This window comes from the organism of the source record quoted next, unplaced genomic scaffold (genome assembly GCF_019419815.1).
Source record: "Pyrus x bretschneideri cultivar Hongxiangsu unplaced genomic scaffold, Pyrus_bretschneideri_v1 Contig146, whole genome shotgun sequence".
Taxonomy (NCBI): Eukaryota; Viridiplantae; Streptophyta; class Magnoliopsida; order Rosales; family Rosaceae; genus Pyrus; species Pyrus x bretschneideri.
In genome coordinates, this window is record NW_025999442.1 from 49,196 (window position 1) to 121,284 (window position 72,089).

Sequence of the window (72,089 nt, forward strand, 5' to 3'; positions counted from 1 at the left end):
CAACTTTTAAACACAAGGGAAGATTCATGCAACAACTAGGGTCAAATTCACTCTTTTGGACCCTAGTTTCAATAACCAATGCTTGTGAGATCATTCTCACTTATTTTTCAACTCTTTTTTTTTTTTTTTTTTTTTTTTTTTTTTCTTTTCAACAATTTTTTTCTTTATTTCATTTTTTGGCCGTGCCCTATTATCTTCCCCCACACTTATTTTCTGCAGTATATTGATCAAAAGGAGTTCATTCTAAGTCATGCTTCACTATCCTTTAAGAACAAGGGGTTAACAAAGAAAAATAAGCTTGAAAAGGCTCAAAAGGGGTAATCCTACAATACATGTGAAAAGGGATAGGCTTTTTGGCTTTGGCTTGACTAACAACTTCATCTTATTGTATGTTATGCAATCAATATCATGCTTTGAATGAAACGGATATAAGTTCTAGCATTTAGTTCTATCATGATACAATTGCATTCTAAGTAGTAACCAAGCAAGGAATAATGAGATCATGCAACGACTTTAGAAAACAAGAAATCACAGATTATACTCTCCAAAGAACGTTATAGGCTCAAGTCTCTCAGGGTTGTAGCGTTTGTTTGAGTTCCTTCCTTCAAGCATGTTACAAAAACGAATTTTTCTTTTATGATTGCATGTGAAGTCATACATTATAACCATAACCAAGCATATACCAAGAGTAAATCAAACTTTCATCCATGTTTATAACTCTTTTTAACAGTCATGCAATTACAAACCAAATCCTCATTATTGTGTTGGAAGGTACCCTAAGACACAAACACACAAAAACGACTCAAAACACTCTTTTTAGGCTTTTCAAAACAATTTTTTCAAATTTTTATGGTATTTTCGGAGTTATAAAAACAAAACATACTAAAACACTCTAAAACAACTTAAAAACACCTTAAAACAGTAAGGAACAACATTTGAAGTTATGGGCGATAAAATCCCACGAATTTGCATTAACAACATTATGGCGCCGTTGTCGGCCATAGGGTGGACTTTGGCCGACATTAAAGGAATAAGCCCTACCACATGCATGCACCGTATACTTCTTGAGGAGGGGACTAAGCCATCCTGAGAGGCTCGACGCCGTCTCAACCCGCCAATGATGGAAGTGGTGAAGAAGGAAATAATCAAGCTTTTGGATTGCGGAGTGATCTACCCTATCTCCGATAGCCGTTGGGTCTCTCCAGTTCAAGTCGTTCCCAAGAAGTCCAAAGTAACTGTTATCAAGAATGATGAGAATGAGATCGTACCTACACGCATTCAGACTGGATGGCGAGTATGTATCGATTACCGGAAGCTAAATGCCATGACTAGGAAAGATCACTTTCCTTTGCCATTCATCGACCAGATGCTCGAAAGGTTAGCCGGTCATGCCTTTTACTGTTTTCTTGATGGATACTCTGGATATAACCAAATTGTGATAGCCCCGGATGATCAAGAGAAGACCACATTCACATGTCCCTTTGGAACATTTGCTTATCGTCGCATGCCATTTGGCTTATGCAACGCACCGGCCACTTTCCAAAGGTGTATGGTAAGTATATTTTCCGATTTTGTTGAAAAGATCATTGAGGTTTTCATGGATGATTTCAGTGTGTTTGGGAGTTCATTTGATAATTGCTTGGATAATCTAACCTTAATTTTGAAACGATGTGTTGAAACTAACCTTGTCTTAAATTGGGAAAAATGTCACTTTATGGTGAAACAAGGTATAGTTTTAGGACATATTGTTTCAGAAAAAGGAATTGAAGTAGATAAATCGAAAATAGACCTTGTACGTCACTTACCCTCTCCTACTTCGGTTAGAGAGGTATGTTCGTTTCTTGGCCATGCAGGGTTCTATAGGCGTTTTATCAAGGACTTCTCCAAGATGTCCAACCCTCTTTACCGATTGCTTCAAAAAGATGTGCCATTCAAGTTTGATGAAGAGTGTAATTCGGCATTTAACCAACTCAAGGAGAAGCTAGTCTCGGCCCCCATTATTGTACCTCCAGATTGGAGCCTTCCGTTCGAGCTCATGTGCGATGCATCCGACTATGCATTAGGAGCTGTTCTAGGACAAAGAAGAGACAAGCGGCCGCATGTCATATATTATGCCTCTCGGACTCTCAATGATGCCCAATTGAACTACTCCACGACGGAAAAAGAACTTCTAGCTGTGGTTTTTGCTTTAGATAAATTCCGTTCATATTTAATTGGTACTAAAGTAATCGTTTATTCTAATCATGCAGCTTTTAGGTACTTGATCACGAAAAAGGAAGCAAAGCCGAGGCTTATCCGTTGGATTCTTCTTCTTCAAGAATTTGATATTGAAATCCGGGATAAGAAAGGAAGCGAGAATGTAGTGGCTGACCATTTAAGCCGAATGATCCACGAGGAGCATGAACATGCCGTACCTATCCCTGAAACTTTTCCCGATGAGCAGCTGCTATCCATTGAGGTAAGTGAACCATGGTATGCAGATTTAGTGAATTACTTGGTGGCTAAACAATTTCCAAATGAACTAAACAAGCACCAACGTGATAAGCTTAAAAATGATGCACGTTTCTATGTTTGGGATGACCCTTATTTGTGGAAGTATTGCTCAGATCAAATTGTACGTAGATGTGTGCATGATTCTGAATTTCACTCAATTCTAAGCTTTTGTCACACATATGCATGTGGTGGTCATTTTGGCACACAACGCACTGCCCTCAAGGTTCTAGAGTGTGGTTTTTATTGGCCGACTATATTTAGGGATGCTAGAACCTTTTGTATGTCTTGTGATCGTTGCCAACGAATGGGTAACATAGGTACCAAGGACCAAATGCCGCAAACCCCTGTCTTTAATGTTGAAATTTTTGATGTTTGGGGCATTGATTTCATGGGCCCTTTCCCTCCATCTTATGGTTTCACTTATATCTTGCTAGCCGTTGATTATGTTTCTAAATGGGTGGAAGCAAAAGCCACCCGTACTAACGATTCTAAGGTGGTTGCAGATTTCGTGAAAACTAACATTTTTGCTAGGTTTGGAATGCCGAGAGTAATCATAAGTGATGGAGGGTCTCACTTTTGCAATCGGACCATTGAGGCGTTGCTAAGAAAGTACCATGTCAACCATAAAGTCTCCACACCTTACCATCCTCAAACAAATGGCCAAGCCGAGGTGTCTAACCGAGAAATCAAACAAATTTTGGAGAAGACCGTTGGACCAACAAGGAGGGATTGGAGCTTACGTTTAGATGATGCACTGTGGGCATATCGTACGGCGTACAAAACACCCATTGGGATGTCACCTTTTCGGCTCGTCTATGGTAAGCCATGTCATTTGCCCGTAGAGTTAGAGCACAAGGCACATTGGGCCGTGAAGACTTTCAACATGGACATAGATGCAGCGGGAGTTCATAGGAAGCTCCAATTGAATGAACTTGAGGAGATTCGGAATGAAGCCTATGAGAATGCCCGGATGTACAAAGCCAAGACCAAAACATTCCATGATAAAATGATTCGAACCAAGACCTTCACAGTTGGGCAGAAAGTGTTACTTTTCAACTCTCGCCTACGTTTGTTTCCTGGTAAGTTGCGTTCTAAATGGATTGGCCCGTTTGTTGTTACTAACGTTTTACCTTATGGTGCAGTCCACATAAAAAGCTTAAGGAATGGCGTAGAATTCAAGGTGAACGGGCATCGGTTGAAGCCATATTACGAGCAAAGTGTGGGGCAAGTGGTGGAAGACATTCCTTTCCATTCCGTGGGCTCAAATGAAGATTGAAGAGAGTACTCGTCCGGCTGCAAGACGTAAAAGAAAGCGCTACTTGGGAGGCAACCCATGCATTCAACAAAGGAAGACTTAGAAAGCACTCCAATTCCAGATTCCTAAAAACTCTTCTCTTTGCTGCTATTTCGTTTCTGCCTTATTAGGTTGTTTAGTTGTTATTGTTTGTTTGTTTATTAATTGTGTGAGTCTATGATTGTAACATTGAGAAAATGTTTGGTTTATTGATAGGCACTACTAAACAAGGAAAGATGGAGCCTTCACAAAGGGCGTTTACTTGAAGCCCCACTACTGGGCAAAATTCTAGAAGCAGGAGGCATCGGAGCGGAAGGCATAGAAGCGGAAGGCATAGATGCGGGAGGCATAGAAGCAGGAGGCATCGGAGCTAGAGCATTCCAGGCCCCAATACTTGGCTAAACGCTGGACGAGCCAGGAAAAATGTGCCTCTGGAAGTAAGCCGAAAGCCTTTGACGGTCAGTTTGACGGTCACTTTGCATCCGACCATTGGATTCTTGTAGCTCATCAAGCTTCCTCTTCATACCAGTCGAATAGTTGTTGGCAAGCACGTGCAAACTTCTATTCTCGTACTTAAGCAGTTTGATCTCCTGCTTGAGACTTTCCACCTCTGCCATCAATGATTCCACCTGACGGGAGCGGGCAAGCAGGTGTTGGCCCATGTTGGACACAGAACTCGCACACTGAACACTAAGTGCGAGGGACTCTTGAACGGCCAACTCATCGGACCGTCCTGACAGCAGCCTACTATCTTTTGGAGTGAGGAGGTTCCTAGCTACTATTGTAGCTGCTGTGGCGTCCTGCATCACGGAGTCTTCACCTGTGAGAGGACCGTTAGAAGAAAAGAAAGAAGGGCGCCATACGTTACCTTGACGCGGCGCGCCCGTATCACTGCTAAGGCTCAATTCCAAGCTAAGGTTCGATGAGTTTGCCATTTTTCAAAAGTGTTCAAAGAGAAGGGATGGAGTTAAATTTCAAAGGGTCGGAGTCGATTTTCAAGAATGGGAAATCTTCAGAGTGTGTTTGTTGTGGTGATCGATAGCTCTATAAAAAGCCAAGGTGACGCGTCCACCGATTCAAGAAGCCGAAATTTCCGGCGTAATTTAGGCGACACTTTCTCGGCTTTTCAGAAAACGCACGTGGAGGCCATCATCGCAACTACACCTCTTTAGCCGACAAGCGCAAAGTTCGGCGACGCTTTCTCTACTTTTCAGAAAACGCGTGCAGCTTTGTCAAAAGGAGCCGCATCTGCACTACCACGTGTCATTCAGAAAGCGAAGGGGCGTCGTTCAGAAATCGAAGGGGCGCCTGCTAAGAAATCGAAGAGGCGTATTCAAAGATCGAAGAGGCGCCACTATTTCAAAAAGACGGATTTGCGGGATCAAAACGTTTGTCGACAAGGGTAAAAAGTACCACCACTTGCTATTATCTCTATATATGTCGACCTTCATTTTGTTTTTGGCAAGGTAAAACCTGAAGAAAATGCCCAACTCTTCCTCACCTCTGAGGGAGCACTCCCAGCAAAGCCTTTCGAATTACTCAATTTTTTCTTCTTCCCCAAAGATGATACCAGATGTCTGGAGTACATATGACCCAGGAGGACACAGCACAACAAATATATGTGCTGATTCATTCACCGCTTCTTCAAAAGCAAAGGTATCTCATATCATCAAGGTCAAAAGCAAAAGTATCTCATATCATGCTCTTTCCCTGTCTTTTTCTTTGTCCTTGTTCTTACTCGCATGGCAAAGTAAAAGAAGCAATCAGCCGGCACTTGGAGTCAGTCTTCCGATCTGGAGCCAACTGCCTGGAATCTATTCCTGATTGCTTACCTAGCATTGCTCTCGAGTAGTCATCTTCAACGGTTGATACACTTCCCTTTGGCCCACTCCTTCATATTGTTGAGCGTTGAGCGCTCGGTTGGCTATGAGAACCTTGGCATCCCTTGGTGTTTTGTCCACCAATGCTCCTCCCGCTGATGCATCAAGCATTTGACGTTCGATAGGAAGGAGGCCCTCATAGAAATATTGAAGGAGAAGTTTCTCCTTCATTTGATGTTGAGGACATGAAGCTACAAGGCCCTTGAAGCGCTCATAATAAGCCGAGAATGTCTCACCATGATTCTGTTGAATACCACTAATTTTCTTCCGTAGGAGAATCACTCTCGAAGTAGGGAAGAATTTCTCCAAGAAAGCACGCTTCATACTCTCCCACGAAGTCACAGTTCCCGGGGCTAGTTCGTAGAGCCAATCTTTAGCCTTGTCCATAAGTGAAAATGGAAAGGCCTTCATCTTCAATATACTCCCATCCACATTGACGGGGGTCATGCTCGAACAAACCACCTCGAACTCCTTCAAGTATTTGTTGGGGTCTTCCATAGACAATCCATGGAACTTCGGAATATGGTGTAACAAACTGGATTTGAGTTCAAATTCATCGGTCTTGCCTTGGGCAGCCGTGGGGTATTGGATACAAAGAGGCAATGCATTATCCAAACCCGAGGCCGAAAGCTCCTTGATGGTTCTATTATCTGCTGCCATGGCTTGTTCTTCTTCAAAAATCTGATCCGTGGGCTTTTCTTCTACACCTACTTCGTCTTCTTCAAGCCCAGGTTGTGGTGGAGGTTGTGGTGGCTCTTGTTGACTCCTCGTTCTCCTCAAAGTGCGTTCAAAATCACCGTCAAAGTCGGAGATGTTCTCTATAATAGGCCGAGAGCTACGAGTCATACACAGTACCTAAAAAACAAGGAAACAAACAAACTAAGAATCTAAAATAAGAATGCACGAAAAACAAAAAAATATAAAAATAAAGACAAGGGATTAGCAAAGTTGCTAATCCCCGGCAACGGCGCCAAAATTTGATGCGAGATTTATACGCGCACAAATTAAACCCTCGTTTGACAATTGTAGTATAAGTATAAGTAGGGATCGTTCTAGACCGGGGATTAGGAGGGCTTGCTAAAACCTTCTAAATTGACTTAAAAACATAAAAACTAAATTAAAACAGATTTAAGACACTTGGAAACAAGGAAATAAAAAAGGGGGTTTTAGTTTTGACGAAGTTGAAATAAACAAACAAAATGCAAAAATGGACTGATTGTAAACAAGTGTTGTGAAACAAGATGGTTGGTGAATTAGCTAGAGGTTCTTTCTCTACACATGATATTTATGCATATGAATCAATTTCCAGTTATTCCTTCATTGAATTATGAACGACAATGCCCCAAATTAACCGTGACATCACTAGTTAACCCTCAGATTTTCCTTATATTATTGGATTGGATGGCATCATTCGACAACCCAAAACATTCTCAAAAGTTCCCTACATGTCATCATAATAGAGATACAATCGAAGATCATTAAGAATAATGAAAACCATAAGCATTGACAAAGCATTTGCAACTATGACATCATGTTACTCATGCTAAGAATTAAACTTAACGCGATCGTGACAAGCGACCTTCACCACTTTCAAGTATAAGTTAGTAACGATTATGTGAAACCTTCTTAAACTTTAGCCACATATTCATGCATGCTAATTAAGTGTCGACCCTCAATCAACAAACATAAATAAGTTAATCATCAAATAGTTAAGCCAATTGCATTCACGAATCAAGAGTTCATAACCGGAATTCATTAATTCATATCACATAAATAATCATGGTATTGAAATCACCCCTAGCCAAAAAGGGTTTAGTTCCTCATAACTTTGAAATCAAAGAAACACCTAAACATTCCAACAACTCAAACTTGAATTGTATGAACGTTTAGGCACTCTTCTCTTCCATTCCTCATACGTACAAAACAAAGAGAATTAAAATGAAACATTGAAATCAAAGAATCACCTAAACATTCCAACAACTCAAACTTGAATTGTATGAACGTTTAGGCACTCTTCTCTTCCTTGTTGTTGTAGCACAAGGTTTAAGGATAGGTTGTGTGATGGTATGAAGTGTTTTGGAGGGATGGGAAGTGATTGGATAGTGGCTGCAATGGAGGAGAAAAACTGCACAGAAATGGAAGGGGAAGAACTAATGTTGTTAATGCAAATTCGTGGGATTTTATCGCCCATAACTTCAAATGTTGTTCCTTACTGTTTTAAGGTGTTTTTAAGTTGTTTTAGAGTGTTTTTGTATGAAAAATGAGATGAGATGAGATGTCCCTAGGTGATGGGAATGCAAGGGTATTTATAGGAGGAGTGGAGATGTATATGGCTGTTTGTTTAAGGTGTTTGTGGCTGCAATGATGAAGAGTTAGAGCTGGAAATGAAAAGGGAAAGCTGGAATGTGGAATGGTGCCCACGGCAAAGTGTTTTGGTGCATGTGTTGGCTGTTTTGTTTGTTGGTTAAAGCTTGTGTTTGCATGTGAATGTTGTTTGTGTGAAGTGTGTGTGAATGCATGTGGATTAAAGAGTGAATGGTGGCTGAAATAATGATGGAAAACAGCTAGGAGAAGTATGGAATGCATGTGAAATGTAAAGGGAAAAACTGGAAATGGCTAGGAAGGTCACGGCATAGACTTGTTTGTTTGATGATGATGCATGTGATGGGTGGGAACAAAGGGGGAAATATGGCACAAGGGTGCTTGAGTGAATGATTAAATGTGCATGTGGATTAAAGAATGAGTGGTGGTGTAATGATGAAGTGAATGCATGTGTTGATGACTAGATTAGTGGGTGGAAATCTGAAAATGGCATAAGGGAATGGGAGCTCACGGTTTTGGCTAGTGTTTGAATGTGTAAAGTGTGTGTGAATGCATGTGAAGATGCTAATAAATAATGCATGTAGGGTTAGGAAATAAAATCATAACTTAAAGGGGGATGATTAAAGGGTGTTGAAAGGTTTTGCATGGCTTTGAAGTGATTGTGGATTGGGCTAGAGTTTAAGTACATGAAATGGACCCAAATTGCTCATCCTTGCATGGCAAGGAATGGTGTTTGTGTTAAGCCCATGGCAAGGTGTTATGTGATTGGGTTAGGGCCATTGTTTTGTGTCTTCAAGTGCATACAAGGCCTTCAATTTCATCCAACACTTGGGCTCCAAGTATAAGCTATCCATCCTTAGCCCAATAGTGCTCCAAAACACTCCACAATGCATCCTTTCGTCAAACACGTCTTATTATCCTGAAAACACACAAAAGAAGCATAAAGGACTAAAATAACTAAAGAAACACAACGTAAATGCACGAGAACAAGCAAAGTAAGTCGCCTAAATATGCTCCTATCAGAAACATGACAGCTAGGTTGGTTGGTGGCTGCCATGGAGGTGTGGAATGATGATGAGATGCTGGAAATCTGGAGGGGGAGCCACGACAATGGTTGGGTATTTTCTGCAATGGTTGCAATGATGAAATGGATGGGAGTGCATGTGGCTTGGGTGCATGTGGAGTGGCTTGTGCTTGTGGAGTGCTGGAACAAAGATGGAAGCACGGTACAAAGTGTGGAGTGAATGATTGAATGTGCATGTGGGTGAAAATGCATGTGGAATTGGTGCTTGCGGCTTTGAAGTGATTGCTGAAAATGAATGTGAAATGAAATGATAATGTTTTGCACGGCTAGGTGTTGTGTTTGTTTGAATGTGCATGTGGCTGAATGGATTAAAGAATGAGAGTGCATGTGATTAAATTAAAGGATGGAATGCATGTGAATTAGGTTGGAAAGAAGGGATGATGAAGTAGGAGTGCACGGCATGGGTAGGAATGATGGCAGGTTGTGTATGTGAGTGATTTATTTGAAGATGCATGTGCAATGACAGCTAGGATAATGATTAAAGGGCTGCTAGGTTGGTTATGCATGTGGAATGTGGCTGTAATTGATGGAGTAATGCACGGCAAAAGGGAGTGTTGTTGGTGTGTTATGCATGGCATGATTGGGATTAGGAAAGGTTTAAATGTCCTAAAACTAAAGGGAACAAGGTTCCAACACTTTGGTCTTTAATTAGGTCTTCAATTTCGTCCAACACTTTGGCTCCAAGCATAAGCTATCCATCCTTAGCCCAAAAGTGCTCCAAAAGTCTCCAAAATGCATCTTTTTGCTCCTTTAGCCCTTTGGACCTACAAACACACGAAAATAGCTTAAAGTACTAAAATAACTAAAGAAACATAACGTAAATGCACGAGAACAAGCCATTTAAGTCGCATGAATATGCTCCTATAAAAAACTAACTAGACAATCAAACTGGACAAAATACAACATAAATAAAGATATGAAAATGCACATGTATGAACAAACCTTTGAGTTGAAATGTTCCACTTCTTGAACATTTACTCCATCAACAACAACCCATAATGTGAGTCTATTCTAAAGCTAGATTGAGCATGTGTGATGGTTTAATTACAATATTTGACAAGGAAAGCCAAACACTTGAAGCTATACTTTACAATTTCCCCATTTAGCTTTCCTTAACAAATATCCCAAGCCTATAACTAATTTCACTCAAAACCCACACTCAAGAGAACATCAATCAATAAAAAAAGACTAAGTAAGAACTTCTGCAAAAGAAGTAATGCCTAATGTCAATATGTTTGGCTCTCGAATGTTGGAGAGGGTTCTTAGAGATATCAATTGCACTCATGTTATCACAATAAACAAGAAAAGTGGATTGAGATATACCGTAGTCATTGAGCATTTGCTTCATCCACATCAGTTGAGTGCAACAGCTCCCGGCAACCATATATTCTGCCTTGACAGTAGATAAAGAGACATAATTTTGCTTCTTGTTGTGCCAAGTAACCAAATTGTTACCAACATAGAAAGCTCCCCCTGAAGTATTCTTTCGATCATCAATGCACCCAGCCCAATCAGTAGCACTGTACCCAACCAGGTTTGTGTCTGTGTCATGAGTATATTGAAGTCTATAATCAGTGATCCTACTCACATACTTGATGGTCATCTTGACTGCTTGTAAGTGAGACTCCTTGGGACAGCTTTGAAACTGTGCACACACCTAACAACAAATGTGATGTCTGGTCAACTAGCAGTCAGGTAGAGTGCTTCTAATCATGCTTCTATACAGAGTTTAATCAACATCCTTGCCACTTGAGTCTCTGTGAATTTTGGCACATATGCTCATAGAAGATCTAACAGCTTTTGAACCTTCGAGGCCGAACTTCTTCACCAAGTTCTTAGCATACTTTGTTTGAGAAATGAAGATGCCATCCTTTTCTTATTTCACTTGAAGTCCAAGGAAGTAGTTTAATTTACCAACCAAGCTCATCTCAAATTCACTTGTCATTATATCGATAAATTGTTTCATAAGAGAATCAGAAGTAGACCCAACAACTATGTCATCCATATACACTTGAGCAATCACAACATGAGATTTAACCTTCTTAACAAACAAAGTGTTATCAACAGAGCCACGAGTATAACCATGAGTAAGAAGATGAGAAGATAACCTTTCATACCAAACACGTGGGGCTTGTTTGATACCATAGAGAGTCTTCCTCAGTTTGTACACCCTATCTGGTTTGTGAGGATCCTCAAAGCCCTTTGGTTGTTCCACGTAGACCTCTTCATTAAGATATCCATTAAGGAATATAGTTTTGACATCCATTTGAAAACGTTTGAACTTTAAATGGCATGCAATAGCACATAGAAGTCTGACTGATTCAAGGTGAGCAACAAGAGCGAAGGTTTTGTCAAAATCAACACCTTCAAGTTGATAGTATCCTTAAGCAACAAGCCTAACCTTATTTCTGATTACATTCCCTGACTCATCAGGCTTATTCTTATAAATCCATTTTGTCTCAATAACATTAGTGTTCAATGAACGGTCAACAAAGGACCAGACTTCATTCCTCTCAAACTAATTCAGCTATTCCTATATGGCTAAGATCAATTCATCATCAGTTAGAGCATCTTTGATATTCTTAGGCTCAATATGGAAGATATAGCAAATATTTGCTTCTTCATCAGCTATTTGTCTTCGAGTTTTAACGCCTTTGTCAATCAGACCCATAATTTCCTCATCATGATGACCTCTGATAGGAGCATATTTATGCGACTTAAATGGCTTGTTCTCGTACATTTACGTTATGTTTCTTTAGTTATTTTAGTACTTTAAGCTATTTTCGTGTGTTTGTAGGTCCAAAGGGCTAAAGGAGCAAAAAGATGCATTTTGGAGACTTTTGGAGCACTTTTGGGCTAAGGACGGATAGCTTATGCTTGAAGCCAAAGTGTTGGACGAAATTGAAGACCTAATTGGAGCCAAAGTGTTGGAACCTTGTTCTCTTTAGTTTTAGGACATTTAAACCTTTCCTAATCCCAATCATGCCATGCATAACACACATCCATTCTAACACATTGTCATTGCACATGCATTTCCTTCATTAGTTAACCCACATGCACTTATCACTTATCATCACCACATATCATATCACTTAATCACTTATCACTTATCATCACCACTTAACCACTTATCATATCATAACCACATATCATATCACTTGTCACTTATCACTTAACATAACATCCACCTACTTCACCTACAACATCCACTTCACCTACAACATCCACTTCACCTACAACATCCACTTCACCTACAACATCCACCTACTTCACCTACAACATCCACCCACTTCACCTACAACATCCACCTATTTCACCTACAACATCCACCTACTTCACCTACAACACCTACTTCACCTACAACATCCACCTACTTCACCTACAACATCCACCTACTTCACCTACAAATGACATAGCCATATGTTCCCTCCACTACTCCTATAAATACCCTTGCATTCATTCATTCATCATCTCATTTTCATACACAACACACCACAAACACATCCCTTTCTCTCTTAGCCGTGAGTCTCCCTCCAAACCACTCCTCTACCATTTCCATAATCCCCCAAACCTCACCTTAGACCTTGTGCTACAATAACGAGGAAGATAAGAGGGCCTAAACGTTCATACAATTCAAGTTTGAGTTGTTGGAATGTTTAGGTGTTTCTTTGATTTCAAAGTTTAAATTCAATTCTCTTTGTTTTGTACGTATGAGGAATGGAAGAGAAGAGTGCCTAAACGTTCATACAATTCAAAGTTTGAGTTGTTGGAATGTTTAGGTGTTTCTTTAATTTCAAAGTTATGAGGAAATAAACCCCCCTTTAGCTAGGGGGTGATTCGAAATATATGTTTATACTTGCAATATAATTTGATTACTTCTAATTGCGTTTCATAAGTTGTGGATTCAATTTGTTTAATCGTTTGATTGATAACTTATTTATGTATGTTTATTGAGAATGCGCGCTTAATTTTCATGCATAAATATGACGCTAGAATATAAGTGAGTTTCACCTAATAGTTACGAACTTATATTCACAAGTAGTGGAGGTTGCTTATAAACAATCGCGTTAAATGAATTCTTGGCACTAGTTTCATGCGTATTCCATAGTAACGAATGCCTCGTCAACACTTATAGTTTTCATGATGCTTAATGATCTTTGATTGTATCTTTATTGTGCTTTTCACGTAAAGGACTTTTGGAGAATGTTGTGAATTGCGTTGCGCTAACCCATCCAATTCATTAACTTAAGGAGAACTTGACGGTTAATTTAAGCGGACCTAATTAACCCGGGGTGTTGAGTTTCATAATTTATCGAAAGACCAATTGGAAATCATTTTATTATGCAAGTGTAACATATGTGGAGATGAACCCCTTAGCTAGCATTCATCCATATTTTCATCATATTCATATTTACATTCTGCTTTAATTACAATTTGTTTATTTAGTTTAATTTCGTTCAAAACTCAATCCCCCTTTACTTTCTTATTCTTTAGTGCTTAGAATCTGTTTAGTTTATGTTTTAAAGCATTTTGAGTTTTTGGTTTGTCTTAGTGTTTTAAACTTTAGTTTTGCATTCTTTGAGTCTAGGATAGCGTTTTATATTGTTTTTACGTTTTTGTGTCAGTTTCCAAGAGATTTGCAATCCCTCCTAATCCCCGGTCTAGATCGATCCCTACTTGCATACATACTACAATTTGACAAAAAGAGGGTTTAATTTGTGTGCGTATAAATCACGCATCAAATTTTGGCGCCGTTGCCGGGGATTAGCAACTTTGCTAATCTCTTGGATTGTTTTATTTTCGTTTGTGTGTATATATTTTTAGTTTTATTTTAGACGCAAGACATGGCACTTGATAGTGCTTCTCTTTTGTCACAGCTTATGGAAGAGTACCAAACGCAAAGAGTTGGTACATTTGATCATAATCAATCAAGGAACGACGTGTTTTCCAATACTTACAATTCCGATTGGAGTGATCATTCAAACTCTATATGGTGGGAACCTCAACATATTCAACAAGAAGGATATTGGCAGCCTTATGAGGAGTTCTATTCAACGTCTATGCATCCACCACAACCTCATATTCAATATGCCCAACCAAATTTAAGTTCGTCAATAGATTATAATCAAAAGCTTGATGAATTAATTTGTTTGGTGCAGGGCTTACAAAATCAAGACAATGAGGCTCAACAAGAAGGATATTGGCAGCCGTATGAGGAGTTCTATTCAACGCCTATGCAGCCACCACAACCTGCCCAAAGTAATGTAGGTAATTCAAATGATAATGATACGATTTTTCAATTACTTACTACTCTGGAAAAGCAAATTGGGCAAATAGCGGAGTTCGAAGGACAATTTTGCGACCAAGGCGAACTCCCTAGTTCAACCATTGCAAATCAGAAGGGAGAATTTGAAACCACCAATGCTATCATGTTGAGAAGTGACAAGGAGGTTGGAACGGACCCTCAACCATCAAAATCAAATCACAAGGAAGAGGAATACACCCAACCCACGGAAAGGGTGGAAACACCTTTGCCGCAGGCACCTATCGCTCCTACGCCATCCAATTCAGGTAAGGTTGTTCCAAAGTTAATTATTTCTAACCCCGTTCCACTGAATGTCCCTATTCCTTGCAGGATTATGCAATCCAAGGAAGAAGAGGGTGAGAAAGGCATCTTCGAATCCTTTCCAAAGAATCAAGAGCAAGATGTGACTGGGGAATGTCTAGAAGAGGATATACTTGAGGCAAACAACCCCAAAGAAATTGAATTTTATGACACAAGACAAGGACCAATACTCACATGCAATCTGGCCAAGTCCAATATCCCTGAAACTTTCCAGGGAGTGGTGTTTATTCTTGAGTTTATGTCGGAGCACACAAGTAAGCCGCCTCCCCGAATTTCAATTTTCTTTTATACTAATATGTTGTTAATGATCCAGGCACCCACTTTAGAATTTGAACCAATGTCGGTTCAGTTCAAGTATCACCTTCCATTCAAGGACCAATTCCATGCCGTTTGATTTTATTTATGTAAAAAAAAAAAAAAAAAAAAAAAAAAAAAAAAAAAAAAAAAAAAAAAAAAAAAAAAAATACTAAACATGGAGAAAGGTGGAGCTTCACAAAGGATGTTTGCGTGAAGCCCCACTACGAGGCGTCGGAGCGGAAGGCATAGGAGCGGAAGGCATAGAAGCGGGAGGCATAGAAGCGGGAGGCATCGGAGCGGAAGGCATCGGAGCTAGAGCATTCCAGGCCTCAATACTTGGCCAAGCGCTGGATGACCCAGGAAAAATATGCCTCTGGAAGTAAGCCGCAAGCCTTTGACGGTCACTTTGACGGTCACTTTGCATACGACCATTGGATTCTTGCAGCTCATCAAGCTTCCTCTTCATGCCCGTCGAATAGTTGTTTGCAAGCACATGCAAATTTCTATTCTCGTACTTAAGCAGTTTGATCTCTTGCTTAAGACTTTCCACCTCCGCCATCAATGATTCCACCTGACGGGAGCGGGCAAGCAGGCGTTGGCCCATGTTGGACACAGAACTCGCACACTGAACACTAAGTGCGAGGGACTCTTGAACGGCCAACTCATCGGACCGTCCTGACAGCAGCCTACTATCTTTTGGAGTGAGGAGGTTCCTAGCTACTATTGTAGCTGTTGTGGCGTCCTGCATCACTGAGTCTTCACCTGAAAGAGGACCGTTAGAAGATAAAAAAGAAGGACGCCATACATTACCTTGACGGGGCGCAACCGGATCGCTGCTGAGACTCAAATCTAAGCTAAGGTTCGATGGGTTTGCCATTTTCAAAAGTGTTCAAAGAGATGGGGTGGATGGAGTTAATTCTCAAAGGGCCGGAGTCGATTTTCAAAGAATGGGAAATCTTCAGAGTGGGTTTGTTGCGGTGATCGATACATCTATAAGAAGCCAAGGCGACACGTCCACCGATTCAAAAAGCCGGAATTTTCGGCGTAATTTTGGCGACGCTTTCTCTGCTTTTCAGAAGACGTGTGCAACTTTGTCAAAAGTTCACGTGGAGGTCATCATCGCAGCTACACTTTTGCCGACAAGCGTAAATTTCGGCGACGCTTTCTCTGCTTTTCGGAAAACGCGTGCGACTTTGTCAAAAGAACTCAGACAGAGCCGCGTACGCACTACTACGTGTCGTTCAGAAATCGAAGGGGCGTCGTGCAGAAATCGAAGAGGCGTCCGTTCAAAAATCGAAGAGACGTTTGTCGACACGGGTAAAAGAACAATACCACCACTTGATATTATCTCTATATATGTCGACCTTCGTCTTTTATGGCAAGGCAAACCTGAAGAAAATGCCCAACTCTCCCTCACTTCTGAGGGTGCACTCCCAGCAAAGCCTCTTGAAATACTCAATTTTTTCTCCCCCAAAGATGATACCAGATGCCTGGAGTATAGATGACCCAGGAGGAAACGGTGGATTGGAGTGTGCTGATTCATTCACCGCTTCTTCAAAAGCAAAGGTATCTCATATCATTAAGGTTAAAAGCAAAAGTATCTCATATCATGCTCTTTCCCTTTCCTTTTCTTTGTCCTTGTTCTTACTCGCATGGCAAAGTGAAAGAAGCAATCAGCCGGCACTTGGAGTCAGTCTTCCGATCTGGATCCGACTGCCTGGAATTTATTCCTGATTGCTTACCTAGCGTTGCTCTCAAGTAGTCATCTTCAACGGTTGATACACTTCCAGAGAAGGGACCACTCCTGCAAAGATTGAACAAAGAAACAGATAAAAGGGGAAAGCTCAGACCTCCGGGGGAGACCAAAAGAAGCCTGTTGCCCAGTCCAAGAGTAGCACAAAGGAAAATCAACGATGGGAGCAGCGCAGTTCAAGAGTAAGCCTGTGGAATCACAAAGATCAAAGCCTCAATGCAATTATCAAGGAGAAGATGGAATTTACACTCTATAACCAGATTTGCGTCTCTAAACTCTTCTCTTTGTTAATTACATTCTGCCATGTTTAGTATGTTTAAATGCTTTTTGTGTGTTTACTTATGCTTTGTATGATTTTAAGCTTAAAACATTGAGGACAATGTTTGATTTAAGTGTGGGGGGGTAACTAATGTTGTTAATGCAAATTCGTGGGATTTTATCGCCCATAACTTCAAATGTTGTTCCTTACTGTTTTAAGGTGTTTTAAGTTGTTTTAGAGTGTTTTAGTATGTTTTGTTTTTATAACTCCGAAAATACCATAAAAATTTGAAAAAATTGTTTTGAAAAGCCTAAAAAGAGTGTTTTGAGTCGTTTTTGTGTGTTTGTGTCTTAGGGTACCTTCCAACACAATAATGAGGATTTGGTTTGTAATTGCATGACTGTTAAAAAGAGTTATAAACATGGATGAAAGTTTGATTTACTCTTGGTATATGCTTGGTTATGGTTATAATGTATGACTTCACATGCAATCATAAAAGAAAAATTCGTTTTTGTAACATGCTTGAAGGAAGGAACTCAAACAAACGCTACAACCCTGAGAGACTTGAGCCTATAACGTTCTTTGGAGAGTATAATCTGTGATTTCTTGTTTTCTAAAGTCGTTGCATGATCTCATTATTCTTTGTTTGGTTACTACTTAGAAGGCGTTTCATCATATAGTTCCAAATGCTAGAACTCATGCCCATTTCATTCAAAGCATGTTATTGATTTGCATAACACATATTCAAGAAGAAGTTGTGTAGTGACCACCACCATAGCCAAATAGCCTTACTTCCCATACTTCGTATATGTTGTAAGTTTTAACCCCGTTGAGCCTCGTTTTGCCTTTATTCCTTGTTTACCCACATCACCCCTTACCTAGCTTAGAGTAGGACTTTCCTATACCCTTGTTCTTAAAGTTTAGTGAGCATGACTTAAATGAATTCCTTTTGAGTTACATTATGCAAGAAAATGAGTGTGGGGGAGTAAAAGTTTGTTCTTACGTTTATATGTATGTTTTGAGATTCAAAAGAAAAAGAAGAAAAAAAAAAAAAAAAAAAAAAAAAAAAAAAAAAAAGGAGTGAAAATAAGTAAGAATGAACTCACGAGCGTTGATGGTTGAAGAAAGGGTCCAAAAAAGTTGAATATGGCCCTAAGTTTTGTGTGATTTTCCCTTGGGTGTTCAAAGTTGACTTCTGCGTTCTTAAGGGAATTCTAAGTGTCTAATTCAATACTTTGCTCACTATTGCTTTAAGAATGTTTGTTTATCCTTCACCTTTCATTGTTAGCCAATACCCTAGCCCCGTTACTACCCTTTGACTTCTATATTGAGTGTTATGTATTTCAATTGTGGAGTTTGAACTTGGTATGAGCTTATGGTGTCACTGGTTCTCGCGTCTAAGTAGTAGCATTCCATTCATGAGATCATATCTAAACATGCTTATTAACTCCAGAAAATGCTTTCCTTATTATAACATATGTGAGTGTTCGTCTACATGTTTACATCAATCTTCTCACATATACCTAGTGTAGGGTGTGTAGTCAGAAAATCTGTGTGAAAAACGAGAGTACATCTAGTAAGAAATTGAGGGAATTCTCTAAAGGCATGTTACTACATTTGAAATGTGTTTTAATTGCTTAATTGTGAACTAGTATGTGGTGACTATGATTAAGAATGTACTTAAGTGTAAAGATGGCTCAAATCTGTGAGAATAATGATTTTTAACTTGTCATGTGCATTGGAAGTCCCTGATACGATTGTTGGAAGGTGTAGGTTGTGTTTTGTTCTTTTTGTTTTGTTTTTCTGTTTTGCTCGAGGACTAGCAAAAGCTAAGTGTGGGGGTATTTGATAGGAGCATATTTATGCGACTTAAATGGCTTGTTCTCGTACATTTACGTTATGTTTCTTTAGTTATTTTAGTACTTTAAGCTATTTTCGTGTGTTTGTAGGTCCAAAGGGCTAAAGGAGCAAAAAGATGCATTTTGGAGACTTTTGGAGCACTTTTGGGCTAAGGACGGATAGCTTATGCTTGAAGCCAAAGTGTTGAACGAAATTGAAGACCTAATTGGAGCCAAAGTGTTGGAACCTTGTTCTCTTTAGTTTTAGGACATTTAAACCTTTCCTAATCCCAATCATGCCATGCATAACACACATCCATTCTAACACATTGTCATTGCACATGCATTTCCTTCATTAGTTAACCCACATGCACTTATCACTTATCATCACCACATATCATATCACTTAATCACTTATCACTTATCATCACCACTTAACCACTTATCATATCATAACCACATATCATATCACTTGTCACTTATCACTTAACATAACATCCACCTACTTCACCTACAACATCCACTTCACCTACAACATCCACTTCACCTACAACATCCACCTACTTCACCTACAACATCCACCCACTTCACCTACAACATCCACCTATTTCACCTACAACATCCACCTACTTCACCTACAACACCTACTTCACCTACAACATCCACCTACTTCACCTACAACATCCACCTACTTCACCTACAAATGACATAGCCATATGTTCCCTCCACTACTCCTATAAATACCCTTGCATTCATTCATTCATCATCTCATTTTCATACACAACACACCACAAACACATCCCTTTCTCTCTTAGCCGTGAGTCTCCCTTAGAATCCAAAAACCATCTATCTATTTCCACCACTTCCCAACCCTCCAAACCACTCCTCTACCATTTCCATAATCCCCCAAACCTCACCTTAGACCTTGTGCTACAATAACGAGGAAGATAAGAGGGCCTAAACGTTCATACAATTCAAGTTTGAGTTGTTGGAATGTTTAGGTGTTTCTTTGATTTCAAAGTTTAAATTCAATTCTCTTTGTTTTGTACGTATGAGGAATGGAAGAGAAGAGTGCCTAAACGTTCATACAATTCAAAGTTTGAGTTGTTGGAATGTTTAGGTGTTTCTTTAATTTCAAAGTTATGAGGAAATAAACCCCCCTTTAGCTAGGGGGTGATTCGAAATATATGTTTATACTTGCAATATAATTTGATTACTTATAATTGCGTTTTATAAGTTGTGATTTCAATTTGTTTAACCGTTTGATTGATAACTTATTTATGTATGTTTATTGAGAGTGCACGCTTAATTTTCATGCATGAATATGACGCTAGAATATAAGTGAGTTTCACCTAATAGTTATGAACTTATATTCACAAGTAGTGGAGGTTGCTTATAAACAATCGCGTTAAATGAATTCTTGGCACTAGTTTCATGCGTATTCCATAGTAACGAAGGCCTCGTCAACACTTATAGTTTTCATGATGCTTAATGATCTTTGATTGTATCTTTATTGTGCTGTTCACGTAAAGGACTTTTGGAGAATGTTGTGAATTGCGTTGCGCTAACCCATCCAATTCATTAACTTAAGGAGAACTTGACGGTTAATTTAAGCGGACCTAATTAACCCGGGGTGTTGAGTTTCATAATTTATCGAAAGACCAATTGGAAATCATTTTATTATGCAAGTGTAACATATGTGGAGATGAACCCCTTAGCTAGCATTCATCCATATTTTCATCATATTCATATTTACATTCTGCTTTAATTACAATTTGTTTATTTAGTTTAATTTCGTTCAAAACTCAATCCCCCTTTACTTTCTTATTCTTTAGTGCTTAGAATCTGTTTAGTTTATGTTTTAAAGCATTTTGAGTTTTTGGTTTGTCTTAGTGTTTTAAACTTTAGTTTTGCATTCTTTGAGTCTAGGATAGCGTTTTATATTGTTTTTACGTTTTTGTGTCAGTTTCCAAGAGATTTGCAATCCCTCCTAATCCCCGGTCTAGATCGATCCCTACTTGCATACATACTACAATTTGACAAAAAGAGGGTTTAATTTGTGTGCGTATAAATCACGCATCAACCTCTGGCCCAAAAATGCTTTGCTAAGTTTTTGTTGTTAAGTAGCACCCTAGTCATCTCATTCAAAACATGATTTTTCCTTTCCACTGGACCATTTTGTTAAGGAGTGATTGGAGTAAAAAAAAACTCATGCTAGATGCCATTAGTTGAATAGAAATCATCAAAGTGAGCATTCTCAAATTCGGTTCCATGATCAGTTTTGATTCTAACTAAAGTAGGATGGCTAGACAGAAATTCATTCAACATTACTTTATAGATAGTGATGAACTGTTGAAAGGTATCAATTTTTTCCCTTAAAAAACATACCCAAATGAATCTACAGTAGTCATCCACAATTACCAGGATGCACTTCTTGCCACCAAGAGATAATGTTTGAATTAGTCCAAGAAGATCCATATGAATCAATTGAAGATACTTAGTTGTTCCGATGTCAGTCACTTTCTTGTGTGCCACTCTAGATTGTTTTCCCAGTTGACATGGTTTGTAAACATATGAGTCAGAAACAAAAAGAGGTGGCAGCCCTCTCACAACATCATGTTTGGACAACTTCTTGAGGTCTTTAAAGTTCACATGCCCAAGTTTCTTATGCCACAGAACACTAGCTTCATCAATAACTTTATGGCACTTGGAGTGTTCACCAACTTTAGAGACATCAAGAATGTAGCAATTGTCTCCAGATCTCGGGAGTACAAGCAAGTTCTTTCCGTGTTCATCTACAATCCGACACCTTCTTTTTAAGAAGCACACTTCATCAGCTACATCATCACACAACTATCTAATGCTAATGAGATTTGACTTCAACCCATCAACATATCTAACATTTTCAAGCTTAGGTAATCCAAGGATCTTAACATCACCTTTCCTTGTGATCTGAGACTTGTATCCACAACCAAACACAACACCACCCCCAATAAAAGGAGTAATAGATGATAAAGCCTCCTTGTCTCCAGTCATGTGACGAGAGCATCCACTATAACAGATAGAGCATTTAGAACTACAAGGTACCTATTTGAGTCATTCTAAACCTACTTCGAACTTTGCTTAATATTTCCAGATGAAGAAGAATGAACAAGATAAGCAATTCTGTTGACTTCGATGACTAGACGGTCCACATGATCCTTTAGGAAGTTAGTCTTTCTAAGGTACAAATTTTTACATTTTGGACGAATATGGCAAACTTCACCATAGTGATGAGACGTAGGAACAGGTCTTGTCTTTGGACATGGTTTGACATTCTGATATATAAGCCTAGATTCTATCACAAATTTTGTTTTGGTAGGAATAGAATTTGAGCCACTTTCTACAAAATCATGACCACTTTTGTCAACATGAGCCTTAAGATAACCTATCTTTACATCCAGTTCAATTCTGACTAGATGAAGAGACTTGTTTTCCTTTTAGAACTCAGTAACTTTCTTAGCTAGTTCAATCTTCTCCACTTTTGTAGAGCAAGTCTCATCAAAGAGTGTATTATACTTAATGCACAATTCATCATAAGTCATCTCCTCATTACCATTCAGAATAGAATCATCATCACTTAAAGACACTTCTTTAATTGGAGCAATAAAAGCAAAAACCTTTTCTTCATCATCTAACCACTCATCAGACCGCACAAAACCTTGTTCATTGTCATCACTCCAAGCAACCATCATTGCCTTTTCTCGTTTTTGACCAAGGAGTTTGGTATTAGCACAATCAACTGCATAGTGCCCACTTCCACCACATGCAAAGCAGGGGCCAGGTACCTTTAATAAACCTTTGTCTCATTTTCTAGTGAACCGTTTATTCTTCACTCCAGTGGGTTGTTTTTCCCAACTGCTTGGTGGCTCACTAAACCATTTAGAATCATTCCCTTTGTTTTTGAGAATTCTTTTGAATTGTTTGACGAATAGAGCAAGATCATCTTTAAAGGCATGTCTACATACATCACTAACATCCTCACATTTCGGAACACCATGAAGGGCCACTTATTTTCTCTTCTTGGAGTCATTATCATCCATGTCAAGCTCCATTTTATAGTAATGAGTTTCCCAACCAATTTTTCAAGCTTAATCTTATTTAGGTCCTGAAACTCTTGAATGACAGCCTTCTTTGCTTGAAATCTCTTGGGCAAGCATCTCAAAATCTTTTAAATAATGGTTGTTTCATCAATAGGCTTCCCTAACCCTAAGGCTTCATTTGTTAACATTTCAACTTTCTTATAGAAGACCGAGAAAGTATCAGACTCGAGCATTCTCACACAAGCTCAATTTCTGGATCTCTATTTATGAAGTAACTTTACCTTTGTGCAACCCTGCCTTACACGAGACGAACTTCTTTAGTCTTCAAGAAATGGCAGCTCCTCCTGAGCTCATCTCCTTGTGGCGTCGAGATCAACATGATCAATGATGTCATGTGATTTTATGATATACATATGAAATCTGGATTCAAATGACCAGTCAGATTCTCCAGTTAAATAGTTAAGGGAATAATCTAACTTGAATCCAAAAGCTTGGTCTAAGACGAATTTAAAGCTTAAAACCCGACCAAGACATAAATGAAAAACCTTAAAAAATGCAACCCTAATATAAAATGATTGGGTGTTTAATGCATGAAGAATGTTTTGCAGTTAGGGTTCATAAATGGAGAAGATGTAAGCTTCTAGCCTTTAAAGCAACTTTCACACTAACACTAAGTTCTAAACCCCCAAGAACAAACTGAAACCCTAGGGAACAAATATACCCAAGGAAATCATCCAACTTGTCATAAGGACACTTGTCGACTGCAGAAGAGATCTAGCCAGATCAATGGCCAGAAACTGACTACCATCATAAGTAAGGTGTCAGTCAAATTGGACAAAATGCAACACAAACAAAGATATGAAATGCACATGTATAAACAAACCTTTGAGTTGAAATATGCCACTTCTTGAACATTTACTCCATCAGCAACAACTCATAATCTGAGTATATTCTAAAGTTAGGTTGAGCATGTGAGATGGTTCAATTACAATACTTGACAAGGAAAGCCAAACACTTAAAGCTAGACTTTACATATTTGCTTCCAGACTTTTTGGCTTTGTCCACCTAGTTAAAACTTCTAATAAATAAGAATTTTAACTCCGTATAATCTGTCAAGTGGTAGAAACTAGAATGCGCAATTTCTTACACGACCCGTTAACATGACAAGTAAATGACACGAAAATAATGGGGTTTCGGGTCAACACGATGGCTAATTGGTTCGTTATTGAGTCATATGAAAAGAACCTATTAATAACGGGTCCTTAGTAGGTTTACACAAAGGTGGCACACGAGTAACCTGTTTCAATATGTTAAGAAAAAAGTTATTTTGATGATTTTAATTTTTTTTCTTTAAATACCAAAAAACTTCCTATAAAATACAATAACCATAGCGTATATGTATACATTGTATATTAAATTTGTATTATTGTAGTATTATTCTATATAATTTAAAATTTTAAGTTTTATTTATTTATTTTTAAAGTATACTATAGGCAAAGAGTGAGATTAAAAAAAATTATATAACACGTTAAAATTAAAAGTATCAAGTAATTTAAATATACCAAACACATTAAAAAAAATTATAATAATTAATCTACAAGTGCGAAAAAATATGCAAAGACTCGTGACCGCATCCCCTACGCTATGAGTCTGGGTACATCCTCGTTTGAATTAAAGTCATACAAACCTTCATGAATAGTATTTTAAGGGAGTTCAAAATAAATAAAATTCATAATCCTTAATGTACAAGTCTAAAAAATGTGAAAGCATATAAAAATGTACAAGATTCCTCAAAATTCAACTCCTTTCATTTTCCATATCCTTGAATATTTGGTATTTTCTTGTAATGTACTAATGTTTTTTTCATTAGGCTTATATTTTGGAGTATGAAATACGACCTGTTAAGATATCAGGTATGACACGAAAACGACACAAACAAGGAACACACGACACAAATGCCAGGTCTAGTAGAAACCTTTCATTTGTGTGCAGCCCAATCTTTATGTCCTAAACCTGCCAAAACTCCCTCTAGAAAAATGATATTCACGAATCGTAACATTCTACGGAAAATAAACATCCGTATCATTCTGTGCATATAAGGCACATGTCCTAATTGTTCCCGAGTAATGCAGTTTAATCCACGAATTCAGCTAATTTGCATAGGTTGGGCTGATGACATAGGATTGTAAAAGCCTTCTTAGTTTTTATTTATTTATTTATTTATTTATTATTATTATTATTATTTTTTTTTTTTTTTTTTGTCAAATGATAGATTTTGTTAGATAAGATATTAGATTAGCCGTTGACAGAGTTTGAACCCACACCGTCATGCAAGGGCTCAACACCTTTCCACCACTGTATTAAAGGGCCACTTGCGCCTTCTTAGTCTCAATGCTTTATTTTTAGCTCAATTTCCACTCTTTACTTGTTACAACCTACAAAACACAAGTAGAAAGTAAAATCTATATAAAAACAAAGTGTAAACAAGGAAAATTATTATGTATATGATGACGAATTTATGAGCACAACAACATCTGAGACATTCATCAAACAAATTAAATCAAGAACAAAAGGGGACAAAATAACCCTAATTTGATCAAATTTTATCAATTAGGGTTTAATTTCCCAAATTAAAGATTTTGATTAAAAAAATCATTGAAAATTAAACCAAATCAGAAAATCAATCTCACAAATTAGAGATTTTGATTGGGGATTCTAAACTAATACTCAATCCTTTGCCTACAAATACTAGGCTCATTTTCAAGAGATGGAGGTCAGATAAATGGAGCAAGTCCAAACCTTTGGAGAAAACCAGAAAGTTCTTTGGCCAAGGCAAAAACGAACACTCATGTTCTTTATCAAGCTCGCGGAGAATCAACAAGTACAACAAATATACATGTCAGTGAGAACATAGACAACTTTGAGAAGATTGAGATAGCTAAGGACTTCCCCTTCCACTTCTTAAAGTGAGCTCCCTTGAAACGGAATGGCTTGTTGAGATCTCCAACATTGTCGAACAGCTGCATAGGTACAGGCTCCATGATATGACTCTCCTTAAAATTTTTGAAAAAATTACAAGTGTATTGTAATATTCTTCTAAGAAGCCCACTGACAATTAGGTTGAGGCATGGGATCTCACTCTCTTTAAGGATATTTAAGCCCATTGCGATTTGACAAAAGTTCATGAATCGTGCAACAATGTATCTCTTGACTTGTCCCCTCTAGTATACAACAACCCAATTGAATTGTTGTTTAATTCAAACCTATCTACACAAAAATGGAAGAGTCCAAAGCTCCACCACAAGAACACCATTCTTTGGCCAATAAAGATTGTAGTTACAGAAGAAATTGGTAGTAGGATTATAAATAAAAAGATGATGGGAAAAGTGCTAATAATTATATGTTCCTTACCACCTGTAGTAAATAAGGTAATAAACACAAATTAACAAGAAGAAACGTTACAAGAGTTACAAAAGATGAAAGGCTATAGTCTCCATCTTATTTTCCCACTAACCACAAATAATAACAAATAAACTTACTTCCCCACTAACCACCAAATAATGACAATTATAATTAATTTAAGGGAAAACTAATGAAAAGAGGTTCAATTTTTGCATTTTAATAAAAAACCATATATAAACTTTATTTAATGATAAGGACAAAAGAATAAACATAACAAAAAACATAAATAAAAAAACACCAGATGCAATGTGCGCGTACCCCCACCCCCTTTCCCCTTTCCACTCTTTTTCCTCCCCGTTGTCAGCTATCAATAAGAGAGATTTTTTATTTTTTATTTTTAAGAGAAAGACTCCAAATTGTATTACATTTCTCAGTTTTATTTTTGTGATGTTGTTTCCCAGTAGTAGTCAAGATGACGAGAAATTTTTCAATATGCCCGGAACATGGGGTGGTATACCACGTGTCTCTATACAAGTGGTGAGATTCTTATGTTAAAAAATAAAGTTTCTCACCACTTACATCATAATGCGTGGTGTACTACTTCTCTTATGGGCATAAGGAAAAATTCTTCAAGATGACACCCAAGTTAAAGAAATTGGATCAAGAGCTACATTTAATTATAGGTACGTAAAAAATGTGAGAGAATTTTAATTTGGTAATTGTAAATAGCTTTTAAATATAATTAGTGATGACATAATCTTCTCAAGGTTTTGATCTAAAGAATCATTTATGGGTTCATCATTTTCAGTATGGGTTCATCATTTTCAGTGCAATGCGTGCTTTTATAGGACCAACAAATAGACACTATTTATGAAACAAAACCAAGAATTAGGCGCTATTTCTAAAACTAAACCAATAGGTGGAAACTATTTATGAAACTGAAACAAGAACTAGACTATTTATGAAACATGACCAAGAACTAGGCACTACTTATGAAAGTGGACCAATAACTAGAGACTATTTATGAAACTGTACCAATTACTATACATTATTTATGAAATTGGACCTAACTAGGCACTATTTATGAAACAAGTGCAAGAACTAGACACTATTTATGGAATTGGACCAATAAATAGTGTAGTACCATTCAGTTTTATAAATAGTGTTTAGTTTCATAAACATTGTCTATGATGGATGCGCGTCAAGTTTTTTTTATACTAAAATTCCATTATTTTCTTTAAATTTAAGTTTTTTTGTCCTTTTTATTAAAATTTAAGGGTATTTCATTAATATTTAATTCTTTTTTCTTAAATAAAGTTATAGCATCATTTTTTTGTTAAAATAAACTTAACTCAAGCCATTTTCATGAAAGCTCCCTTAATTTAATAGGAGAAATTAGGTTATCATCCCTCTTTTTGCTACTCCATTGATTAAAACCTTTTCCCTTTGCAATTTTTGATCAAGGTCCTTAGGTTTTAATAAACGTCATTAATTATTTCAATAATAAAATATTTTTTATTTCTAAATGTATTCATTTAGTGTTACAAATATTACATTTGGTATATTTACATTTATGGCTAACTTTTTTGTCATAAATTTTTATTTTTGGTTTGTACCCTTTTTTAATTTGCAACCCTTTTTACTTTGTACCAATTTTCTTTTCAGTTTATTATGTACCCATATATTAATTTCATTTTATGTCCATATTTTTTAAGGTTTTATTTGTACTTGTTCCCATAATTTTTTTTTATTTGTACTCATTTTTAATGTTGCTAAATGTACCCATGCTAATTATATGTATTTATTTTATGTTTTAAAATATATTAGTTGTTATTTTTTAAAATATGTTAATAATTATGTAGGTGTTGCAGTCATATTTAGAATAGGAATGTGATTGTGTAAATCCTAGGAGATATGGGAAAGTATCTTATATTCCTATTAGGACTAGATTACCTATTAAATGTTGTAATCCTAAAGGGAAAGGTTTTTACCTATCTTACTACTATAAATAAAGGCACAATGGGGTGAATCAAACACACCTCACAGTTAAATCATTCTCTCTTCTCTCTTATTGTGGCCGGCTCCCCTCTTTCTCTCTCTAAACCCTAGATCGTTCAATCAAATAGGCCTACAACACATTATCAGCACTATTGCCAGAAGCTGAGGAATTGACGCATCGTAGGAGGAGTCTTTCATCCACTAAATTCAAAGGCTTATTTGTTTTCAACTACTCAGGTACGCTTAAAATAAAAGAAGATATTTGAAACATCCACGAATCATGAAAACATTCCCCATGATGCATGAACCCCTCTATGTTTATATTTTCCTTTCGATATATATATATATATATATATATTGCATATGTTTATATATTTGTCAATATATCAATATATATATATATATATATATATTTGTTTCATGCATCGCACAATTAAATTGTTATGTGGAATTTGTGAGTCAAACTATACAAAATAAATTAGAAGCATACCTGAAATAAAAATGGGGATTGGACATGGTGGTGCTTCCACAGTGATGGTGAGGTGGTATGCCGCACCATGTCAAATCACCATCATGGTGGTATGCCACACCAAAACTGTGGAAGTAGCCACCAGGTCTTGCCTTGGCATTCACCTCGGCAGGACCTAAAGTCTCATGCCCATCTTGCTGCATTGGCCCAACCATGACACCAGCCTTTATGAGGCTGGGCCTTCACTTGAACCCACATGCCAGCCCACGGGGCTGGGTTTTTGTGATTTCGTGCATCACCCACAAAGCCAGCTCCTGTTGGGCCTTGTCCCGTGCACCATTCTTCGGCCCAAACGAAAACCCAGCTGCGGCTGGGGGATTTTTTTTCCACCCCATCGCCTGCAGCCATGGCCTGAGGTCCTTTTTTTTGGGCTTTGCCTTATAGTTAAGGCACCAACCTATGCCCCTTACCCACGGCACCAAGCCCAAATTATCCTAAAGGGAAAGGTTTTTACCTATCCTACTATTATAAATAAAGGCACAATGGGGTGAATCAAACACACCTCACAATTAAATCAATCTCTCTTCTCTCTTATTGTGGCCGGCTTCCCTCTCTCTCTCTCTCTCTAAACCCTAGATCATTCAATCAAATAGGCCACAATAGGTACATTATTCTCTTGCTATAATTTTGTGAAGAACAATATTACTCTAATATTTATTTCGAAGTATTTATTATATTTTAAAAATATATTTTATTTTGTTTAAATTTCATAATTTTTGGGACATTAAATGCATAAATGCATGAGTTAAATCTCTTAAATGATGTTAATGACCTCAATCAAAATATTAAACAAACAAGGTTTTAGTGAAACAATTAGGTTGATTAAGGACGGGAACCAAAATGACCCTAATACTAAAAATGAACTAGCAACTGCTAATTAAGAAAACACTATTTGAATTCAAGCAGTCTACATTTTTTTTAAATAATTTGAAAACTTGGTTATATATGGGTCCCAACAGTTCCAAATGAAAGCCTGGTTAAACTCTATGCATCAACTCTCTCCATGATTTTTTTCCACCTTATGGTAATTCTCTGTTATTTCACGATGCATTTATTTTCACATTCCAAAATCTTTCCAAAGTCTTTGTTATTTTACATTCAACATATAAAGATTGGTCTCCACGCCACCTCTTAAGATATACATTGGTGATCTTCTTCAAACATTCGTTAAACCGCGTGTGTTGGGGAAGATTATTTTCTGCATGGATCGATGGCCTTGAACATTTATTGTGTAATATTATATGAAATCTCAGAAGGCTTGAAAGTCAATATATTACCGAAAAGGAAGTTTCAATATATATCACAGAGAAACTTCGGAAGATAAGAATGGAGGGAAAATATTAACAGATATTCCCCATACAATTTGAATCTCCACATATATATTAAATTATATAAAAATGTCGGCCTTGTCAGAAATTTGTTTTCCTTTTCGAGGATTTTTTCCGAACCCCCAACGCTTCTCAGCTCATCAGACAACTCGGTCAGCATTCAGGATGTATATAGAAAAAAAAAGGAGTTACAATTACAACAAATAGCTGCGTTTACATTTGCAGTTACGTGGAAACGAAACTGCTAGATACGAGCCCGTTGTCTATAAATACATTTCCAACATATTCAATGCAAAAGCCACAACTTGATCTCCTCCTTCGTATACCTTCTGTAAACAAGTTTAATCAAGTTTACCATTAGCAGCTATGTCTTCTAGTAAGAAATTTGATGCAGCAACGGTCATTTATCCTGGCCCGAAACGCGGTTCGTCGTCCCATTCTCAGAGTGGTGGAGGTCCGAATCCACCAAAGGTTCAGGGTGCTCTAGCAAGGGACAAGAAGAAATCTGGGTAAAGCTGGCGAAAAATCATATATGCATGGCTGCTACAAAAATTTCATCAAGATAAATAAGTACATTATTTTCTTAGGTTCAATTAGTATTATTTTATTGTGAAAATGGGTGGATTTGCTAAGAACAAATCCCACTTAGGATGTAACAGAAGAAATAAATTAGTATATTCTTTTATTTTGTTCCACAGTCGATGTTTCTTAATTGATTATTTTTAGTAATTCATGAATATTCTCATTGATGATGTTTATACCACATTTTAATTTTGAGACTCGACTATTCCACAGGAAAATATCAAATATGTAAATGAATTATGAAATGCATTCAGCATGTGAATCACATTTAACAATATGTAAAATAAAAATAAAATAAATTTTACTTTTTTATTTAAAAACGATACAAATAATTTAAATTCAGAATGTAATAATCTGATGATAAACACTTTACCCATAAATATAAATTTTTTCCATGGCATCCTGGTTCTCGTTCGGCTGCCAATACATTTCTGTACCTGTAAAAATACACAGGAGTAGGAAGTAAGAAAAATAAAAAAATAAAAAAATAAAAAATAAAAAAACTAAAAGCTGGAAGTACAGAATACGTGGCGCAACTCCCGATGCGTTTAGAACTTTCCACCAACACATCATCCCTTCCGTTCCCTTTAACTCTGTCACAACAACGATCTTTACTTTCTGCCGCCAAATCCGACCCCTTCACATCCGCGCCGTTATTCTCATACCGCTCAATCCTCTCTCTCCTCTTTCTCTCTCAGCTTTAGGCGGAAGAAGATGAAGACCTCCCTCGCACTGTGAAACCCTAAAAGGAACGAAATGGTAATTTTCAGCGACTTTTCCTTTCTCTTTCGTTCGCTCCAGCAGTTTGGAAATCCTAGGTTTTTTCTGCAATTTATATTTCCATTATTGAACTTTAATGCTTATTTTTCCTAAGGTTTCTTCAATTTTATGATTTTTAAGAATAATTGAATTTTGTTTCTTCTTTTTTTTTTTTTTTTTTTTTTTGTTGTTGTATGTAGTTGTTAGGTTAATGATTACTTTAGTTTGCTCTTAACTCTCTTTTTTTTTATTTGTTCATGATTTTTGTTTTGGTTTTTGAATTTGAAATTTAGGGGAGTGGTTGGTTTAGATGTTAATTTTGCGGACTTAGTTTGCTTCATAGTATAATATGTAGAAACACATCATGTTAGAAACCGAATAATTGTTCCATTAATTGAATACAACAGATGATGTTGCAGTAATTAGATACAGGTAATTATGATGCAGTGTTGATTTTCCCTTGCCTTTCGTAAGGATGAGCTGTTCTTGGATTCTCTACTTAGATGATTAGGTTGCGGCTATTAAACATGAAGGATAGACTAAATCTTGTTTATTTTCTGTCTTCCAAAAGAGTGAAATTCCGGCTCACAGTGAGGACATATGCTATCTGGACGATCATGGGGTCAGTTTGCTGTGTTGCTAAGAAGAAAAGAACCCACCCAAATCGAATTGAAGGTGAAACATTGCGCAGGAATGCCATATGTTCACCGTCATGGAATTTTCAATGGGATAATCGACAGCGTGTTTCTAGTGAAATTGGTACTCCATATCAAGTCTCTCATGGAATCAGTACTAATGATAGCATGGAGTTAAAAGGTGCATTAAGTTCTGAAAGGGGTAATTTCTCAGATCTGGGAAGCCCACTGGAGAATTTTGGAACACCTATATCTCAAAAGTCCCCTCTTCATGGAGGAACAGGTACAAATCTGAGTCCATCTCCAAGTAACGTTACTCCCGCTTTGGTAAATGAAAGCTTCTGAACTTCCTACTTTTCATCATGAGATTAATTTACATAAGATTGAATGTAGTGAATACCTAATGACCTCTTTTACTTGGTTTATAAACTATTAGATCAGAAATGCCTGTAAAAATGAAAATTTAACTTTGCAATCCTCAGTGTGATGCAAATTGCACAGTGGTATCATGTTTGCATTGATAGGACTTTTTGATAGTCCTGAATTGATCTTTTCTTGGTATTTGTGAACACTTTGAAGAACAACACAGTAGCCTTATACCAAATATATGCCTATCTCTGCTTCTTAGTTTTCTACTTTACATATCATCAAAATAAGATAAAGAAAGCTCAAATGTACAATTTTTTTCTGTCAAAATAGAAATTCTGGATGTGTCTTTGTTTTATGGATCGATAGCGTTTGTCTTAACAGAACATTTATCTTAAATTTTGAGGACATATTTCTATTTTCTTTTATTTTGAGCACATGTTAAGAAAGGACATTGATAACCTGCAGTTCCTTGTTTTACAATTATTTGTCCAGTGGAAAATTGGTAGCCCTCACGATGAGGTCTTTGGATGCTTGCTTGTGATGTTTTGCGCATGCACACACTTATCAGACATACTTCCATTTTATGTTAGGTAGTCACATAAGTTTAATCGTTGGATTGCTGGCATTTGTTGCTTCATTTGTTTGTGATTTACTGACCTGAGTATGTGCATTTTGCAGATATATCCATTGCAAGAAATTATTCTCCAGATGTGAGTTTGACTCCATTAAAACTAGACGTGTTATACTGGGTTTTATGCATTGTTGTGTGATGCTCTAGCCCTTTACCCATTGTCATTAGATTGTGTTGACCTCTTTCCATTTGCATTTCAGGTGAAGAGTTTGACAGAATCACCGGCAATTGCAAATTCATTTGCATCAAATGTTTCGTTGTCCATGCCTACAAATTTATCAATACCAACTGCAGAACCATCATGTACCCCTAGCTATCCACTATTTCCCAACTCAACCCCATCAAGACGAGCCCGTCGTTCACCAGGACATGAGCTGTTGAGACAGGTTTCTGATAGTCGGCTATTGGGATTAAAATCTCCAAATAACAACTCAATATCTGAAGGAAGACAATCATTTGTACTCTCTACTTGCAGCAATGACATGGCGCCTGGATCTCTAGGTGGGTCCTCTGATGGCTGGTCTATGCGTACCTTTTCTGAGCTCGTGGCCTATTCTCAAAGGGAAAGATGGTCTTCTGACATTGTATGGTCGGAGAGAAGCAAGTATTAAAGATGTCGAGAAAAGCTTTGAGAGCCGAAGCAGAGCTCAAAGCCAAAAACCTTAAGATATCAAAAAATAGAGTTGTACATAGCTACTTTGATGATGATTACGATGTTTTTGAGCATCAGAAGAATGCCGATAGGAAAGTAAAAGTATCTAAGATGGAACCCAGTTACAGCATTCGGAACAACTCTGCGAAACCTTTCTTGAAATGGCACTTCTCGCTTGGGTCAAGGTGGAGTAGATCCCTATCAGAAAACGATTATGCTAGGAAGAAGTGGTTCTGGACCAGACATCGCAAAGATTGAGCTCCCGAACCCCAGTTGGTAAGGAAGAGGCAAGCAGAAGTCTAATTATAGATGTTATACCAGCACCATTAGGTTTTTTTCTTCTGGAATTTGTAGTCTAAATTCGATAATAAATTCAGTTTCATTTCAAAAGTTCCTTTTCGCAGAATTCCCAGATATCTGTCGTAAAAACCATGCCTGTGCGTACTTCCGTGTCTGCGAATTCATCAATTGTTGTCATGGGTTCGGAGAAAGATGGAATCCAATTCCTCGTACGTTGTTCTGAATGTGGTAGAATCTAGTTTTGCAGTTGCAACTGTTTTAGTTAAGAGAGCTTTTTCGGCGATTAATCAAAGGTTAAGTAGAGCTTGGTTATTTACGAGAGATGTTATTGTTTGTATTGATGATGGAACCACAATGCGACATTTTTAGAATATGGACGATGATATTGTAGCTTGTAAATTTGTAACGTTGTTTCTTCCATGGAATAATGATAGAACTGTTTAATTTTTTCGGGTGTTACAGATTTGGATCCGCTGTGGGTATGGTAATGTGGGCGAGGGATTTACTAAGAACCTCATTGGAACTCCTGTGGACTCCGCTAGCTCCTCCCATCGACATGGTCAAGAGGTGCATTGTTCTGCATTTTCCCGCTTTTCTCGATTCCATCTAGAAGAAATTTGGGTTGCTGGAACTCAAAGTAGAGAGAGATTATAGTTCAATCCGAGCAAAAACCATAGGACTCTTAGTTTTATTATTCAGCTTATTAGCCTGACACTACACCAAAGGTTTCACTATTCTTATATTGATGGTAGAAAAACTATGGGGTAGAGTAAGATACTGGGCAGCCCTTCTGGGCATTGTTTTCGAATGAGTTTAGGGATTATTCTCCTTCCCATTAGCGTGGGATATCTTAGCTAGTTTTGCTAGATGGAGGATTTCTTTTGTAATTTATGTTATTGTCTAAATAACTTGTTATCGTTTCTTATGACAATAAATAAGAGAGGTTTTTTCCTCCCCATTGTCAGCTCTCAATAAGAGAGAATTTTTTTTTTTTTTTAAGAGAAAGATTCCAAATTGAATTACATTTATCAGTTTTATTTCTGTGATGTTGTTTCCTAGCAGTAGTAGCCAAGATGATGAGTGATTTTTCAATATGCCCCGAACACGGGGTGGTATATCACGTGTCTCTATACAAGTAGTGAGATTCTTGTATTAAAAAATAAAGTTTCTCACCACTTACATCATAACGGGTGGTGTACTACTTCTCTTATGGGCATAAGGAAAAATTCTTCAAGATGACACCCAAGTTAAAGAAATTGGATGGAGAGCTACATTTAATTATAGGTATGTAAAAAATGTGAGAGAATTTTAATTTGGTAATTGTAAACAGCTTTTAAATATAATTACTAATGACATAATCATTTATGGGTTCATCATTTTAGGTGCAATACGTGCTTTTATCGGACCAAAAAAGGTCTAAGTTTTAAACCTTATGAAAGTTAACTAAGAATTAGACACTATTTATAAAACTTGTCCAATAAGTAGATATTATTTGTGAAACTGGACCAATAAGTAGACACTATTGATGAAACTAGACCAACAATAGACACTATTTATGAAATGAAACCAAGAATTAGGCACTATTTCTAAAACTAAACCAATAGGTGGAAACTATTTATGAAACTGGAACAAGAACTAGACACTATTTATGAAACATGACCAAGAACTAGGCACTACTTATGAAAGTGGACCAATAACTAGAGACTATTTATGAAACCAGATCAAGAAAGAGACTATTTATGAAACTGTACCAATTACTATACATTATTTATGAAATTGGACCTAACTAGGCACTATTTATGAAATATGTGCAAGAACTAGACACTATTTATGGAACTAGACCAATAAATAGTGTAGTACCGTTCACTTTCATAAATAGTGTTTTAGTTTCATAAATAGTGTTTAGTTTCATAAATAGTGTATGTGATGGATTCGCGTCAAATTTTTTTACATTAAAATTGTGTCATTTTCATTAAAATTTAAGTTCTTTTGTCTTTTTTTTATTAAAATTTAAGGGTATTTCATTAATATTTAATTCTTTTTCCTTAAATAAAGTTATAGCATCGTTTTTTGCTAAAATAAACTTAGCTCAACCCATTTTCATGCAAGCTCCCTTAATTTAATAGGAGAAATTAAGTTCTCATCCCTCTTTTTGTTACTCCATTGATTAAAACCTTTTGCCCTTTGCAATTTTTGATCAAGGTCCTTAGGTTTTAACAAACGTCATTAATTATTTCAATAATAAAATATTTTTTATTTCTAAATATATTCATTTAGTTTTACAACTATTACATTTGGTATATTTATATTTTTGGCTAAATTTTATTTTTGGTTTGTACCCATTTTTAATTTGCAACCTTTTTTTACTTTGTACCAATTTTCTTTTCAGTTTATTATGTACCCATATATTAATTTCATTTTATGTCCATATTTTTTTAAAGTTTTATTTGTATGTGTACCCATATTTTTTTTATTGTACTCATTTTTAATGTTGCTAAATGTACCATGCTAATTATATGTATTTATTTTATGTTTCAAAATATATTAGTAGTTATTTTTTAAAATATGTTAATAATTATGTACGTACATTATTTTCTTGCTATAATTTTGTGAAGAACAATATTACCCTAATATTTATTTTGAAGTATTTATTATATTTTAAAAATATTATTTAGTTTGTTTAAATTTCATAATTTGTGGGACATTAAATGCATAAATGAATGAGTTAAATCTCTTAAATGATGTTAATGACCTCAATCAAAATATTAAACAAACAAGGTTTTAGTCAAACAATTAGCTTGATTAAGGACGGAACCAAAATGACCCTAATATTAAAAATGAACTAGTAACTGCTAATTAAGAAAACACTATTTGAATTCAAGCAATCTGCATTTTTTTTTAAAATAATTTGAAAACTTGGTTTTATATGGGTCCCAACAGTTCCAAATGAAAGCCTGGTGAAACTCTATGCATCAACTTTCTCCATGATTTTTTTCCACCTTACGGTAATTCTCTGTTATTTCACGATGCATTTATTTTCACATTCCAAAATCTTTCCAAAGTCTTTGTTATTTTACATTCAACATATAAAGATTGGTCTCCACGCCACCACTTAAGATATACATTGGTGATCTTCTTCAAACATTCGTTAAACCGCGTGTGTCGGGGAAGATTATTTTCTGCATGAATCGATGACCTTGAACATTTATTGTGTAATATTATATGAAATCTCAGAAGGCTTGAAAGTCAATATATTACCGGAAAGGAAGTTTCAATATATATCACAGAGAAACTTCGGAAGATAAGAATGGAGGGAAAATATTAACAGATATTCCCCATACAATTTGAATCTCCACATATATATTAAATTATATAAAAATGTCGGCCTTGTCAGAAATTTGTTTTCCTTTTCGAGGATTTTTTCCGAACCGCCAACGCTTCTCAGCTCATCAGACAACTCGGTCGGCATTCAGGATATATATATAAAAAAAAGGAGTTACAATTAAAACAAATAGCTGCGTTTACATTTGCAGTTACGTTACCGTAATTTCTTGGTAGTTCTATGGAAACCAAACTGCTAGATACGAACCCGGTGTCTATAAATACATTTCCAACATATTCAATGCAAAAGCCACAACTTGATCTCCTCCTTCGTATACCTTCTGTAAACAAGTTTAATTAAGTTTATCATTAGCAGCTATGTCTTCTAGTAAGAAATTTGATGCAGCAACGGTCCTTTATCCTGGCACGAAACGCGGTTCGTCGTCCCATTCCCAGAGTGGTGGAGGTCCGAATCCGCCAAATGTTCAGGGTGCTCTAGTAAGGGACAAGAAGAAATCTGGGTAAAGCTAGTGAAAAATCATATATGCATGGCTGCTACAAAAATTTCTTCAAGATAAATAAGCACATTATTTTCTTAGGTTCAATTAGAATTATTTTATTGTGAAAATGGGTGGATTTGCTAAGAACAAATCCCACTTAGGATGTAACAGAAGAAATAAATTAGTATATTCTTTCATTGTGTTCCACAGTTGATGTTTCTTAATTGATTATTTTTAAGAATCTAGTAATTCATGAATATTCTCATTGATGATGTTTATACCACATTTTAATTTTGAGACTCGACTATTCCACAGGAAAATATCAAATATGTAAAGGAATTATGAAATGCATTCAGCATGTGAATCGCATTTAACAATATGTAAAATAAAAATAAAATAAATTTTACTTTTTTATTTAAAAACGATACAAATAATTTAAACTCAGAATGCAATAATCTGATGATAAACGCTTTCCCCATAAATATAAATTTTTTGCATGGCATCCTGGTTCTCATTCGGCTGGCAATATATTTCTGTACCTGTTAAAATACACAGGAGCAGGAAATAAGAAATAAAAAAAAAAAAAAAAAAAAAAAAAAAACTAAAAGCCGAAAGTACAGAATACGTGGTGCAACTCCTGATGCGTTTAGAACTTCCCACCAACACATAATCCCTTCCGTTCCCTTTAACTCTGTCACAACAACGATCTTCACTTTCTGCCGCCAAATCCGACCCCTTCACATCCACGCCGTTATTCTCATACCGCTCAATCCTCTCGCTCCTCTTTCTCTCTCAGCTTTAGGCGGAAGAAGATGAAGAACTCCCTCGCACTGTGAAACCCTAAAAGGAACGAAACGGTAATTTTCAGCGACTTTTCCTTTCTCTTTCGTTCGCTCCAGCAGTTTGGAAACCCTAGGTTTTTTCTGCAATTTATATTTCCATTCGCCAGTGTACGGATCGGACGGCTAGCTGCTGCCGAGGTCTAAGAACTGCTGGGCGTATTTCAACACTTACTGCGAGTTGGATCAGTGGTCGTGGAACTGAGCCCTGTGCGGAAACCCTCAGGGGCTTTCGTCTCAGGCCATTGCTTGATACTCCCACCCTGAGTCTTGCCCCGAGACGATGTCCTCGTTCGTAGATCTGGAGCTTCCTGGTTGGTCATTTGCCCACACTTTCTTTCGATTTCTCTTTCTGTTTAGTTGCCGAGAAAATGAACTTTGAATTTTCCAATTTTTCAGTGCTAATATGATTTCTCTTTCAGTTTGTTTGCCGATAAAATGCGCTTCGAATTTCAAATATTTCAGTGATAATTTGTATTTTTGCTTTTTCTTATTCTCCTATTGTGCAGGAAAAGAGTCGGATGAAGCAATGCAACCTCGCCCGGTTTATGTTAGTTCCTTATATTTTTGAGCTATTTACGTTGTTTTCGTGTTTTGTAGGATTTGTCAAGCAAAGAAAAGAAAAATAGCATAAGTGAGATTTTAAGTAACAAATTCGTCAAAACTGCCTGTGCGGATTAGCTGACTTTGGAAGCAAGTTGCGGACAGCTCAGAATGAACTAGAGAATGAGCCTTATATGCTTGGAAAGCTATGGATGTCTATTTTCTAGAGCATTTTGCGGATTGTTAATATCATTTTTCTAGAAGAAGTTATGGCTATTTTAACACCAAAATGTTCCCAAGGCTGAGCAGTTTGTAACTGACAAGAAAGCATTGAAAGCAATAAATCCAATAAATCTAGCAGCCAAAACTGATGCAGTCAAGAACAAACCAGTTGACACCTATTCAAATATCAAAGGAAATGGAATTAAAGATGAGGATTAACAGAGAGTATTTGGCATAAAGGCTACCCAAGGAGTTACAATTATTTTACCATTTCCTCTCACTTATTGTCATCACTAAATGTCTATTAGTGGGTGAGTTAAGGAGAAGAAAATGATGCAGCAAGAATTGGTTTAAAAGTAGCGTTGGGGAAGGAAGGAAAGAAGAGGCCTCAGTTGATTTCTTTTGGTTCTATTTTCTCAAACTCATGTCTATCTTTTGTTTTAACTTAAGGATTGTGTAACTAAATTTTTAGTAGTTAGGGGCTGTTTGATGCCCCGAATATGATTGCAAGTTTGTTATGACATTTCGTTTGAATTACTTTTATGAATGAATGAAAATTCGTTCATTACTTGTCTCGTTGATGAATTCTTTATGTGTTTTCTACGAATGCATACTTAGTAAGCATATCTAGGATTCTAATGCTATGAATATGTGTGTGCCTGCCCTTGTCGAATGAGGACCTACAAATGTTCTAAAGTAGTACTTGTTAATTGCGATTAACATGTGAATCAATTTTTAGGATAAGTAAGACAATGCCAGTACTTACGATGCCTTGTGATGACTCAAACTCTTTTCGTTCTTAATGATTTCTACTTGTTAAATCTATGAACACGCCATTCTAGATTGCATGCTAGGGACTAAGTTAAGTTGAAAACGTCATTCTCTTAACATACCACATAAGAAAGAGTAATAGGTTGAGTTCTAACATTGAGTCAACTTGAGCATCTTCATTTAGAAATAGAAGGAATTTGAATGAAACATAACATGTTTGTATGATTATTTGGTGGTGGATAACACTTCCCCTAACTCGTTTTCTTAACTTGTGAACTACAATCTATTTTTACTACTTAAAATATGTTTTTGTCCTGTTTTTGTTCGATTTAATTTAAATAGTAAATCAACTCCAAAAATCCCAAAAATTTGTGTGAGTGTAGCTCTGTGTGTCTAGTATTTTCATATAAAATTCCGTAGACTTTAGATAAGTGTAAGTTGGTCTAATAATTATTTTTCGGTGGCTGGCCAGTAGGGACAACAGCCTAGTTTTTGTGACATTTTAAGTAGTTAGATAAAACAATCTTTTGCAGGAAAGACCCTTATTTTCATATGCTACAATTGACAAATCTTAGTGTTAATAAGGAAAATCAATAGGACATTTGTGTGCTACTTTATGGTGTGCTTTTAATCCTATCAGTGTCTAGTTGACTAAGGTGTGTCATTTATTGAATTTAGGTAGATGATTAAATAAACCTAGAGAGCAATTATTTTTCAAACAAGAAAGAGAGAAATCAGAGGATATTGTTCCTCATCCTTCAATTTTCTTCTTTGCTTACCCTATGAAAAGTTGGTCGTCATCGTCATTGATGTTCCTTCAAGGTAAGAGAAAGATAACCTTTTCCTTTAACTATGGCTCAATTGGACACTTGGAGAGTCGGAAGCTTGGCTGGGAATCGCTGAGTGAAAAGAGTTGAGGCATTGGGTTGGCCTAGTATGTTGGGCTTGCCTAGTGCCATGTGGAGATGCTGACCCATGGAATTCCTAATGATGAAGATGCTAACCCTAGTATAGGGTGTGCTTGCCGAATAGGCTGCGGAGCCTGGTGATGCATCTTATGTTGTTGCTGCTTAAGCCAAACGCGTAGAGTGTTATGCTGTGGCTAGGAGTTATGGGGTTAGAGTGAGCGCGGCTAGGTGTTTCTGAACCAGAGTCAGCATGGCTAGGGGTGGCAAGTGAGGCGTATGGCCTTACTGGTAGGTTAGCCTGCTTGCTGAACTTCAATCAAGAAGAAATCAAGGTCGTTTTTTGCTTTTTGTGAGAGTTATGCTACTTCTGGGAAGTTTGTTATCGAACTATCTTCTTCAAAGGATAAAAAGAAGGTTGATGATCCTGTGAAATCTGTAACTCCAAAATAAGCTAAAGTTTTGGCTGAAAAGATCATTCAACATAGGAACTGTGTTGCCCTCCGTGTCTGGGTTCAAAGATATAATGAAGTGTTTATCTGTTGCTAAGTTTAGATTGACTTATAAAAGGCTCGCCATTATGAGAAGTGGGACGAAAGTTCGTCACTTGGAAAAATGGATTTAGTTGCTCAAGAGGCGTCAAAGTTTGCTCTTTATACTGTTGTTGCGCCTATGTTGCCTGCCAATAAAAAGGAAGCTGCTAGAATTTGATTTCTTAACTGCTATAGATGGAGTAGTTAAGGGTGAAGCTGCTGAGATTGGAGCTATTGAAGATGAAGTGGTGGAAGTACGAGCTGCTAAAAGTAGTCTGCTTTGTTTATCTTATGTCAGATTTTGGTGGCCTTCATGCCAGTTTATCAATTTGCTAGAAATTTAATAAACTTCTTTCTTTGGTTTACTCCATCTTCATTATTCAATTGATTTGAATGTTCTTGAAACTTTTCTTGCTTGAAGTGTCTTGTAAAACTTTAGCCATAAAAGTGCTAATTATTTATGTGACTTTAATAAAGCATGCGCTCTTAGTAGGTGTTCCTAAGCCATGAGTTTTGGCTTTATGGGGTGTTGAGTTGCTAAGTTCATCATGTGCTGCTGCTTTTGATCGTGTGATGCTGGCGTTGCCAAGTTTGTTTATTGACTTCATTGCTTAAACGAAAGTCGTCTAAAATGAGAATCTCGTTGTTCGTCTACTACGAGATTCCATGGGCAGTGTACTATGAGCTTATGTGAACTTGTACTTAACGAGGTTGATGCATGACACGACGCAGTTTCTCATACGCTGTTGAAAAGCTGGATTGCTCTTGCAATTTAAGGTCAACAATCCATTGAGCTACATAGCCTGTAGCACAACATGATAAAGATCTGTGGGACATGAAAATCATTAACTAGTCACATCAAAAGTGTTCAGTTGTATTGAAATTCGTGGGGATAACGATTCGAGGATTGCAGTGCTTTGGGGTCACATATCCAATATGCTATGTAGCTAGTAGCACATCATGATATAATTGTGTTTGGACATGAAAAATCAATAACTTGTCACAACAAACTGTGTTGTTGTATGAACTTTTGCAGGCATCAGTTTAGGAAACGTACTGCATTTTTGTGTGTCTTCTAGTATAAAAGCATGGGTTCACACGAATTGGGCCAAGGGCATAATCTTTCAGTTAGCTATGCCTTGATGAAGACTATGGTAGTTAATTTTGAGAACGGCGGCACAGGTTGTCGTACAACCAGTTACACTGAGGCAGCCGAACCCATCTATATATGAATATTCGGGTAGTTTACCCTTTCCTGAGGGAGAACATAGCCATATGGGTGTCAAGGAATTAGTTTACCCTCTTACACTGGAAAGCATGGAAGTCGTTGTGGGTGTGGTTGAGCAAAGATGGATTGCTGAAAAAAAACTGAAATAATTCTCAATCTGTGAGCTTTTGTTTGGTGATCTGCTTAAGATTTTGAATTATTTAGATAGGCATAAATGAGGTTCAGGTGGTGACGATGGAATATGAGAATTTAAATCAGCATATGATGTTCTTCTAGACTAATTTCTCTATGTCCGTATCGGCATTTGTCATCATGGGTTGAGCTTCGACCCATTTAGTGAAGTAGTTGGTTTCTACAATCATCATGCCTCTGCCCCTAGTAAAAAACGGCATTGGTCCTATCAGGTTAATTGCCTTATGCATGAATGGCTAAGGGCTTGTCTGTAGATGGAGTTTGCTGGCAAGTAGTGTGGGCACTATCTTGAAGTAAGGGCAGCTGTCGCAGTTTTGTACAAAACCCTTAGCTCTTTGATGCATTGTTAACCAATAATAGCACGTGTTAAAAGCTTTTTAAGCTAAGAAGCGACCTCTAGAGTGATTGGCAAAAAAACCTTTATAGATGAGGCTGAGAATCATGAGCTTTTTTGGCAGTTTTAGGAGGCAGAGATGTGGTCCAGTCAAAGGATCCTTAAATGAGCATGTCGTTCCATATGTAGTAGCATGCCACCTTTATTTGTTTGGAGCTTTCTTAATGCCGGTTTATCTTCAATGAGTGCTCTATTGACTAGGTAGTCAATGATAGAATCTTGCCAACTCGGGGTTGTGTTGATTTGCGCCACCTCTGGTGCTCGTTTTGCACATATGTTCTACTTTCCAAAGTATTCAATTGGGATGAAGCGTTTGAATTGGTGATCTAGGGCAAAGCCTAAACTTGCCAATGCGTATGTGTGAATGTTTTTTGCTCATGGAATCTGCGTAAGGGTGTAAGTGAGGAACGTGTTGAGCTGCTTTAGGACATTACACAGATATTGCACCATTATTGGATGTTTTGTCATGTACTCACCTGAGGCTGGTGACTAGTTGAGAATCTGAATGGATTGCAAGCTTCTTCACCGCTAAGTCTTTCGCTAGTCGGGGAACTATTAGTAAAGTCTCGTACTCTACTTTGTTGTTGGATGCTTTTGAAGCATATAATGATGGATTGATCTGGTATTGAACCATTTGAAGTGATGAGGACAAGACCTGCTCTCAATCCTTGCTGGTTTAAGGAACCATCAACACGAAAATACTAAAAAATTCTTGTATGTTGGTTTGGTGCGTCCTTTTGGCATTCCTTTGCCCCTAATGAGCCATAAAAGTTGTTGCATTCGTTGAAGTAGGTCCACTATGAAGTTTGCCAGTGCCTGGGTCTTTATCGCTGTGTGCCTGGATTGTGAAAGATTGATCGCAGTGGATATTGCATCATAATTATGATTGTGTGCACCTAAAAGTATGGCTTGAGTTTCCAAGCTGCAACAACTAGCGCAAAAATTAGCTTTTCAATTTTTGGGTTTCTGGTTTCCTCATCAATGAGAGCTTTTGAAATGTAGAATACAAATAGTTGGGCCCCCAGCTTTTCTCGTATGAAAGTAGAGCTCATTGTTACTTCAGATACTACCAAGTAGATGAACATGTTATCTTCTGCTTCCAGCTTAGACATTAAAAGAGGTGAAGTCAGGCACTACTTCAAAACTTGGAATGCCTTTTCACACTCTTCATCCCATCTATTCATCTGCGCTTTCTTTAGAACCTTGAACTCCCGATTTGTGGTTGGTTAAGTGACTGCTAGTCATGACGCATCTTAAAATTAAATATTGTCCTAAAAATGATAAATTTAAAAAGACTATTTTGATGGTCCTCCATTATGCTCCACAGCATAACGCCACCGCTTGTAGCCCCCTTTCAACGCCTCCTCCATCAACTTCATCAACTCTTCATTTGTATCATAAAGATTATAATTACACTATTACGTATATATCCAAATAATTAATTCCAACATATAACAAAAATTTTAACAAAACTAATTATTTTCAACGATTGTCACACTTACTAATAATTGATCTATCACCGCCTTCTTCACATTCTCAAGCACATATTTCCAAGAATGCCACTCAACAGTAGGATAATTATTCCGCATTACTACATCAGGCACATAGGCAAACTCCACATATTGCCTTATATCATAGGGCCCGGAGAGAATGCTCTGCTTCCGGTTTTTATCCTTCATTCCAGCAAGAAGACAATTGTGAAGAATAAGGATAGCAGAAGCGCATATTTATAGGAAGGTTAGGGAATTTGCATGACGAAGCCTGTGTAGCGCAAATAGTATTGATTCCTCTGATTCACATGCACTGAATGCTCTGACTAAAAAACTAACTGGACTTTATGTGACGAAGTCTTTGTCGCGTAAGTGTTTTATTGATTGCCATGCAATGAATGCTTTGACCTAAAAACTTAACGAACTTTAGCGACGGGGCCTTTGTAACCTAATATAGCCGCAGGAAAATCTTCATCGCGCATTTTTTTGACCTAAAACAAAAATTACCTAAGATTTTCTTAGTGACTTTGTGTGACAAAAATGTTTTTTCATTGCACAAAACTAACTTGCTAACCGACCTTTTACAGTGCGTTGCGTGACAAAGTCTCGTCCCGCAATTATTTTTGCAACAAACATTTTGTCGCTTGATTGCGCGACAATTGAAAATATTTATTTTATTTCGTCTCGAAAACAGTTTCTCAAAATACTAATGTCAATATTACAATATTTTGGAAACCTGTTCTCGAGATGAAACAAAATAAATACAGTCCATATAAAGTTATTCTTTCAAATTATTAATAATTAAGTGTCATTATTTGATAAATCATAATTCACTCCGCATTTGCCACGCACCAATACCCCAACGTCTCCCCTAAACTTGTTCACCATATCTAACTTCACATATCATACTAATTATGTGTAAGTGATTCGGTAGTGGCTCTTAGCAAAAGAAGTGTATCGAACGCATGTCGCATCGCTCTTCTTTTTCTTGTCTACCAATAAAAACTTATTTTAGTCTACTTAAATATTTAATTAATTTACACAACCAACAAAAATTAGTATGTATTACCTTTCTCAGAACCTTCGCCTTGAACTCTATTTGACAAAGGACTACTTGAGTCTATCATCGCGTACGAAAAAACAAACAAAAATTGAAATAATAATTTGGTGAAAGGAATTCTTGTTTCTTTGCGTTTCTGATACGAATTGTGCAAAATAAGGAGAGCAGAAATGCATATTTATACAAAGATTAGGGGCTTTGCACAACGAATACTTTGTCGCACAAACATCTACACTCAAATACAGTATTGATTCCTCTGATTCACATGCACTGGATGCTCTGACTCAAAAACTGAATTGACTTTGTGTGACAATGCTTGTTTCGTGCAAAGTTTCCGAAGGAAAAATTTCGTTGCGCAATTTTTTCGTGCCAAAAAATATTACCTATGGTTTTCTTACTGACTTTGCACGACGAATATCTTTCTTTTTTGTCGTGCAGAATTTATTGCACAACAATGTTTTTTGTCACGCAAAGTAACCATTCTTGCTCAACGAAGCTTTTGTTTCGTTGCGCAAAACTCACTTATGCAATGAATTTCGCTTTGTCGCCCAAACATCTGTTGCGCAAATAGTTTTTCCTACTAGTGCGAACATCTAGCTTGCAAGAACCTAGTGAAACTGCAGGGCTTATTTAAAATGAAAAAGGGCCAAGGGTCAAAAATACAAAGTAGCAATTTTAGTTGGAGTGCTCATGTAGCACTACACGAAAACTATCACTACTAAGCATAACTGCTTGGGCGATGAAAGGACATCCATCGCACAAAGGCAAATACAGTCGCTGGAAACATTGGGTGGTAAAAAATCCGTCGCGCAAAGCTTGTGATGTCAGACATTACGCGACAAAGGAAAGTGCTTCATCGTGCGAAATGAATGTTGTGCAACGGATCTAGTGGTTGTTGCATGAAACTAAGAGCGATAAATGAGTGTTCGTTGCGCGTGATACTTCGAGTAACGAAACTTGAGTTCGACCCCCAAAACCTAGCTCAACGAATATAAGGCCGTCACTGTCAGATTTTACAATTAATTTTTTTAAATAAATTTTTTTCCTTTTAAATAGTGATTATATTATTTTATGTATAAATTAAATTAGTGAAATTAAAAACAGAAAATGTAAAGAAGAATATTGAATTAAAAAATTATTGAAAATGTGCATACAATGGAAAGAAATATTTTAAAATCTGAAAACAATTTAAAAAAAACAAAAACTAGAATATGTATTTGTCCAAGTCCCCAGTGAACATTCATATGCCTACGACCGAGGGTCTGATCGAGTGCGTCTGTCATGATCTGAAAACCGACATCCTTAAGGGAAAACACCTCCTTTATCGAGGTCTCTAGGGGAAGTTAGAAAGCCACCTCCTCTAGAACGGTTTGGCCCTTCTCCACCATGGTGGACTAGAAAAATGAAATAAAGACATTAGTTTTAATATACATGTAATTAATATTAATACTAATTGAATATTAAAAAAATTGGAATAACTTACATGAAGCTGTTCCGTCAACTCATCCCTGGGTCGAACATACACCTCCTTGAACATGTTAATCTCTGGAAACTATATTAACACATAGATAATCAATTGTGCACTAGAGAGTAAAAAGAATGAAAACTTAAAATAAATATATGGTTACCTTACGTCGCTCCTCCAACCCATAAGAGAAGCGTCGTGAGTCGGAGCGGTGAAGATGTTTCTTCTTCGATCTATTGATCGAGTTTGCCTTCACTTTTTTCTATTGAATTAAAAAAAAATGTATTAATTTAGATATTTATAACAAATTAATGAAAATTTAACATATTATTTAAAAATATAAAACTTTTGATTAAATATTATTGAAATATACATTATACTTACAAGTTACTTTTCATCTTGAAAATGGCCACAGAGCCACTCCCATTCATCCCGATGGTCCACCAACTCTGTAAGGCACCCAACCGCTAGAGCGACCTCTGGACCGTCATATTTCTCATAATGCTTGTGGAGGTCACTCTTCCATTGAGTGAACCTACCGACGCAAAGGTCGTTGATGTACTGGTTTTGATTGACAATGAGGTTCATGAGCTCATAGTGATGCTGCAAAACTTAACAAATAAATAGCAATTAAAATTTATAATAATTTATATACTTTAATAAAAATTTAGTATTTGAGGTTGAAAAAACTTATCGATAGTTCAAGAAGAACGGCTTCCTTAACTTCAGGTGGGATAGCCTTCCATGACTCTCATAGGAAGGGGCAATGATTCCTGATAACTGAGCCAATGTTGCTGGCCAACGCATTGTGCTACTCATTTGTTGCAGCCGCATGATGTTGAGGATCCCACATAATGGTGATGTTCTCGATGGTGGTGCGAGTGGTCTGTGATGCCTTCAAAAGTCTGCATGGGCCCCTGTTTTTTTTTTTTTTTTTTTTTTTTTTTTTTTTTTTTTTTGGAACTATGAAATATACAAAGTAAACATTAGACGAATTCTATTTTCTACCGAAAATTCAGTAGAACCTCCCCTAAAACTATAACATTTCCTAAAATTTGCAGATAATATAACAACAAAAACAACACATCCACCCAACAATTCAAACACTTTATACCAATTGGGGACCATGCATTTATCAACCAACTTTTTAAGAGTGTAACCAAAGAATTTATCAACCAAATTTTTCTAAAGAAGATCGGGGATCTTCTTTTGTCATCCACCAACATATTTCAGTATCCTCCGTGACTTTTTTTTTGTAACTAATGATTTTTTATGAACCTACCCGAACAACCAAATAATTTAAAAGTTCGATTTTCACAACAACCAAAAATTCAAAATTTCGATTATACTATGAGAAAAATACATTACATGTCTGGGACCCCTCTCCAGGGACAAAGAAAGCCTCACCAGATTGCTCAACCTCCTCATAACTCCGGGGCCGTTGATGAGTCTGCCGAGCACTTAGTACATGATGCGTCACCGAGATCAACATTTGACCATGTCTGAAAAAGGAAAGTTACCACTCTTAGAACGGCATCACGATGAAGGATTCCCCTTGGGAGTAAGACAAATCTACATTAACTATAAAGAATGATAAAGGAATGGAGAAGGCAGCCAAACTTTGAAACCATGTACGTTCTTATTGTCAATTTTGTAGTCTTAATCAAGGAATGGAGAAAGCACCATTGTGAGTTTTCTCATTAAGTTTTTGTTTGGCTCATGATCATGGATCAATTATAAAGCCTTGGCTCTATTATTATTGGTTTAAGAAGTTTTCTTCTCGTATGACTCGTAAAAATTCTAAATTATGTGGGAATTTATGAGTTGCTTGTATGTGCTTGATTTCGATTAAGGACCGAATTTATGGCAATTTGGAAGATGTGACTTCTCGGGATCCATGAGTTTGGTTCCGATTCATTAGAGGTGATGGTACAAAATGGGCTAGAGTTGTGTTTGTGGTGGTCATTTTCTTTTTCTTTTCTAGTATTTCTCTCAGGTAGTTTGCAGACTTGTAGTGGCCACTTTTGGGGTTTTTTGTGTGGGCATCTATATCACTCGGGTTGATGTTCACTTTATGTAATTTATTGTTTTGGGTACGAATAAATCCTTTACTAGTGCATTGTAAACACATTAAGTTGTAACGTCTCATTTGTACTCTCTTCATTTTTGAGGTGGTTGTATGATGTGTGATGTATCAAAATAATTTAGGACCTTTTTAGCATAGGTCAACAAATAATTTAACCCTTTCCCGTCCAAATTACATGGGGATAACCCGCGTATGAAGCCCTACGTGTCCCTCTGTATGCCAATGGGTGAAGGGCTCAGATCTTAATCAATGTGATCTCCATGCATGCATATGTGTATCTTTTTTTTGTTGAAATATGTGTGTATATCCATCCGTATCAGTTTCCATTTTTTAAGAAAGAAAGAAATCGTCAAAGCCTTGCGTACAGTAAATTGTTGCGCAATTGCTCATATTTTTCCCAGAAACACAAAGAAAGGATTGATCGGTAGTTAAGATCGACGGACCATTAACAAAATCAGAAATACGTGTTCATGATCGGAAGGGAGGTTCCAGCCGAGTGAAGAAGAAGAAGAAATAAGATATAAACTGAAGGATTTTTTTTAACCCAAGGAGCCATGCATGCATGTTAATAGCACACGAAATCCAATAGTTTCCTAGATGCAACAGTGGGAAATGAAAACATACGGCTAGTACAACCACATTTTTGTATATATATTTATATATATGGTCAACACGTTTTGACATGAAGATATTCAGCAATTACATTACTGCTTTCCAAAAATTATTTTTATTTTATTTTTTATTTTTTAAATTTTGCAGAGACAGATTAGGCGAGATTAACTTTTTGTCAACAGCCGTGTGCGAGATACCAACCCTCTCCCAAACGAAAAAAAACTGTTACACCTTGAAACCCCCTGCCCTTCCTCACTTTACTAAATTTGCTTTCTAAACATTGGACGAACTTCTAGCTTTTGCATGAAGCAAGTGAAAATGAAGGGCCTTATTCAAAATGAAAAAGGGCCAAGGGTCAAGAATTCAAGGTAGCAGTTTTGGTTGGAGTGCTCATGTAGCACCTACACAAAAACTATTATCACAAGTGATTGCTTAATTTTCAAAATAACCTCAACTTACGGACATGACGGTATTCAAATTATATTAATCCAAAGTCAATGTTCCTAGAAAATACAAAGAAAGTGAGAATCATCAAGTTTTGGAATTTAAATTAAGCAGCTACTTTGAGTTTTGAAATTACGTAGTACTACATTTTTATGGAATTTCCTCGTTACTTGTAAGTGAGAGGTTTTAGGTTTGAATCTCGAAAATAACGAGTTGGCAACTAATTTATTCTCCACTATGTTAGTGTTTGATTAAAAAAAAATATTAATAGAAGAATAGAAAATACAAAGAAATTAAGCAAGTGAGAACGATCAAGTTTTAAAATTTAAATTAAGTAGCTATTTTGAGTTTTGAAATTACGTAGTACTATAGTATAGTGACATTCCTCTTTAATCATAACTGAGATGTTTTGGGTTTGAATCTCGGAAATAACGAGTTGACAACTAATTTATTCTCTACTGTGATATCCCACATCACCTAGGGAAATGATCCTTATATGTATATTCCTATCCCTACCTAGCATGAGGCCTTTTGGGAGCTCACTGGCTTCGGGTTTCGTAGGAACTCCGAAGTTAAGCGAGAAGGAGGCCAGAGCAATCCTATGATGGGTGACCCACTGGGAAGTTGCTCGTGAGTTCCCAAAAACAAAACCGTGAGGGAATGGTAAGCCCAAAGCGGACGATATCGTGCTACGGTGGTGGAGCGGGCCCGGAAAGTGATCCGCCCCGGGCTGGGATGTGACAATTTGGTATCAGAGCCTAACCCTGGTCGTGGTGTGCCGACGAGGACGTCGGGCCCCTAAGGGTGGTGGATTGTGATATCCCACATCACCTGGGGGAATGATCCTTGTATGTATATTCCTATCCCTACCTAGCACGAGGCCTTTTGGGAGCTCACTGGCTTCGGGTTTCGTAGGAACTCCGAAGTTAAGCGAGAAGGAGGTCAGAGCAATCCCATGATGGGTGACCCACTGGGAAGTTGCTCGTGAGTTCCCAAAAACAAAACCGTGAGGGAATGGTAAGCCCAAAGCGGACAATATCGTGCTATGGTGGTGGAGCGGGCCCGGGAAGTGATCCGCCCCGGGCCGGGATGTGACATCTACCATGTTAGTGTTTTGTATAAAAAAAAAAAAAAAAAAATTAAGTAGAAGATTAGACCAATAAAACCGGTGTGTAAGTTCTGTGAGAAATAAAAATTAAAGCCGCTTGAAATATCATAATTTTATAAAAATTAAACCTGTGTTTCAGTTCTCTACCACAGTGGTGGAGATGAGTGTTGTTTTTACATCATGGCGTATGTTTGAAAGTCAATATCTTTATATATAAAGCCAACAATCCCTTTTGGGGTTACAAGCTTCACCAAAAAGTTTTGGCCAAAAATGCCCCCAAAACAAAAAAATTCAAAAGCAATCCAAAATAATGCAGGGGTATTTTTGTCATTTTAACAGTGTTTTTAATAACTAATTCTTTTTGTACATTTTTTTTTTTAAATTAGTACCTCACAATAGGCTAACAATAATGTGATTCAAGTAGTTGTTCATTAAATATTATTTTCTCTATTTTTAAACACATTCAAAACATCTTAAGAAACATGTAATGCCGGTTATAAAAAAGGTCTTTCGTACGCGCATAATAATGTGATTAAATTAGTTGTAAAATAATTTTTTAATTTTTTTAACAAACGATATTATCTACACTAAGGGGGGTGGTGGCAGTCTTGGGCGGGCTTGGGCTTAGCCTCATAATGGGTTAGCAATAATATGATTCAATCAGTTGTTTATTAAATATTATTTTCTCTATTCTTAATGTAAATTCAATATAATGTAGATGGAAATTGAAAGACCAATTATATTATGTGAATTGAGCTGCTTTGATTGGTTTATGAGGAGTTTTTTCTACCATGATCTAAGATTATTCATTTACTTCAAATATTTGACTTTCTTTTGTCAATTCACGCATATAAATACTTTAAAACATGTAAGTCGTCTATAGCACGCCGTAATTCAAAAAATGTTTTCTGCACATGCGTGAGTGCATACATGAAGGCTAGTGTTTACAAACTTGATAGAAAATATTTCTTTTCAAGATTAGAACATGTAGATTATAATTTCTCAAGTTTAGTTAGCATCATTTTATTGTGAAAATGGGTGGCTGCTGCCAAGAACAAATGCCACTAGTATGTAACAAAGAAATTATCTCCCTCTAGGTGAAAGTCCTTTCTTTCCTTCTCGGTGAAAGTCCTTCTCACTGTTATGTGAGTGAAAACAGTTGCATCACTTCACTCTGTCGCCGGTCCTAGCTGCGTCTGGGGTTGGTGGCAGTCATCTTTCCTTTTAGTCTTCCTTTTTTCTCCCTCTTTATCAGTTTGCTTTTTCCATTGTCCTCCAGCCCAATTCTCCCAGTCCTCCACCCTCTTTTTGTAAAGTTTTAGTTAATGACAATGAGTGTTTGATATTGCTTGAATGACAGGTAACTTGTTTTACGAGTTATCTGTTATAAGAGTGATATAGTTGATCTCTAATTCATAAGGATTATGGAGTCTTATATCCATGCAGCGAACTTGAACAAATCCTAATAAAGGTTTAATGCAAAGATATTGAATCATGATAGGACTCTTTCATTATTTAGATGATAAGGGTATGCAACTGTTGATAGGCCAGAGGTGTAACCCTAACTAATGTATATATATGAAGTCGTAGTCCCTGCTCCCATACGTGAAAAACCCTAAGATAATACTAAGGCCTATTCACATAGTAAGGGAGCTATTGAGTAGTGGGAGTAAAAGACTGGCTTGTATCTCGAACATGGCATTGAACACAGGTAAGTGTTCATATGATTATTTTCTGGTAAACGTTGCATCACACTTAATGTGAAGGAATTGTCATGTAATCCTAGTACCTAGTTGATATAGTTCTGGCTTATAGGTTTTGATAAACTGCTTACACTTTTGCCTTCGATTTAATCGATCTTAGCCCTTGAACGGAAAACCCCAATTCTGACCTCCATCCTTTCTTTTACGCCTTGTTGTTTCTTCTACCTCCATGATTCTAATTCATCCATCTTATATCTATCCAAATTGGATCAGTTTTCCCACAATCCCACAACCTTTTGGATCTGCATCCACCTTCATAAAAAGCGATTTGTCGCGGGTTTATTGAAAGGTGTGTAAAGCTCTAGCTTGGGTGTTCGCACCACCTCTTTCCTTGTGTGTGCCATCTTCGGTACTGTTCCTTATGGGATGTCTCTTCCCACTAGCTTCCTTTCATTTGTGGCTGCGGAGACGATCTTTGTGGGGCTCGTTGGAGAACTTCAAAGTCTTCTTCTTTGTTTCTGGGGTTGTGTTTGGTTTGATCCTAGGCATCTGCAGGGTATGTTGATTTCCGTTGGGTGATTGGTGCTCTGGTAGCAGCAGCGGTAGTAGTCTGTTAGGGTTTCTTTGTTTTGGGTCCTTTTGTTTTGGGCTCCAGAACTTGTTCTAGGCTCATTTTTGTGTTATTGTTAGGTCCATATTTTGTATTGTGGTTCACGTTATTTGGACCTCTAGATGTAAATTTTGTGTGTTTGTAATAAAATTTACCTTTGATCCAAAAAAAAAAAAAAATGTAGCAAAGAAATGCATTAATATATTATTTGATTTTGTTCTACAGTTGATGTTGCTTAGAGCATTTTTAATTATTTTTATTATTTTTATTTTATTATTATTCATTTATTTGTAGAGCGACATGGTTAGCAGGTTAAATAATTAGTTGTAAGGAGGGAGGAAATTGGTGAGGATCTAACCCGCACTAAAAGGTGAATAACATGATTGTTTTCCACCACCATAGGAAAGAGCCATTTGCAGCAATCATGTTTTCAAATTTCAAGTTAAAAGGGGTAGAAGGCTATTAATTTTAGTAGCTTCCTAAAACAATTCTACTCCAACCATACCATTTAATTTTAATGAGTCATAAAAACTATGAACCAATAGAAATCGAGTTTTTATTTAAAAAGCCCCCTAAGTGTAGATACTGTCATTCGTTAAAAAAAAGTATTTGAAACTAAGAGCCTTTAAGAGCTCATCTTTTCTCCTTATGAAAAATTATTGTGTGAATTCAATACATAATGTCAACCGTGTATTGTTCCATTCAAAATTTGCCACATAATTTTCAATTTAAAAATACGAAAAAAAATACAACTGAATTAAAATCCATTACATCCTAAAAAATAAGTATTAAATGTCAAAATGGTCTCTGCTTGGATGGCAAGAAAGAATCTTGTCTTCAATAGAACACCAAACTATCGACCATTTTTGTGTTATAGTTATTTAGTCAATTAGTCCCCTCTTGTTTTCAATTTAGTCAATTTAATCCTATGTTTATCTCTATTGGCCAAGATCCAATTGCTATTAAAATTCATAAAGTTATAGAAAAATATTTTTCAATTAAAATACAAAGAAATATAATTTCAAAATGGAAAAAAAAAAAAAATTTAAACAAACACAACTTCCCATCTGCCTTGTCCTTGACCCAAACCGCAACTCTAGCCACACAAGCAGACAACTTGAAGAATGCATCTCTTGATCCACCTCAACCCAACTATCACCACACAAGTTCCATCATCGCAATCCCAAGAAAATTTACCCCAAACACCTCGCTTTTGACCGTGTAATTGAGAAACTGACTGCAATTGAGAGAGCCATGTATTACCCTTTCTTTTTATTTAAATTTAATTTATAAAAAAACTATAAATTAATCAGAAATAACACATAGAAGAGATAAAATTTCCAATTTGAAAAATCATTAAGGTTGCAACATAGAAAAGAGGGGTGGAGGGGTTGCAAGAAATTAAATTGGGAGATGAGTGAACGTTAGGGAGGAGGTTGGAGAGTTCGGAGGAAAGTAATTTTTCTTTTAATTTTATTTAATTTTAAACATTTTAAATCAAATAGATAATTTTAAAAATAATTTTGTAATTATTTATGAAATTTTTAATAGAAATTGGATGGAATGTTCTTAATTGGCTAACAAAGATAAAAACATAGACTAAATTGGCCAAATTGAAAACATGAGGACTAAATTGACCTAACAGCTAGAAAATTGACTTAATATAGAACACAGAGACCATTTTGACATTTAAGCCTAAAAATAAACGTAAAAAGTTAATCCAAAAACATCACCATCTTTGACCCAATTCCCTAAACCACACATCCATTGCTCTTTGTCATCCTCCATTTCTGTGTATGTTTTTAATCTCTTTGAATTTATTATTCACATCATAGAAAAATATATTTGCTATGTTTGGATGGGGGTTTTCCAAGTTCTAAGGGATTGAAGTCAAATTATGAAGAAATAGACCACAAACCATAACATAGAGGCGATTATAAAAGTCCTCCATGAGCATTGTAAAGACATGTAGAAGGATTTGCAAAACCTTACTTGGGAGGTGTCTTCTACAAAATTCTCCCACATGTTTGTGAGTAATGCTGGGTACAAAATTCTCCATGTTACATTTTGTAGTACAGTCCCTCATAGTTTGACCTAAACCCTTGGAAATTGGAAAAGCTTCATCCAAACATATCCATGGGGTTAACTCGATAATGGGCTGACGTGGAGTATCAGATACACACTATAATTCTCCTTTCTCACTCCTTAGATTAGGGGTTTCCTAATGATTTTGCTATCCTAAGTGCATGATAGGGAGTGATTGGAAATAATTTTTTTGTAATCCTCCCTGAATTTTATTCAGGAGCTTGTTTAAAGAGCTCATTAAAGATGCTCTTAAATGATTATATTTAAGATATAGCAATTCATGTATTTTCTCTTATGAGGTCAAAAAGCACCAACATATATGCCCATAGAACAATAGCAAAAGTGTAGCAACTAAAATGTTATGGGTGCCCTCTATGGGCATGCCCTTTGATTATAGAGCACAATAAGGTGTATTGTGCTCAAAGAGGTAAACACAAATAAAGGTTCTTTTGTGCCTCAGTTCTGACAGAGTTGTCAGATGACTTTTACCTCCCATGTTAGCACATTTATTGTTATTGTGCCCAATATGTCAATTATTTAAAAAAATTAAAAACCATAAAAAAAAAATTAAAAAAAAAGGAAATGACTTACAAATCAGATCTTTTATACAATTTTGTACAAATATTGTTTCCAAGAGTTTAATCATCTCAAATCACTTGAATTTGATCATCAGCTGAACTCAAACCCTCTGTTTCCAAGAGTTTAATCATCTCAAATCATTTGAATTTGATCAGCTGAACCCAATATCAAACCCATAAATTTCCTGAAAACATAAGAATAATGTTAACTCAGGTTCAACAATTAAAGCAATTAAAGTTGCGTACAACACTGGGATGTGATCAAATAAATACCTAAGAAATGTAGATTTTCAAGAGGTTTGCAGTCATAATTAACCATACAAAAATCCCAACAAATTTGCATCCCTTCTGCAACTTCAACTAAGAACTCATCTGCTATCACTTCTCTTATCAAGAGTAAAAGATTCCAACCATGCCAGGCTATAGAGCGTCAACAAAATGACAGATAATATCCAATAAATTAAGTACATTCTAGGTGCAAAAAGAAAAAAAAAACTGTTAGCACATGAATTGATAGGAGCGTATTTATGCGACTTTGTTAGCTTGTTTCTTTGCATTTACATAGTTGGTTTCTATTTATTATAGTGATTTAAGCTATTTTCATGTGTTTGTAGGTCCTAATGGCAAAGTTGGCATGAAAGTGCATTTTGGAGCCATTCGGAGCAGTTTTGGGCATGTAATGGATAGCTTGCATATGGAGCAAGGTGGATGGACGAATTTGAAGTCAAAAGAGGCTAGGAACATGCTACAAATCCGGAGAAACAAGTTCAAGACAAAGAAGATAAGGAAAGAGCAAGAACCATGGAACATTATCCAAATTACCTTATCTTATCCAAACCTTATCCTACCTTATCTTATCTTATCCTAACCTAATCTTATTCCACCTTAATTCCAGTTGCAAAGAGGACTCATTTTCACATTAAATCACCTAAATATCAGGTTTTAGAGGCCCTATTTTCGTGCCCTTCTAGAAGTTCTAGAATCTGCCACAAGGACCATTCCTTGTCCTCCCTGGAATCTGATTGAAAGTGACCTTGTTCTTTGGTGATTTGGAGTCTTAATTCCTTTCATTTTCAGCCCAATTTCGTGTCTTCCCTTCACCCTATAAATATATGATGCTGCACCCATCATTAAGCACCACCCTTTAGCACAATTTCACACCACACCTGGAGCTGTGCTTGCCATTCAAAATGTTGGATTGTTGGAGCGTTTCTAGATGTATTCTATTCTTTGTTTTCAATGTTTAAATTTAATTATCTTTGTTTTGCGAACATGAGGAACTAAATTCGTTTTAGTTAGAGGTGAATTCAAGGCCATGAACATATATGTGATCTGAGTTGATTTCATCCAATTATTGTTTCATAAATTGTGAATGCAATTTGCTTAACTGCTTGATTGATAACTTATTCTTGTATGTTGATTAAGGAGGCCTACTTAGTTTGCATGCATAAATTTGATGCTAGAATATAAGGGAGTTTCACGTAATAGTTATTCACTTATATTCACAAGTAGTGGAAGTCACTAGTCATGATTGTGTTAAGTGAATCCTTGGCAGGAGTCTTATGCATTTCATAGTGATGAATGTCTTGTCAATGCTTATGATTTTCATAGAACTTAATGACTTTTGATATGCATCTCTATCATGCGTTTCATATGGGGAATTTAAGAAAGATAATTTGGTTTTAATGCGTATTCATTCAATTCAATGAAATAAGGAAAATCTGATGGTTGGTTGTGTGATGCAATTAACTTGGGGCATTGTCATTCATAGTCTAAAGAATTAATAACTGGAAATTGGTTTATATGCATATATCATGTGTAGAGAAGGACCCTCTAACTAGCCTTTCACCCTTTTAATTCACCAAATTCATTTTTACAAAGTGTTTTATGCAAAGTTTCTGTTTTAAAGTTTTAAATTCGTCAAAAACAATCCCCCTTTCATGTAGTCTTGTTATTTGAGTCAAAATCTGTTTTGTTTTAGTCTTTTGAGTCAAGTTAAGTTTTATTTTTGTCAAAATCACTTGTTAAGTCTAGAATTGAGTCTTTTTGATTGTTTGTTGTTGTTTTGAGTGTTTTAAGTTAGTTTTGAGTCTACAGAGTCTAGTTTAGTGTTTTTGAGTCTTATTTATGTTGATTAGCATCACTAGTTAATCCTCGGTCTAGAACGATCCCTACTTGCATATATACTACAATTGTCAACAATAGGGTTTAATTTGTGTCTCAAGTTAATTTTCACATCAAATTTTGGCGCTATTGCTGGGGATTAGCAAAATTGCTAATCTTCCCTTAGTTAGTGCCGTGAGTTTTCCTTTTGTTTTTGTTTTGTTTTGTTTTGTTTTCTGATTTTATTTTGTTTTGTTTGCTTTGTTTTAGATACTAGTTTATGACTCGTAGTTCTCAACCTATTCGTGCAAACATATTGGAGTTTGACGACGATTTTGAACTAACTTTGAGAAGAAAGAGGAAGCAACCAGAACCTAATCCACCTAGTTCAAGTTCAGAGTCCGAATTTGAATTTGAAGAAGAAGAACAAGCCATGGCTGCAGATAATCGAACAATCAAAGAACTTTCTTCCTTGGGGTTGGACAATGCCATGCTATTTGCATTCAATACCCTAGGGCAACCCCGGACAAGACCGATGAGTTCCAATTGAAGTCTAGTTTGCTACATCATATTCCCAAATACCATGGCTATCCATGGAAGATCCAAACAAGCATTTGAAGGAGTTTGAAGTCGTATGCTCAAGCATGACACCCATTAACGTGGATGGGAATATTTTGAAGATGAAAGCCTTTCCATTTTCTCTTTTGGAAAAGGCTAAAGATTGGCTATACAAATTGGCACCTAGAACCGTCACTTCTTGGGAAAGCATGAAGCGAGCATTCTTAGATAAATTCTTCCCAACTTCAAGAGTGATTATTTTGAGGAAGAAAATTAGTGGCATTCAACAAAACCAAGGGGAGTCTTTTCTAGCGTATTATGAACGTTTCAAGACTCTAGTTGCTTCATGCCCTCAACATCAAATGAAGGAAGAACTTTTAATTTAATATTTCTACGAATGACTCCTTCCAATTGAGAGACAAATGGTAGATGGTTCAGAGGGAGGTTCTTTGGTTGACAAAACATCGGTGGCTGCAAAGATTCTAATTGCAAATCGAGCCTTAAATGCACAACAATATGAATGGGTTGAACAAAGGGACCCCCCACGGCAACACCAAGTGAATGAGGTAAGTTCCATGTCCGAAATAAAATCATAATTGGCTAATCTTACTCTCCTTGTGCCTCAAGTTGTTGAAGGAAACAAAGTGCAAAAACATAGTGTTTGTGGCGTGTGCACCATGCAAGGACACCCCTCTGAGCAATGCCCTCAATTGATTGAGAATGGAGGATGGGAATCTGCCAATGCCATAGGTTATCAAGGCCAAAATCAACCTAGGCATGATCCATACGCCAACATTTACAATCCAGGGTGGAGAGATCACCCAAATTTCAAGTGGAAGGAGCCCCAACAACCTCAACAACAAAGAGGATTTCGTCCACCACCCCCTAGGATGTTTCCAAAGCCATACGCACCAATTCAAAACCAACCACAATCTGCCCAACCAAAAATAGGTTCGTCCATGGATAATGATCAAATTGTTCAATTACTAACCACTGTGGTATAGGGAATGCAAAATCAAGCCAAAAAGGTGGATGGATTGGAGAAGCAAATAGGGCAAATTTCAGAGTTCCTTGGGTAGTTTCGAGAGCAAGGCAAACTTCCTAGTTCAACCGTTGTGAATCCAAAATGAGGTTTTGAAACCGCCAAGGCCATTACATTGAGAAGTAAAAAGCTTGGAAATCATCCAAAACCATCCAAACAAGGCCTTAACGAGGAGGAAAAACTGCTGCAAGAAGAAGAACAGGGAGCAAAGGCCACGGCAAGGGAATCCAAAACCTTGCCGCGGCCCCCTAGTGCACCTAAGCTGCCCCAAACCACCATGGTAAGTCCAAATTCAAATTTTTCTAGTTCTATTCCACTAAATGTGCCCTTTCCTAGCAAGTTTATGCAATCTATGAAAGAAAATGATGAAAAAGGCATTCTGGAGACATTTAGGAAGGTGCATGTCAATATCCCGCTCTTTGATGCAATAAAGCAAATTCCCAAGTATGCTAAGTTTTTGAAGAAGCTTTGTACAACAAGGAAACAGATTCAGGAGAAAGAGGTGGTACATGTAAGTGAGAATGTCTCTGCAATGTTGCAAAGAAAGTTGCCACCTAAATGCAAAGATCCAGGTAGTTTCACTATCCCTTGTGTAATTGGTAATACAAGGTTTGAACGTGCTATGCTAGATTTAGGTGCATCAATTAATGTCATGCCATACTCTATTTATGCATCTATGAATCTAGGAGAGCTTAAAAATGATGGTGTTATTATTCAATTAGCCGATCGATCTAATGCATACCCAAGAGGAATTTTGGAAGATGTTTTGGTGCAGGTGGACCACTTGATTTTTCTTGCAGATTTCTATGTGCTTGACGTGAAGGATTCAACCCACTCTCCACCATCGCCAATCTTACTTCGACGACCTTTCATGAAAACAGCCCACACCAAGATTAATGTGGCCAAGTGAGCCTTAACTATTGAGTTTGGTGGCGATATGATTAACTTTAAAGTTTCTGAATCTATTGAGAATCCTAATGATATTCGTTCTTGTTTTGCCATTGGTGTAATTAAAAATATAGGGCATGAACATTCAGCACCAATCAAGAAGGATGCATCTAGAACCACCATCGAAGAGGGAATTGGAGTGGTTGCCCTAAAAACACCCAATCTGGCCGAAAGCAGCCATAGTGAAATAGTTGACATTGCTACCACTTTTGAGCCTCCATTGTAATATGATTGTAAGTCTCCAATCCCAATTCCCATTTCAACTAATAGGTTGTTATCTTCTTTGGTGCAGATTCCTAATCGAAATCAAGGTGGTGACAAAATTCATATTGACTTTAGGAAGCTCAATGCCAAAATCAGGGAGGATCACTATCCCCTCCCATTCATTGAGCCATACTATGAGCACTTTGAGGAGCATGTCGTGGAGGATATACCCCTCCATGCCATGGGCTCCAATGAAGCTTAAAAGGAGGTATCGTCCGGCTGGAAGACGTTAAAGCAAGCGTTTCTTGGGAGGCAACCTACGCAAATAAAGAAGACCTAGGAATCTCCAACACTCCATAACCAGATTTGCATTCCTAAACCCTACTCTTTATTGCTTTTACTTTGCCATGATTGTCATGTTTGTTAGTTATGTTATTTGGTTGTTGTTTGTGAGTCTATGCTTAAAACATTGAGGACAATGTTTGGTTTAAGTGTTGGGGGGAGGGGGTAAACAAGCTGTTTTTGCATGATTTTCGTGGGATTTTATCACCTATCACTTCTAAAATTGTTATTCACTGTTTTTAAGTGTTTTTAGTGTGTTTTGAAGTGTTTTTATGTGTCTTAAACAGAAAATCCGAAAATTTGAAAAAAAATCGAAAAATAGTGTTTAAAAAACCCAAAAAGAGTCGTTTTTGTTTGTTGTTTGTGTCTTAGGGTACCTTCCAACACAATGATTAGGATTTGGTTTTTAATTGCATGACTATTAAAGAAAGTTACAAACATGGGTGGAAGTTTGATTTACTCTTTGGTTTATGCTTAGTTATAGTTGACATTTACGAATTCACATGTAATCACAAAGGCAAAAAAAAAAAAAAAAAAAAACAGTTTTTGTGACATGCTTGAAGGAAGAAACTCAAACTAACACTACAACCCTGAGAGATTTGAGCCTAAATGTTCTTTGTAGAGTTATTAATCTTGATGTTTTTGTTTTCTAAAGTCGTTGCATGATCTCATTATTCTTTGCTTGGTTGCTACTTAGAATGCGTTTTATCACTATAGTTCCAAATACTAGAACTCAAGCCCATTTCATTCAAAGCATAAAATTGAGTGCATAACATAAAACAAGATGAAGTGTTTAGTTAAAACCAGAGCCAAAAAGCCTTACCCTTTGCATATGTATTGTAGGTTAACCCCTTTGAGCCTTAGTTAGCCTATTTTCTTTGTTAGCCACACTATCCTCGCCTAGCCTAGAATAGGACTATCCATACCCTTGTTCTTAAAGTATAGTGAAGCATGACTTAGAGGGAATTCCTTTTGATCTAAAAATTGCAGAAAAACAAGTGTGGGGGAAGGTGTTTTTCGTGGGAATCTAGGAGAATATATGATTTATGTGCCAAAAAAAGAATAGGGCATAGAAGAAAGAAAAAAAACAAAAAACGTGAAAAAGAAAAAAAGAAGAAGAAAAAGTTGAAAAAAAAGAAAGAAAAAAGAGTTGAAAATAAGTGAGAATGAACTCACAAGTGTTGATTGTTGAAGAAAGGGTCCAAAGTTTGAATATGGCCCTAAGTATTGTGTGAAGTTTCCTTGGTGTTCAAAGTTGATTTTTGCATTCAAAAGTGAATTATAAGTGTTTATTTCATTACTTTGCTTACTATTGCTTTAAGAACTTTTGTTTATCCTTACCTTTCTTTGTTGGCCAATACCTTAGCCCCGTTACAACCCTTAGACTTCAATCTTGATTGTTATGTGTTTCAATATGTGGAGTTTAAAACTGGTTTGGGCATATGGTATCCCTGGTTCTCGCGTCTAAGTAGTGACATTCCATTCATGAGATCGTATACATGTTAATAATTCCAGAAATTACCTTCTTTGGTTATAACTTATGTGAGTGCTAGTCTACATATTTACATCAATCTTCTCACATGTACCTAGTGTAGGGAGTGTAGTCAGAAAATTTGTGTGAAAATAGAGTGTATCCAGTGAGGAATTGAGGGAATTCTCTAAGGCATGTTACTACTTTCAAAATGTTGTTTTAATTGATTAAATGCGAGCTAGTGAGTGGTGACTATGGTTAAGTGTATGCTCGAGGGTAGGGATAACTAAAATCTATGTGAGTAGTGATTTTTTAACATGTCATGTTGCATTGGAAATCCCTAAGGCAATTGTTGGAAGGTTTAGGTTGTGTTTTGTTTTCTTTGTTTTGCTTGGGGACTAGCAAAAGCTAAGTGTGGGGGAATTTGATAGAAGCATATTTATGCAACTTTGTTAGCTTGTTTCTTTGCATTTACATAGTTAGTTTCTATTTATTATAGTGATTTAAGCTATTTTCGTGTGTTTGTAGGTCCTAATGGCAAAGTTGGCAAGAAAGTGCATTTTGGAGCCATTTGGAGCAGTTTTGGGCATGGAATGGATAGCTTGCATATGGAGCAAGGTGGATGGATGAATTTGAAGTCAAAAGAGGCTAGGAACATGCTACAAATATGGAGAAACAAGTTCAAGACAAAGAAGATAAGGAAAGAGCAAGAAACATGGAACACTATCCAAATTACCTTATCTTATCCAAACCTCATCCTACCTTATCTTATCTTATCCTAACCTAATCTTATTCCACCTTAATTCCAACCGCAAAGAGGACTCCTTTTCACATTAAATCACCTAAATATCAGGTTCTAGAAGCCCTGTTTTCGTGCCCTAAATTTATGCCACATCTAACCCTTCTAGAAGTTCTAGAATCTGCCACAAGGACCATTCTTTGTCCTCCCTGGAATCTGATTGAAAGTAACCTTGTTCTTTGGTGATTTGGAGTCCTAATTCCTCTCATTTTCAGCCTAATTTCGTGGCTTCCCCTCACCCTATAAATATATGATGCCGCACCCATCATTAAGCACAACCCTCTACCACAATTTAACACCACACCATCCACCACACCTGAAGCCGTGCTTGCCATTCAAAACGTTGGATTATTGGAGTGTTTCTAGATGTATTCTATTATTTGTTTTCAATGTTTAAATTTAATTATCTTTGTTTTGCGAACATGAGGAGCTAAATTTGTTTTAGTTAGAGGTGAATTCAAAGCCATGAGCGTATATGTGATATGAATTGATTTCATCCAATTATTGTTTCATAAATCGTGAATGCAATTTGCTTAACTGCTTGATTGATAACTTATTCTTGTATGTTGATTCAGGAGGCCTACTTAGTTTGCATGCATGAATTTGATGCTAGAATATAAGAGAGTTTCATGTAATAGTTATTCACTTATATTCACAAGTAGTGGAAGTCACTAGTCATGATTGTGTTAAGTGAATCCTTGGCAGGAGTCTTATGCGTTTCATAGTGATGAATGCCTTGTCAATGCTTATGATTTTCATAGAACTTAATGACTTTTGATATGTATCTCTGTCATGTGTTTCATATAGGGAACTTAAGAAAGATAATTTGGTTGTCATGCGTATTCATTCAATTCAATGAAATAAGGAAAATCTGATGGTTGGTTGTGCGATGCAATTACCTTGGGGCGTTGTCAATCATAGTCTAAAGAAATAATAAGTGGAAATTGGTTTATATGCATATATCATGTGTGGAGAAGGACCCTCTAACTAGCCTTTCACCCTTTTAATTCACCAAATTCGTTTTTACAAAGTGTTTTATGCAAAGTTTCAGTTTTAAAGTTTTAAATTCATCAAAAACAATCCCCCTTTCATTTAGTCTTGTTATTTGAGTCAAAATCTATTTTGTTTTAGTCTTTTGAGTCAAGTTAAGTCTTATTTTCGTCAAAATCACTTGTTAGGTCTAGAATTGAGTCTTTTTGATTGTTTGTTGCTGTTTTGAGTGCTTTAAGTTAGTTTTGTGTCTACAAAGTCTAGTTTAGTGTTTTTTAGTCTTATTTGTGTTAATTAGCATCCCTAGTCAATCCCCGGTCTAGAACGATCCCTACTTGCATATATATTACAATTGTCAACAATAGGGTTTAATTTGTCTGTCAAGTTAATTTTCACATCATGAATAAATACCTCAAACAGATTCAAGCCCATAATAATAACTAAACCTAAAGCAGCAAAGGTCGCCCTGTTTGTCCATATGTTTTTCCAACGAATGAGGCTCCTGTGCCTAAAAGTGCAAGTGTAGTTGCCAATACTAATGAGAACGCAATTGAACTCCTAAGAATTTGACCAAAAAAGGAACATTAACCTCATGCTATTGTTAGAAATGTGTTCGTATGTGTGTCAATCCGCCATAGAGAGAGAGAGAGAGAGAGAGTAATGAAGGCAATTAAAGTATCAAGTTATCACCTCTGCGTTGCATTTTCTCGAACCAAATGCTCCTATATGATTCTAATAAATTTATATTAGCATCACACATGATACAGAACACTTGAATCAAAACGAGTGGAAACATGCTTGCAATCAATAAAATTATATCTTCTCAAAATTTTCTCAATATAGTGCTACTGATCAAGAAACATACCATCACATGTTTTTGTAATTTTCATGTCCCAAAATAAAATTAGCCTCCCCAAGATATTTTATGTCAAAATGGCTCTTAAAAATATTTTTCTGTTTCATTAATCACAAATATATTTGAGCCAAAAATGTATTAATCATCAACATAGAGGCTAATAGTAACATGTGAATCATTCTTTGTTTTATAATATATGCACTTGTCACTCTCATTACTTTTACAACCATTGTTAATCATGCAAGAATCAAAATTTTCATGCCACTATTTAGGTGCCTATTTTAAACCATAAAGAGATTTAATTAACTTACATACTTTGTTCTCTTGGCCAAGTTCAACAAAACCTTTGGGTTGGTCCCATATATATTTCTTCACCTGATCTGCATTCAAAAAAGCTGTTTTTACATCCATTTGATGAATAATCAAATCATGAATAGAAGCAATAGCAATCAAGAATCTAATGGATGTTACTTTAGCAACCGGAGAAAAAGTATCAAGGAAATCTAGATCAGTTTTTTGTTCAAGTCTGGCTTTAAATTTATTTATACTTTCATCTGGTTTGAGTTTCTTTCTAAGGACCCTTTTACACCCTATAGTTTTACAACTTGATGGTAAATCTACCAAATTTCAAGTGTTATTTAGAAATTAGTGATTCTATTTCATCATTAACATCTTTTCCAAAAAAAAATAAAAAAATAGCATAAGGTGAGAATAAAACATCTTTCAAAGTAAGTGATTTTCCTCAACATTATACACAAAATAATCCGGGCCAAAATCTTTTTGAATTCTAGATCTTTTACCCAACTTTGGTTCAATTTCAATTTTTTTTTTTTTTTTTCATCCTGAAAATTAGGAGTAGAAGAAGAAGAAGGAGGTTCATATGAATTATTTTGTTGACCCCCATTATTTTTAAATTTAAAAAGAAATTTTTCTTCATGAAAGATAACATCACTTGATTCTAATTCTACAATAACATTATATTCAAAATCAAGAAATCTATAAGTTTTACTATTTAGAGCATATCCAAGAAAAGCACAAGTAGTTGGTTTGGCACCCAATTTAGGCCTTTTTGGATTAGTTAACCTTACATAGGCTAAACAACCCCACACTCTTAAATATCCCAAATTTCGTTTCAGGCTCAAAAGGTGTAATTTTTGTTTTCTTGTGTAGTAGCCTGTCCAACATATAACAAACAGTTAAAATAGCTTTACCCCAAAGATTAGAAGGAGCCCTGAATTAATTATCATAGCAATGGTCAAATCAATCAAAATTCTATTTTTTCTTTCCACTATGCCATTAGATGCAGGAGAATATGGTGTTGTAATTTCATGATTTATTTCTAAAGATTGTATGTAGGAATTAAACTCAGAAAACTCATATTCTCTCCCTTTATCACTTTGAAGTCTTTTAATTTTTCTTCCTAGTTGATTTTCAACTCCAAGGAGAAACTCTTTAAATGTATTAAAAGGAAAACTAATGAAAATAGCTTGAAAACTTTGAGTTTTAACGATAAGAACAAAATAAAAGGTAAAGTGAATAGTACCAAGATTGACTTTTTAGTGTAAAAATGTAGTTTTTCTTTAAAGTGAACAGTAACATGAGCTTTTTGTTTAAAATCCCTTTATTAAAAGCATAAATTTTATTTTTCATCAAATAAATATAAGTATATTTGAAATAATCATCAATAAAAGTGATAAAATATCTATTTTCTCCACAAGTTAAAATTTCTTCATATTTAGAAATGTCATTATAAATTTATTCAAAAAATTCAAAATTTCCTTCAACATTTTTATAAGGCTTTTTAGTGATTTTAGCCTTACAACAACTTTCATATTTTTCAAAACCTTTTTCACTATTGGATTTAAAATTCACACTGCACATGATTTCTACATATTTACTATTTATATGACATAAATGTGGAACTTAAAATATCTCAAAATTCTAGAGGCGACATGTAGACTTTTATTCAAAGAAGACAAAATTGCCCTCAATAAATGGGCAGACTTCTCATATGCTCCCATGCGTAACTCACACCCTGAGAGGCCTCAGCAGCTGAATACGACTGCCTACAGCTCACCTGCCCTTGGCAAGGAATTAAAAAGAATGATTAATTACCCAAATCCTATCTTTAATTCATCCCCAATTGAAGATTGAATCCAATCAAGTAAGTAATCCTAATTTAAATCAATTAGGATTATTACCCTATTATCTCAAGATATTATTTTCTATTAAATATCTTGGGAATATTTAGAGAATATCTCTCCATTAAACACTATGTGGCCGGCCCTAACCCTATAAATACCCCATATTCTACCAAATTTGGAGGGCTTTGGAAACCCTAAAAAAGCTTTAAACACTTTACTCTCTCAGAGAAACTAACTTAGGCATCAGAGATCCGTTGACTTAACCCCTCCCCACATCGTGGGCGCGTGAGGCTTAGGTCTCTGATCAAAAGCGTTGATTGTTTTGTAGGTGTATTTTCGTCAAGACTGAAGATGGTGGAAATTTGCATCCACAAAAATTGGTGCTTTCATTGAAAGCTGATTCAAAACACTCGAAGAAGCCTCTCGCATTTGTTTCTTGAATTTTCTATTACGTTGAATTTCTCACATGTCGTATCAATTAATTTTTCCTAGAAAAAATTCTTGATCAATCCCTGGAGAAAGGATACAATGGTAGGAAATTCAAAAATTACGATGAACGGAACCCCGTACATGTAAGGATTTAGACGGGAGAGTGGAGATGAGGACATAGCCCCACGGCGGAGGTCCTTGAGGCTCAACGCGACAGCAGGAGAAGCCCCACCGTTATGAAGCCGCACCACCACCATCACAACCGTGACCCAGTAACCACGGCAAGGCCACTAGGCCACGACACCACTCCCACTAAACCCTAGGTAGGAGGCCCAGGTTCACTTCTAAGCCCCTAGGCAGAAGGCCCTGAGCTTGGCAGCTGCCACAGCAAGCCCTGGGCAGGAGGCCCAGCCCAATGTAGCAGCAAGCCTTGTCGTACAGCAAGCCCGAACCCGAGCTTAGAATTCGGCAGCTGCTGCCAGCCAAGCAGTTCAGCGGGCTCAAGCCCAAGCTATCCAAATTTTGACCACCGAACCCGCGATCGATTCAGGGTTACTTACACCCCACTTTTTCTGCAGGAATGCCGCTCTGGGCTCAAGTTTTGTACTTACAGTCCACTATCCTTCCACTACAAATGGAGGTGCCCATTATCCAGACTCTTTCAATCCAAATGGTGAGCACCACCTACCCTAGTTGGTCGTCAATTTGACGAATGCCCTCGCGCAGCAGACCGCCTTGGTGAACCAACTCCTCGAGCGTATCGAGATGCAATGCGCCCCAAATGAAGTGTCCAGAAGCAGGACAAGGGCGGAAGAACGTGACTCATTCCAGTGATGTCCAGGCAAAAAATTGCTCAGCCCGCCGCAAACCGAGCGTTCGGGTAGTGTACACTCTCGTTTAGGCCCTCAGGGAAACGTCTTCTCCTGCCTAGATGTGCAGAGAAGAGTTTGTTCCTAACTTGGCTCAGTGTGCATTCGAAGTTGGGTCCACACTCCGACGAGCATTCAAGACCTTCTGAGAGAAGCGTCTACACGAGGTTAGGCGCACAAGGATATCCTCCTACGAGGCAACAGAGTAGATAGCTGTATAACGCATAGAGAAGAGCACGTGAGTAGTCCAGATCAGGTTCCACTAATAGCCTTCGCCAAGCGTGACGGCGAGCAACACAGCATGAACCACGTGCACAATAATCGTGGCACAGACTTGTATGACATGCGGAAGAGCAACATAGGTCGGCATGTTAGCACCTTGGGTAGCTACAGGCTCCACTGCCTCACCAATGTGCGGATTCCAGCGCATTGACACTACCTAGGATGCCCTTCATAGAGATGTGGCCAACCTAAGCAGGTTACCCTTTATAGACGAGATCCAGCAGTCGAAGCCATTGTAGAAGTTCAACCCGTCACATTTTACCTTGTTTAGAGGAGATGAAGATCCGGACATACACTTGATGCATTACCGAACATGACCCTCTACACGCCAGCAATGACGCTCTCATATGCAAGATCTTTGCCACAACGCTACAAGGCGAGGCACAAGATTGGTTCCACACTCTGCCGCCACATTCAATCCGGAACTTTGATGAACTTTACTTGGTTTTTACTAAGGAATACTTATCCCACCACTTGATCAAGAAGAAGTTTGACCACCTTTTCAGCATGAAGAAGGACCTGAAGGAGTTGCTCAACACTTATATCAAGAGATTCAAGGTAGAGAAGACAAAGATCGTCGGATGCGATGATAGCATCGCATACTCAGCTTTCCGAAAGGCCCCAGCAGATCACCCACTTTTCAGATAATTGATTATAGATGGGAACTTATCCCTGGCAAACTCTTATACTTTGGCAGAAAAGCACTCCCTCTAGGATGAGGAAAAACACGCCCAGAAGCCGCTTGAGCAGCCGCGCAAAGACGCAAAACTGACTCAAAAGAAGGCGAGCGATAAACCGCTCAATAACAAAAACAAGCCAGGAAGCAGACGCAGGGACCGATCCTCGACGAATGGAGACATAACACCCAAGTCGTACACCAAGTTTTCAAGGAGTTGAAGATGAAGTCTTTCGCCCCATTAGTAGTTGTTGAAGTGCAAAATGACGAATCTACCTTCGCCCAATAGCAATCACATCAAGCAGGTCAGGAAGATGGTGTTAAGGTTGACAATTCCCTGGCAAATGAATTAGGATGGAAACTCGAAAAAGACACTGAGCACATTTTCCTTGACCCTAAGCAGCAGTCAGACCACGCTAAACACACATCCAAAGAAGATCTGAGCGATCCCTGATATAAAATCCCCCATTACTCTAAAGGAAATCCAAGGTCTGACTTGACGAGCAGCTGCACTAAGCTGATTCCTCTCATGACCTACCGACCGATGCAATCCAAGCCAGAAACAATGAAAGATTTATGCATCTATTTGGTAGTATCTAAACAACAATGATCTCTACCTTCATATGAAAAGAGCTGGGGGCCCTATCACTTGTATTCCACAGTTCAAAAGCTCTCCTCGATGCGGAAGCCAGATACTCGAAAATCAAAATTTTGATTTTGACACTAGTTGATGCAATCTGGAAGCTTAAGCCGTACCTTCAGACTTACGCAAGCATCGTCATGACACGATATTTTGCACAGCCCAAACGCACGATGTTAAAGGCACGAAAATTTGATGACCTCGAGTTGGGAAGATCTTATCATCGACTACATAGTTAATGGAACACTCTCCGCATACAGACTGGAGTCTAGGAAACTCCAGATGAAGGCAGCATGCTACTATATATGGAACAGCATGCTTGTTCGAAGATCCTTTTCAGGACTACACCTCAGCTGCCTATCGCCTCCCGAGGACCTGAAGATTCTTAGCTCAATCCACAAAAGCGTATGTGGAAACCACTCTAGAGGCCGCTCATTGGCGTAAAAAGCTCTCAACGCTGGCTATTACTGGCCAACCATCTATCAAGATGCCAAGGAATATGTACGAATAAGTGATAGCTGCCAGCGCTTCAAGCTCGTGCCCGTACTACCTGCTAACAAACTCCACTTGCAAATGAGCCTATGACTATTTATGCAGTGGGCGATCGACTTGGTAGGACCAATGTCGTATGCTACTGAGGGCAGAGGCATGATGATTATAGCGACCGACTACTTCACAAAATGGGTCAAAGCCGAACCTATGACAACGACTACCCAGACGGACATTGAGTGCTTTATATGGAAGAACATTATCTGCCGCTTTGGTATCCCACACTCCATCGTCACCGACAATGGTTCATAGTTCATGGGCAAAGACTTGGCGAAGTTATTCAAAAAATATGGCATCAAGCAGCACATGTCCACGCCCCGATATCCACAGGGCAACGGGCAGGCCGAGGCATCCAACAAGACCATCCTCGACTGTCTTAAGAAGA

General features: G+C 37.0%; 1 protein-coding gene and 1 long non-coding RNA gene across 2 annotated transcripts; both read left to right on the forward strand.

The window, feature by feature from the left end:
* Nucleotides 1–32,143: 32,143 nt before the first annotated feature.
* LOC103938225 lies at nt 32,144–33,745 on the forward strand (the record flags this gene model as incomplete). Its single annotated transcript, XM_048580120.1, has 3 exons — nt 32,144–32,468; nt 33,209–33,240; nt 33,362–33,745. Coding segments are annotated over exons 1-3 (741 nt in total), but the record flags the coding sequence as incomplete, so codon positions are not given.
* Nucleotides 33,746–33,749: 4 nt separating this feature from the next.
* On the forward strand, nt 33,750–35,067 carry LOC125475402. Its single transcript, XR_007256794.1, has 2 exons — nt 33,750–34,089; nt 34,576–35,067. It is a non-coding gene; the product is annotated as an uncharacterized LOC125475402 (long non-coding RNA).
* The last annotated feature ends 37,022 nt before the right edge of the window (nt 35,068–72,089 follow it).